The following is a 72,089-nucleotide window of genomic DNA, read 5'->3' as shown; positions in this document are numbered from 1 at the left end:
ATACCTGGTTTCACTAAGAGGCATACCACTGAGAACCTCTTAGAAAAACTCAGGGAAATCATTGCTAAATGGCATACCCCACTTGGACTCTCCTCGGGATTTGTGATTTCGGACAATGCCAGCAATATTGTGAGAGCATTACATCTGGGCAAATTCATTAATTAATTTGGTGGTGCAACATTTTTTAAAAACTGACATGGTCGTGCAGGATATGCTCTCGGTGGCCCGCAAAATATTCGGACATTTTAGACATTCAGTGACCGATTGTCACAGATTGCATGACCAGCAGATACTGTTAAATTTGCCCTTCCATCAGCTGAAGCAAGAGGTAGTAACTCAGTGGAATTCTACCCTCTATATGCTTCAGCGGATGGAGGAACAGCAAAAGGCCATCCAGGCCTATACAACGGACTATGACATAGGCTGTGGAGGGGGAATGCACCTTACTCAAGCGCAGTGAAGAATAATTTCCGTGTTGTGCAAGGTTCTCAAACCCTTTGAACTTGCCACACGTGAAGTTAGTTCAGACACTGCCAGCTTGAGTCAGGTCATTCCCCTCATCAGACTTTTGCAAAAACAGCTAGAGAAACTGAAGGAGGAGGTGAAATGGAGCCATTGCGCAAAGTATGTCGGACTGGTGGATCAAGCCCTTCATTCACTTCACCAGGATCCAAGAGTTGTCAATCTATTGAAATCTGAAAAATATATTTTGGTGACAATTCTGGATCCTAGGTTTAAGTCCTACCTTGTGAGTTTTTTTCTAACAGACAAAAATCTAAAACTGTGCAAAGAGATGTTGGTAAAAAAATTGTCAGCTGCAGCCGCACGTGAAATGCCATCATCTCCTCCTTCAGTTTCTGCAGCTGCCAGGAAAAGACTCAATTTTCCTTACAGAATGCCTGCTGGTCATGCAGATCAGTCACCATAAAATTACATCTGGTCGGGCCTGAGAGAACTGCCTACTAGTAACATGCTTCTACCGTGACTATGTGTGATTTGGTCTCCATTCACAGAATGGTGGAGGACTATTTCAGAGATAACATCCTAATAGACATGTCAGACAGTCCCTTTCAGTACTGGCAGGAAAAAAGAGGCAATTTGGAGGCCCATACACAAACTGGCTTTGCATTACTTAAGATGCCCGCCCTCAAGTGTGTACTCCGAAAGAGTTTTCAGTGCAGCTGGCAACCTTGTCAGTGATTGGCATAGGAGGTTACTTCCTCAAAATGTGGAAAAGATGATGTTTATTAAAATGAATTATAAATTCCACGAGGAAGACCTCTACCAACAATTACATCAAAAAATTACAGAGGTGCCTATGGTGGAATCCAGCGGGGACGAATTAATATTGTGTGAAGAAGAGGATGTACACACTGATGGTGATGACGAGGACGAGGATGGCGACAACTTGTAATGTAAAGCCAGTTTGTGTATGGGATCATTTTCATTTCCATGTCCAATGCACATTGGCAGCTTGTTTTATGGGGGTCCAAACAAACCAATCATTTCATCCACAATTGGCAGTCCTTGTCACTGAAATGATTGGTGTGTTAAACTGTCCTGTTGCGTATACAACATCATTTCCAAAGACTATTCCATCTTGCACCTTTTTTCATTCCATTATGTGCTGATTGGTGCATTGCTGCCTAAAATTTTAAATGAATATTATGGTTGGTTTAGGAACCAATGATTTATTTTTAAATTAATTTATTATCAATTTAACAGCCATGGGCTGTACCAATGAATTGCTTTTTATTAATTATTCAGCCAGGGGCTGCACCCAATGAATTGTTTTTTAATTAATTTATTATCAATTTTACAGCCAGGGGCTGTACCAATGAATTGCTTTTTATTAATTATTCAGCCAGGGGCTGCACCCAATGAATTGTTTTTAAATTATTATTATCCTTTATTTATATGGTGCCACAAGTGTTCCGCAGCACCTTACATAGTACATAGAACTAACAAGTGAACAAGAAACTTACAGTACATTACAGTACAGGACAAGGACACAATTTATATACATTGCTGCAATAGCAGTTAGACACTCACAATAAGCAGCCGGGAGTTGGCAGTCACTAATGGGGAAGAAAGAGTCGAAGAAAATGTAAAGAGAAGCACATGAGGGAAGAGGTCCCTGCTCGTGAGAGCTTACATTCTGAAGGGGAGGGCAGACAGACAGGCGTGAAGATGACAGAAGACAGAAGGGGAAGATAGTGAGGAAAGAGCATGAGGTGGGTTAGGGTGAGAGCTGGAAGGCCTTGATGAAGCAGTGGGTCTTGAGAGCCCGTTTGAAGATTTTTTATCAAATTTTACAGCCGGGGCTGCACCAACTATCAATTCTTCAATCCTCAAGGGTATCCCAACCATCATCTTTGCACAGTCCTCAACTCTATTAATAATTATATCAATCAGTTTTGAGCCAGCAAGCTGGATGCAACCTTTTGGCCCTAAAACTAGATGAAAAAAATCAATATTGTGAGCTGTGAGGTGGTCTAAATTGACTGGAAATAAATGTTACTGAGGATATTAATACTGTAGGAACAAAAACAGGCACATTTTATATGATTTTAGCTGTTTTTTTTATTTTTTAAGAAAAAATCCAGATCCAAAACCAAAACACGAAAACAAAACACGGAGGTGTGGTTTTGGCAAAATCAATCCAGATCCAAAACCAGGGGAGATCCAGATCTAAAACCAAAACAAGGGGGTCGGCGCTCATCTCTACTGACCACACACATACAGTATAGAGTGTTATACTGCAGTCAGTGTGCACTGACCCCACACCTATACAGCGTGTTATATTGCAGTATGCACTGACCACACACCTATACAGCATGTTACATTGCAGTATGCACTGACCACACACCTATACAGCGTGTTATATTGCAGTATGCACTGACCACACACCTATACAGCATGTTACATTGCAGTATGCACTGACCACACACCTATACAGCGTGTTATATTGCAGTATGCACTGACCACACACCTATACAGCGTGTTATACTGCAGTATGCACTGACCACACACCTATACAGCATGTTATATTGCAGTGTGCACTGACCACATACCTATACAGCATGTTATATTGCAGTATACACCGATCTCACACCTATACAGCGTGTTATATTGCAGTATGCACTGACCACACACCTATACAGCATGTTATATTGCAGTGTGCACAGACCACACACCTATACAGCGTGTTATATTGCAGTATGCACTGACCACACACCTATACAGCAGCTTATATTGCAGTATGCACTGACCCCACACCTATACAACGTGTTATATTGCAGTATGCACTGACCCCACACCTATATAGAGTGTTATATTGCAGTATGCACTGACCACACACCTATACAGCGTGTTATATTGCAGTATGCACCGACCACACACCTATACAGTGTTATATTGCAGTATGCACTGACCACACACCTATACAGCGTGATATACTGCAGTGTGCACTGACCTCACACCTATACAGCGTGTTATACTGCAGTATACACTGACCACACACCTATACAGCGTGTTATATTGCAGTATACACTGACCTCACACCTATACAGCGTGTTATATTGCAGTATGCACTGACCACACACCTATACAGCGTGTTATACTGCAGTATGCACTGACCACACACCTATACAGCGTGTTATACTGCAGTATGCAATGACCACACACCTATACAGCGTGTTATACTGCAGTGTGCACTGACCACATACCTATACAGCGTGTTATATTGCAGTATGCACTGACCACACACCTATACAGCGTGTTATATTGCAGTATACACTGACCACACACCTATACAGCGTGTTATACTGCAGTATGCAATGACCACACACCTATACAGCGTGTTATACTGCAGTATGCACTGACCACACACCTATACAGCATGTTACATTGCAGTATGCACTGACCACACACCTATACAGCATGTTATATTGCAGTATGCACTGACCACATACCTATACAGCATGTTATATTGCAGTATACACCGATCTCACACCTATACAGCGTGTTATATTGCAGTATGCACTGACCACACACCTATACAGCATGTTATATTGCAGTGTGCACAGACCACACACCTATACAGCGTGTTATATTGCAGTATGCACTGACCACACACCTATACAGCAGGTTATATTGCAGTATGCACTGACCCCACACCTATACAACGTGTTATATTGCAGTATGCACTGACCCCACACCTATATAGAGTGTTATATTGCAGTATGCACTGACCACACACCTATACAGCGTGTTATATTGCAGTATGCACCGACCACACACCTATACAGTGTTATATTGCAGTATGCACTGACCACACACCTATACAGCGTGATATACTGCAGTGTGCACTGACCTCACACCTATACAGCGTGTTATACTGCAGTATACACTGACCACACACCTATACAGCGTGTTATATTGCAGTATACACTGACCTCACACCTATACAGCGTGTTATATTGCAGTATGCACTGACCACACACCTATACAGCGTGTTATACTGCAGTATGCACTGACCACACACCTATACAGCGTGTTATACTGCAGTATGCAATGACCACACACCTATACAGCGTGTTATACTGCAGTGTGCACTGACCACATACCTATACAGCGTGTTATATTGCAGTGTGCACTGACCACACACCTATACAGCGTGTTATATTGCAGTATACACTGACCACACACCTATACAGCGTGTTATACTGCAGTGTGCACTGACCTCACACCTATACAACGTGTTATACTGCAGTGTGCACTGACCACACACCTATACAGCGTGTTATACTGCAGTATGAAGTGACCACACACCTATACATCGTGTTATACTGCAGTATGCACTGACCACACACCTATACAGCGTGTTATATTGCAGCATGCACTGACCACACACCTATACAGCGTGTTATACTGCAGTATGCACTGACCACACACCTATACAGCGTGTTATACTGCAGTATGCACTGACCACACACCTATACAGCGTGTTATATTGCAGTATGCACTGACCACACACCTATACAGCGTGTTATACTGCAGTATGCACTGACCACACACCTATACAGCGTGTTATACTGCAGTGTGCACTGACCACACACCTATACAGCGTGTTATATTGCATTGTGCACTGACCTCACACCTATACAGCGTGTTATATTGCAGTGTGCACTGACCTCACACCTATACAGCGTGTTATACTGCAGTATGCACTGACCTCACACCTATACATCGTGTTATACTGCAGTATGCACTGACCTCACACCTATACAGCGTGCTATATTGCAGTATGCACTGACCACACACCTATACAGCGTGTTATATTGCAGTATGCACTGACCTCACACCTATACAGCGTGTTATATTGCAGTGTGCACTGACCACACATCTATACATCGTGTTATATTGCAGTATGCACCGACCACACACCTATACAGCGTGTTATATTGCAGTATGCACCGACCACACACCTATACAGTGTTATATTGCAGTATGCACTGACCACACACCTATACAGCGTGTTATATTGCAGTATGCACTGACCACACACCTATACAGTGTGTTATACTGCAGTATGCACTGACCACACACCTATACAGCGTGTTATATTGCAGTATACACTGACCACACACCTATATAGCGTGTTATATTGCAGTATGCACCGACCACACACCTATACAGCGTGTTATACTGCAGTGTGCACTGACCACACACCTATACAGCGTGTTATACTGCAGTATGCACTGACCACACACCTATACAGCGTGTTATATTGCAGTATGCACTGACCACACACCTATACAGCGTGTTATATTGCAGTATGCACTGACCACACACCTATACATCGTGTTATACCTATACAGCGTGTTATATTGCAGTGTGCACTGACCTCACACCTATACAGCGTGTTATACTGCAGTATGCACTGACCTCACACCTATACAATGTGTTATACTGCAGTATGCACTGACCACACACCTATACAGCATGTTATATTGCAGTATACACTGACCACACACCTATACAGCGTGTTATATTGCAGTATGCACTGACCACACACCTATACAGCGTGTTATACTGCAGTGTGCACTGACCTCACACCTATACAACGTGTTATACTGCAGTGTGCACTGACCACACACCTATACAGCGTGTTATACTGCAGTATGAAGTGACCACACACCTATACATCGTGTTATATTGCAGCATGCACTGACCACACACCTATACAGCGTGTTATACTGCAGTATGCACTGACCACACACCTATACAGCGTGTTATACTGCAGTATGCACTGACCACACACCTATACAGCGTGTTATATTGCAGTATGCACTGACCACACACCTATACAGCGTGTTATACTGCAGTATGCACTGACCACACACCTATACAGCGTGTTATACTGCAGTGTGCACTGACCACACACCTATACAGCGTGTTATATTGCATTGTGCACTGACCTCACACCTATACAGCGTGTTATATTGCAGTGTGCACTGACCTCACACCTATACAGCGTGTTATACTGCAGTATGCACTGACCTCACACCTATACATCGTGTTATACTGCAGTATGCACTGACCTCACACCTATACAGCGTGTTATATTGCAGTATGCACTGACCACACACCTATACAGCATGTTATATTGCAGTATGCACTGACCTCACACCTATACAGCGTGTTATATTGCAGTGTGCACTGACCACACATCTATACATCGTGTTATATTGCAGTATGCACCGACCACACACCTATACAGCGTGTTATATTGCAGTATGCACCGACCACACACCTATACAGTGTTATATTGCAGTATGCACTGACCACACACCTATACAGCGTGTTATATTGCAGTATGCACTGACCACACACCTATACAGTGTGTTATACTGCAGTATGCACTGACCACACACCTATACAGCGTGTTATATTGCAGTATACACTGACCACACACCTATATAGCGTGTTATATTGCAGTATGCACCGACCACACACCTATACAGCGTGTTATACTGCAGTGTGCACTGACCACACACCTATACAGCGTGTTATACTGCAGTATGCACTGACCACACACCTATACAGCGTGTTATATTGCAGTATGCACTGACCACACACCTATACAGCGTGTTATATTGCAGTATGCACTGACCACACACCTATACATCGTGTTATACCTATACAGCGTGTTATATTGCAGTGTGCACTGACCTCACACCTATACAGCGTGTTATACTGCAGTATGCACTGACCTCACACCTATACAATGTGTTATACTGCAGTATGCACTGACCACACACCTATACAGCATGTTATATTGCAGTATACACTGACCACACACCTATACAGCGTGTTATACTGCAGTATGCACTGACCACACACCTATACAGTGTGTTATACTGCAGTATGCACTGACCACACACCTATACAGCGTGTTATATTGCAGTGTGCACTGACCACACACCTATACAGCGTGTTATATTGCAGTATGCACTGACCACACACCTATACAGCGTGTTATATTGCAGTATGCACTGACCACACACCTATACAGCATGTTATATTGCAGTATGCACTGACCACACACCTATATAGCGTGTTATATTGCAGTATGCACTGACCACACACCTATACAGCGTGTTATATTGCAGTGTGCACTGACCACACACCTATACAGCGTGTTATACTGCAGTATGCACTGACCTCACACCTATACAGCGTGTTATACTGCAGTATGCACCGACCACACACCTATACAGCATGTTATACTGCAGTGTACACTGACCACACACCTATACAGCGTGTTATACTGCAGTATGCACCGACCACACACCTATACAGCATGTTATACTGCAGTGTACACTGACCTCACACCTATACAGCGTGTTATACTGCAGTATACACTGACCACACACCTATACAGCGTGTTATATTGCAGTATACACTGACCTCACACCTATACAGCGTGTTATATTGCAGTATGCACTGACCTCACACCTATACAGCGTGTTATATTGCAGTATACACTGACCTCACACCTATACAGCGTGTTATATTGCAGTATGCACTGACCTCACACCTATACAGCGTGTTATATTGCAGTATGCACTGACCACACACCTATACATCGTGTTATATTGCAGTATGCACCGACCACACACCTATACAGCGTGTTATACTGCAGTATGCACTGACCACACACCTATACAGCGTGTTATACTGCAGTGTGCACTGACCACACACCTATACAGCGTGTTATATTGCAGTATGCACTGACCACACACCTATACAGCGTGTTATACAGCAGTATGCACTGACCACACACCTATACAGCGTGTTATACTGCAGTATGCACTGACCTCACACCTATACAGCGTGTTATATTGCAGTATACACTGACCTCACACCTATACAGCGTGTTATATTGCAGTATGCACTGACCTCACACCTATACAGCGTGTTATACTGCAGTGTGCACTGACCACACACCTATACAGCGTGTTATACTGCAGTATGCACTGACCACACACCTATACAGCGTGTTATATTGCAGTATGCACTGACCACACACCTATACAGCGTGTTATATTGCAGTATGCACTGACCACACACCTATACATCGTGTTATACCTATACAGCGTGTTATATTGCAGTGTGCACTGACCTCACACCTATACAGCGTGTTATACTGCAGTATGCACTGACCTCACACCTATACAATGTGTTATACTGCAGTATGCACTGACCTCACACCTATACAGCGTGTTATATTGCAGTATGCACTGACCTCACACCTATACAGCGTGTTATATTGCATTGTGCACTGACCACACATCTATACATCGTGTTATATTGCAGTATGCACCGACCACACACCTATACAGCGTGTTATACTGCAGTATGCACCGACCACACACCTATACAGCGTGTTATACTGCAGTATGCACTGACCACACACCTATACAGCGTGTTATACTGCAGTGTGCACTGACCACACACCTATACAGTGTGTTATACTGCAGTATGCACTGACCTCACACCTATACAGCGTGTTATATTGCAGTATGCACTGACCACACACCTATACAGCGTGTTATACTGCAGTATGCACTGACCACACACCTATACAGCGTGTTATACTGCAGTGTGCACTGACCACACACCTATACAGCGTGTTATATTGCAGTATGCACTGACCACACACCTATACAGCGTGTTATATTGCAGTATGCACTGACCACACACCTATACAGCGTGTTATACAGCAGTATGCACTGACCACACACCTATACAGCGTGTTATACTGCAGTATGCACTGACCTCACACCTATACAGCGTGTTATACTGCAGTATACACTGACCACACACCTATACAGCGTTATATTGCAGTGTGCACTGACCACATACCTATACAGCGTGTTATACTGCAGTGTGCACTGACCTCACACCTATACAGCGTGTTATACTGCAGTGTGCACTGACCTCACACCTATACAGCGTGTTATATTGCAGTATACACTGACCACACACCTATACAGCGTGTTATACTGCACTATGCACCGACCACACACCTATACAGTGTGTTATACTGCAGTATGCACTGACCACACACCTATACAGCATGTTATACTGCAGTATGCACTGACCTCACACCTATACATCGTGTTATACTGCAGTATGCACTGACCACACACCTATACAGCGTGTTATATTGCAGTATGCACTGACCTCACACCTATACAGCGTGTTATATTGCAGTATGCACTGACCACACACCTATACAGCGTGTTATACTGCAGTATGCACTGACCTCACACCTATACAGCGTGTTATACTGCAGTATGCACCGACCACACACCTATACAGCGTTATATTGCAGTGTGCACTGACCACACACCTATACAGCGTGTTATACTGCAGTATGCACTGACCTCACACCTATACAGCGTGTTATATTGCAGTGTGCACTGACCTCACACCTATACAGCGTGTTATACTGCAGTATGCACTGACCACACACCTATACAGCGTGTTATATTGCAGTATGCACTGACCTCACACCTATACAGCGTGTTATACTGCAGTATGGACTGACCACACACCTATACAGCATGTTATATTACAGTATGCACTGACCTCACACCTATACAGTGTGTTATACTGCAGTATGCACTGACCACACACCTATACAGCGTGTTATATTGCAGTATGCACTGACCACACACCTATACAGCGTGTTATATTGCAGTATGCACTGACCACACACCTATACAGCGTGTTATATTGCAGTATGCACTGACCACACACCTATACAGCGTGTTATATTGCAGTATACACTGACCACACACCTATATAGCGTGGTCCGCGAACGCGGGGGGCGGGGCTTAGCGCGGGGGCGGGGCTTAGCGTCGGTGGGGGGGTAGTAGCGACGGTGGGTCGGCGCATGCACGGGCTCTTAGTCGCGGTATTTTTTCTGAAAATACCGCGACTAGAGTGCGGATGGGATCCGCAGGGACAGAGCTTTATCGCAAGCTCTGTCCCTGCAAGGGATTTATAGTAAATCCCTGTGATATTGCCTGAATTCGCAATGCGAATTCACTCGGTAATATCACACTACAATCCGCATTCAATATGAGGATTGTAGTAAATAGAGCCCTATGTTTTACATAACCCTGATAAAGTCTGTATTTACAAAGGGCTCTATTTATTATCATTATTTTTACTAAAATAAGGTGAAAAAGGGTGTTTTCACACCCTTTTCACATTATTTTTGTTTCACCTAAAGTTACTACAGGGCATTTGGAGTAGAATTCGTAAAATTCTACTCCAACCCCTAAGTATCACTTATTTTTAGTAATCAGATTGCAGTTCCCATAATTGTAATGGGAAGTGCGATCTGTGTGCAAGTTACTAAATATAAATTGTGAAAAAAATATCTGGGGAGGCCCTGTGATAATAACGCCACCTGGAGGGGCGTTATCCAGGGTCTCCCCTGGTTGCCGGACTCCTGCTCCACTCTAATGGACAGAGCAGAGCCTGGAGCATACCTGCCGACATTCTGGCTGCTCCTTCCGGGAGGGAGCAGCCAGATCGGCAGGATGGGGTGGGCGTGGCCGAGACCAGGGGGAGTGGCCGGTCGGGTGACGTCAATTGTGGGCATGGCGGGGGCAGAGTCACGCGATCGCGTCAGTTTGGCCCCGCCCCGCTACACAATGCAGATAAAATAGGCTTTGTGCAGCAGGGGACGGGGCCAAAATGACGCGAATCCTGTCACCGCCCCCCCCCCGCTGCGGGGGTTACAGGGGTTATAGCGGGGGGGATAGGAGGGGTGAGCGGCAGCCGGGAGAATTGCCTGCCTTCCCGGGAGGTCGGGGGCGGCACCCGATTTTCGGGAGGCTCCCGACCAAATCGGGAGGATAGGCAAGTATGGCCTGGAGCCGGCCCCAATGATCAGCTGTGTGGTCTAAACAGACCACACAGCTGCTACACTGCAAAAAAAATAAAAATAAAATAGTAAAAAAAAAAAATTAACTTACCTGAGTCCAGGGACCGGATTTCGGGGCTCCGGTGATGTCCTCCCTCCAGTCAGCTGGTCTCCCATACTGCACTGGGGCCCGGTCATCGGGTGACCGGGTCCCAGTGTAGTATAGGATGTCAGCTGACCAGAGCCATGGAGGACATCACCGGAGCCCGGATCATGCAGGTAAGTGCAATTAAGGGAGGGGGGGGTCGCGGGGGGGTCCGCGATCACGGGGGCAGGGCTAAGGCTGGGGCGGGGTTTAGCATGGGGGGGTAGCAGCGGCGGCCGGTCGGCGCATACGCAGGCACTTGTCACGGTATTTTTTCCAAAAATTCCGGGATAAGGCTGCGGAGGAGATTCGCAGGGACAGAGCTTTATCGCAAGCTCTGACCCTGCAAGGGATTTGTAGTAAATCCCTGTGATATTGCCTGAATTCGCAATGCGAACGCAGTCGGTAATATCACACTACAATCTGCATTACAAATGCGGATTGTAGTAAATAGAGCCCTTAGATACAGTATTTCCTGACTTGCTGAGTAATCTTGGATTTCCTACTCATCAAAGTTGTGGGATATTAGTAATACAAAGAATCCAGAAGCGCTGGTGACATACTCAGCAGTTTATATAAGGGGGAGATCTATCAAAGTTTCTAAATCGTGTAGAAGTGAACAAGTGTAGAATTTACCCACAGCAACCAATCAGCTTATCACTAGCATTTATCAAGTACATCCAATAAAAGGTAGGTAGATGCTGATTGGTTGCTATAGGAAAGTTCTCCACTCTTTAGAAGCTTGGATACATCTCCTCCAAGTTGTTTTGCCCAATATATGAATGTAGGTTTCCTAACTTATACTAATAAATACATGTTTATCTAAATCCCACTATCCTATTATTTACTCTTTTACTCTCCCTGAGAGGCCTAAACCTGAGCGCTGTGACCCCTGGACAGAGGACGTCGGCGGGGTCTCTGGGATAATGCATCATGTGTTGTTTGGTATGTATCACCTTATTGCCCTGCCCTTAGCGCACGTCTATTTACCTATACGTCCCTCATTGGGAATCATCCATTCTCTTTATTGTCACTGATACATATAAATGTACAGTGCATCTGGAAAGTATTCACAGCGCTTCACTTTTTCCACATTTTGTTATGTTACAGTCTTATTCCAAAATGGAATAAATTCATTTTTATCCTCAAATTCTGTACACAATACCCCATAATGACAACGTGTAAAAAGTTTTTTTGAGATTATTGCAAATTTAATTTAAAAAAAAAACCGCTAAGAAATCACACGTATATAAGTATTCACAGCCTTTGCTCAATACTTTGTTGATGCACCTTTGGCAGCAATTACAGCCTCATGTCTTTTTGAATATGTTGCCACAAGCTTGGCACACCTATCTTTGGGCAGTTTCACCCATTCCTCTTTGCAGCACCTCTCAAGCTCCATCAGGTTGGATGGGAAGCGTCGGTGCACAGCCATTTTCAGATCTCTCCACAGATGTTCAATTGGATTCAAGTCTGGGCTCTGGCTGAGCCACTCAAGGACATTCACAGAGTTGTCCTGAAGCCACTCCTTTCATATCTTGGCTGTGTGCTTAGGGCAAGCTTGCCTACACTCCCGATTTGGCCGGGAGCCTCCCAATTTTCGGGTGCCGCCCCAGCCCCCTGGAAAGGCAGGCAAGCCTCCCGAAGTCCCCCAGCCCTCCCGACCTCCCCCCAGAAAAATCTTTAAACCCCCTGCAGCAGGGGGGCTGGTGACATGATTCTTGCTGAATCGCGTCATCGTGGCCCCGCCCCCTGCTTCACAATGCCGAAAATAACGGCATTGTGAAGAGGGGGTGGGGCCACAATGACACGATCATGCGGTTCCGCCCCCAATGTGAGGTCAGTGACCGGCCACGCCCCTCGCTGTTAGCCGACAATCAGCTCCCTCCCGGAAGGAGGGAGCTGATTGTCGGCAAGTATGGCTTATGGTCGTTGTCCTGCTGAAAGATGAACTGTCACCCCAGTCTGAGGTCAAGAGCGCTCTGGGGCAGGTTTTCATCCAGGATGTCTCTGTACATTCATTAAGTTTGCAAAAATCTCAAAAAAACTTTTTACACGTTGTCATTACGGGGTATTGTGTGTAGAATTTTGAGGACAAAAATGAATTTATTCCATTTTGGAATAAGGCTGTAACATAACAAAATGTGGAAAAAGTGAAGTGTTGTGAATACTTTCCGGATGCACTGTACGTGCATACCTCACACATGTCTGTCTTATGGACTCTTTACCTGTTCTTCTATAACTTATTACACCTTATATCCTTTACATTATCATCAGCGCCTGGTTGTCAGTAGTTGTGTTTTAATAGTGCCTAACCCACCCTTCCCACAGCCTAGCCCGATGGTTAGGATGCCGACAGTCAGAAACCCAACAGAGTCATCACGATGGTCAAAATGGATTTTGGTAAGTATTTTAACCATTAACGTAACCCTCTCCCTAACAACCCTCTCACAGCCTAACCCTCCTGTCCTGCAGCCTAACCATCACATCCTACAGCCTAACCCACCCCTTCCACAGCCAAACCCTGACCCTCCCTTCCTGAGCCTAACCATTCTGTCCTGAGCCTAATCCTAACCCACCCCTCCCACAACCTAACTCTAACTCACTCACAGCCTATCCCTAATCCATCCCACCCACAGCCTATCCCTAACCCATCCCACCCACAGTTTAACCATAACCCTCCCCCTAGTGCCTAACCCACCCTTTCCGCAGCCTATCCCTAACCCATCCCACCCACAGTTTAACCATAGCCCTCCCCCTAGTGCCTAACCCACCCCACCCACAGCCTATCCCTAACCCATCCCACCCACAGTTTAACCATAACCCTCCCCGTAGTGCCTAACCCACCCTTCCCGCAGCCTAACCCTAACCCACCCTTCCCACAGCCTAAACCTAACCTTTCCTTCCCACAATCTAACCCTAACCCACCCTGTGCCTAACCCTAAACCTAACTCTAATAAGGAATTATACATATGATATGAAATAATAGTAAAGAAGTAATAATCTAAATGTAAATTTTTTTATATTTTTTGGAAAGAATGAGAAAAGAAAAAATATGAGATATGGTAAGAACTTACCCTTGTTATCTCTATTTCTACGAAGTCCATAGGGTTCCACAGGATACCTTGGGGTATAGGTGTGACGTCAGTCGCAGGGCACCAAAGAGTTAAGCTTTCAGCCTCCCAGGATGCACTAGGTCCCCCTCCTATACCCCGCCCCCGGGCCAAGGCACCTCAGTTAGTTACCAAGCCATAGGCCGGAGGAGGAGAAGGAAGAGAGAGAACAAAGATCTGGACACATACAAGAATCACATTCTCACCAGAGGGAGACGGAAAACCGGTGACCAGAGCAAAGCCCATCTGCAACACAGGTGCGACAGGGCGGGAGTCCTGTGGAACCCTATGGACTTCGTAGAAATAGAGATAACAAGGGTAAGTTCTTACCATATCTCATATTTTCTACTTCAGGGTCCATAGGGTATCCACAGGATACCTTGGGGATGTCCCAAAGCAGTATCCTTTAAGGGTGGGGACGCTCCTGTGCAGAAAGGAGAATCCGCCGCCCGAAGGAAGCATCCTGAGAGGCAAAGGTGTCAAACCTGTAATACCTCACGAAGGTATGGACAGAGGACCACGTAGCAGCATTGCAGATCTGAACTGCCGAGGCACCACGTCGAGCTGCCCACGAAGGACCCACAGACCTAGTGGAATGAGCCTTCAGAGAAGGAGGGACCGGTAGGCCTTCATGAAGATAAGCTTCAGAAATAGCCATACGGATCCAGGCTGCCAAAGTTTGCTTTGAAGCAGGCCAACCCTTTTTACGGAAGCCATAGAGGACAAACAAAGCGTCCGACTTCCTAAACGAAGAAGTGCGGTCAACATAAGTCCTTAAGGCCCGCACAACATCCAAAGAGGCCTCACCCACGGAAAGACCCGGTGAGTTAAAGGCCGGAACAACTATTTCCTCGTTAACATGAAACTGGGAAACAACTTTGGGAAGAAACTCGGGCCGAGTGCGGAGCACTGCCCTGTTCCCATAAAAAACCAAGAAAGGGGGTCTACAAGAAAGAGCCCCTAACTCAGAAACACGTCTGGCCGAAGCAATGGCCAGAAGGAAAACAGTCTTAGCTGTTAGCCATTTAAGATCCACTGAGCCCAGTGGTTCAAACGGCGGTCCTTGGAGAGCCCTCAGGACCACAGCCAAATCCCAAGGCGCCACAGGTGGAACAAAGGGCGGCTGAATGCGGAGAACACCCTGCATAAAGGTGCGCACATCCGGGATTGTAGCAATCCTACGGTGAAACCAGACAGATAGGGCCGAAACCTGTACCTTCAAAGAAGCAAGGCGAAGCCCATGATCTAGTCCCGCTTGCAGGAAGGCGAGAATCCGAGACAGACGAAACTCCCGCGGTGCATAACCTCTCGGTCGACACCACTGGAAGAACGTATGCCACACGCGATGGTATATCCTTGCGGAAGACGGTTTCCGAGCTCGTAACATGGTATGCACCACAGAGCTGGAAAACCCCCGGGACCTCAGCATGGCCGTCTCAACAGCCACGCCGTCAAAGACAGCCGAGTCAGGTCCGGGTGAAGGCAAGGACCCTGAGACAGAAGGTCCGGTCGTAGCGGCAACCGCAGAGGACTGTCCACGGACAGACCCTGAAGGTCTGAGAACCAGTGCCGTCTGGGCCACGCGGGAGCTATCAACAGGAGCGTCCCTCCTTCCTGTTTGAATTTCCGGATTACCCGTGGAAGAAGGGAGACCGGAGGGAACAGGTATGCGAACCGGAACGTCCACCGGACGGACAGAGCATCCACCAGAGACGCCCCTTCGTCTCTTGTGCGAGACCTGTACACCGGCAACTTGTTGTTGTGCCGGGACGCCATGAGGTCGATTTCTGGAAGACCCCACCTGTCCACCAGTAGTTGAAAAACGTCCGGGTGCAGGGACCATTCCCCCGGATGAACGTCCTGGCGACTTAGAAAGTCCGCCTCCCAATTTAGCACTCCCGGGATGAAGACCGCTGATATGGCCGGAAGATTGCGCTCCGCCCAAACCAGGATCCGAGAGACCTCTACGAGAGCCGCCCGACTGCGAGTTCCTCCTTGCCTGTTTATGTAGGCCACGGTGGTAGCGTTGTCCGACTGGACCTGCACCGGGCGACCCTGGAGAAACCGCTGTGCCTGCTGGAGAGCATTGAAGACCGCACGGAGTTCCAAGATATTTATTGGAAGCTCCGCTTCTGTCGGCGTCCACCTGCCCTGGAACAAGTGTGGACCCGAAACTGCTCCCCAGCCCCGAAGACTGGCGTCCGTTGTCAACAGGACCCAATTTGGAACCCAGAACGGACGTCCCTTGTTGAGGTGGGTCGTCTGTAACCACCACGCAAGGGACAGGCGAACCTCCTGGGTGAGCACAATCGTCTGGGACTTCAAAGACTGAGTCAGCCCGTTCCACTTGGACAGGAACAGGTGCTGCAGAGGTCTGGAGTGAAACTGGGCGTATTCCACCATGTCGAACACCGACACCATGGAGCCCAGTAACCTCATCGCCGAGTGTAAGGACACCCGGCGGCTGTGCAGGCAACTGCGCACCCTTGACTGTAAAGCAGAGATCTTGTCCTCCGTCACGAAGATCCTTTGCTGTCCCGAGTCCAATAAGGCTCCAAGATGCAGAATCCTCCGAGACGGGATTAGAGTGGACTTCTGCCAGTTGATTAGCCAGCCGTGCCGTTGCAGCAGTGCAATGGTCAGGTCCAAGTGGCGTAACAGGAGCTCTGGAGATCCTGCCACCAATAACAGGTCGTCCAAATACGGCAACATGCGGACTCCCTGCAGCCGCAGAGAAGCCGCCATGACCGCCATCACCTTGGTGAAAACACGTGGTGCTGTTGCCAGGCCAAAAGGTAACGCCCGAAACTGGAAGTGGTCGCTGCGGATTGCAAACCTGAGGAACTGTTGATGGCGCCAAAGAATAGGGACATGCAGGTAAGCGTCCTGTATGTCCAATGACACCAAGTAGTCCCCAGGTTCCAGCGCCAGAATGATGGACCGTAGGGTCTCCATCCGAAACTTCGGGACCCGCAAAGACTTGTTGAGTGCTTTGAGGTTGAGAATCGGACGATATGACCCATTGGGTTTCTGTACCAAAAATAGATTTGAATAGAAACCCTGGCCCCTCTGGGAGAATGGAACAGCCACTATAACTCCAGCCTGGAGCATAGTGTGCAATACCTTCCGCAGCTCCGTAGCCTTGTTCCGGTCTGATGGGAGACCCGTGGTGAAGAAGCGAGCCGGGGGTCTGTGCCGGAAGGAGAGGGCGTATCCGTGGGAAACCACCTCCAGAACCCAAGTGTCTGTCGTAGTGGTCGACCAACACTGGGCGAACTGTAGTAGGCGGCCTCCCACCCTGGGATCCCCCAAAGGGAGGCCCGGACCGTCAGGCCGCAGGCTTGTCATCTGGCTTGGGGGCCGGACGTCTGGTACTCCATGCCTGCTTCCGGGGCATGACCGATTTCTTAGGGCCAGCCTGTCGAGGAAACGACTGTGGTTTGGGCCTGCCCTGGGCCCTAGATGACCGAAAGGACGATGGTCCCGAACCAGAAGGAGCAGCGGCCGACGGGAGACAAGCAGATTTGGCTGCCGCCAGCGTGGCCACAATCTTGTCCAGATCCGGACCGAAGAGAACTTCTCCGGTAAACGGCAACGCTTCCAGACCTTTCTTGGAATCTGCGTCCGCCTTCCAGGATCGCAGCCACAAGGTGCGACGAGCAGCTACCGCTGCTGAAGAAATTCTAGACACCAGAGTACTAATGTCTAGAGCCGCCTCGTTGATGTAGGTGGCCGAATCACGGAGATTGCCAATCAACTCCGCCTGTTCGGCCGGACAGTCGGATTCAAAAGAAGCCTCTAATGAATCCGCCCAGCGCTCCATCGCTCTGGCAACCCAGCAAATGGCCATAGCCGGCCGTGCTGCCCCCCCTGCAAGGGAATAAGCGGACTTCAGGCAGATTTCTACCTTGCGGTCCGTAGCATCCTTAAGGGAGGACATGGATGGCATCGGCAATGTGGCACTACGGACAAGACGGGTCACGTGAGAATCCACCTGTGGAGGGGATTCCCACTTAGCAAAATAATTATCCGCGAACGGATAAGCCACCGCCAGGCGTCTCTGCGGCTGGTATCTTTTGCCAGGTTGTTTCCACGCCTCCTCTAAATGGTCCACCAACTGACCCGAAAGAGGCATCGCCCTTCACATCTTTGAAAAAGGCATACTTAGATTTAGCCGCTGGGGGAACTTCGTCCTCAATCACCAAGGCTGTGCGGACCGCCCGAATAAGTCCAGGAATATATACTTTGGACTTAGCATCAGCGTCCTTAGTATGGAGAGGTTCCTGATCGTAAGGATCCAGAATCTCCCCATCATCAGATGTCCCTTCGTCATCCTCATAAGGAGCGGACAGAGACGCCACCGGCCTTTTATGAGGCCGCATCACAGACTCCCCTTGCAACACATCCGACAAGTGCTGTACAGAACTCGTCAGGGAGTTAACCCACGCTGGCTCCTGAGAACTCGGGAGCGGGGAAATAGGGAGACTGTGGGGTACCACCAATTGTCGTGGGAACCCCTGCATGGGTGACGACACCACAGACTGCTGGGACAAACCCCTCTGAGTAAACGCGGGCTGCGGAGCTAACTGGCCCACTAAAGCTGTTAACGCCTGAGCGAAACAAGCCCAGGGCGGCTCCTGTACCGGTGCTGTAACCGTAATAGGCCGCGCCATGGACAAACACTGCCGGCAAAGGCCCTCCGCGCTACCCTCCCCCTCCGCTAACGGTACTTTACACGTGGTACACTGTAGCCGGAGGGGAAAATCACTTTCAGACATGATGGCACCACGTATGTGACCTCTCTCACCAATTAAGTATTAAATAGGCGAGAGACCACCCTGCAGCACCGCACCGCAAGGGCTTTAGCAGAAGAACAGGGACAGTAATAAAGCTGACAGTTTAGAGAAGAAAAGTTACAGGCAGCAGCGCTAGCACAGTCACATACAATGCAGAGAAATAACAATTCCTGCACTAACAGCGCTGATTACTCAACTACACAGACACAGGGCCTGGTAGGACACAGCGCTGCATACACAGACCTGAGCCACAGCGGAGGAGAGGTATGCGGGGGGACCCAGACCACGATGCTTCCGTCCAGCGCTTCCAGCAGCGTTCACCATGCGTTCTGGAGAAGATGGCCGCCGAGGAGCAGAGAGGAGGCTGGCCTGGGGGAGGAGCGCTGCCACAGGACCAGTCGGCAGCATGCAGAGAGGGCTGTGTGCAGCGGGGGAGGCGCCGGCTGTGAGACAGGGAAGGCGCGCTCCCCTGGCATGCATTTAACCCCTGGGACGCCGCAGCGCTACCGCTCTGCTGCGGTCCGCTGTCCCAGGGGGTAGTGGAAGCGCAGGTTGGTCGCCTGGCTCCACGCTGCAGCCAGTCCCCAGGGAGCCCCCTGCCTGGGGACTTAGGACCATGTGATCAGCGGGGACCCACCGCGGGACCCCGCTGCTTACCTCTGTCCCCCTTGAATCCGGCCATGGTCCGGAGCATCTGGGGTCACCGCTAGCTGTGACCCCAGACGCCCACCAGCATCCCCGGATCAGTACCGGCGTTCTGGTACCGGCGGGGTGTAGGGAAGACAGCATTGACGTCAGGACTGACTGTCCATGCTGTTCATCCAGATGTGCAGCCACAGCTGCATGAAGAAAAAGCTTCAGGGGCTCTTCTAGCCCCCACTCCAACAGGTGCACCCGACTCCGGCCGGGCACCAAACTAAACTGAGGTGCCTTGGCCCGGGGGCGGGGTATAGGAGGGGGACCTAGTGCATCCTGGGAGGCTGAAAGCTTAACTCTTTGGTGCCCTGCGACTGACGTCACACCTATACCCCAAGGTATCCTGTGGATACCCTATGGACCCTGAAGTAGAAATGAAAAGTTATGTACTGTATATCAAACAAAGAATAAAATAAATGAAAGTAACAAAGAAAAGAAAAAGAACTACATCCCTAACACTGGGGGGGTCACACACTCATACACACTTACATATACCACACACACTGACATACTCACCCTGCTGCAGAAGAGCCGGCTCCTGACGCTGGATACAGTAGACAGCGCTGCAGAAGGTAAGAAATTATGGACTAATTAAGCTAATTGGAAACTTCCAGATGCTTAATTAGCCCTAAGGGGGGGGTACCGCAGGGGTGCCAGAGCAAGCCCCAATGATTTAGGAAAAATCACACTTGCTCTGGAGGTACGAGGAAAAAACCTCCCGGCGGAGTAATGTATTAGAGAGTGATGTCATGTAGTACATTCCATGGTCTGGGCATTCTAATTAGTACATTGTGATGTCATTGCCCTGTCATACAGACTATTGCTCCCAGGCTGTAACAGGCCAGTGTCACCACAAGCAGACTGCAGACCAGACCTATCTTGCTATCTTCTTGGTAAGTGACATTTCCTAGGCTTTATATTGGGCAGAATGGGCAGTAACACGATGCAGAAACTAATAGCAGTATAATAATTATCATTATAAACCTGTATTCAGTAATAACTAGCAGCAACAACGCTAATGTCAGGTCTGAGGCTGACCCTCTGTATGTATGGGTATGATTATTATTATCTATATGGGGCTATAAGGGTTCTGCAGCACCTTATGTAGATACAGAACATACATCACCATTACATAGGGCTGATCACATTTGGGAATAGAGTGAGAGAGAGCAGGTAACTGTGCACCAGGGTAACACCAGGCTGCACTGCAGGGGGGGGCAGATGTAATATGTGCAGAGAGAGTGACATTTGGGAGGGAGGTGACCAATCTGACATGTACATTGTAGAGTAACAATAAAGCTGTCCAGCATTTGTGGGCTACATGCAACAGCAGCCGGTATTTACCCCACATGCACAAACATCACATGTACATACACCCCGAGCATTACCGCATGGTCTCATCCTGGTGCCCTGATACTGGCTCTATTCCCAAATCTGCCCCATAGTACAAGGTGAGCAAGTGACACACTGACATACAATGTCACCCATTACCATCTATATAATACCTGAGGATGGCGTGTCCATGTTACTGTTCTACATCTCTCAGCCAGATGTATTATGTGTATAAAATATATATTTCACTCATTTATTTTTATCTTAACAGCTCCAAACATGCCAGGGAAAAAGAAAATGCCCCTAAGGCACTTTATTAATCTATGCACAGTAATGATGTTATTCAGTAAGTAAAGTAGATAAAGCCAGGGGCAAACGCAGGATATTTATGGGGGGGGGGGGGGTCTCCATACAGCAATGACCAGTCTGGCAGTGGGAGAGTATCTGCATTGGGAGATCAGTCAGTTCTACAGGATGGGGATAAAGCCCTGGTACTAAGGTGTTGTGGCCTCCAGATAACTTTATACTGATGCCAACACTGTGACATGGCAGTTAGGAGCTGATTGGTTGGGACTTTATCTCTGTCAACTTTATCTCCATCCAAGGCTTAGTAAATAGACCCCTATATATACTGTCTCCCCCATAGTATGTAATATACAGGGTAGTATATAGAAATATTCTACAAGCCATACAGGATGCCGGCGTTCAGTATCCCGGCGCTGATAATCCTGGTGCTGGCATCCCAACAGGGGTACAGTACCGAAAGCTCCCGGTAAATACCCTAACCCTTTCCCTACCGCTAAACCTAACCATCCCTCCCTCGCAGCCATCACCTAACCCTCCCTCCCTCGCAGCCTTCACCTAACCCTCCTCCCTCGCAGCCTTCACCTAACCCTCCCTCCCCCCAGCCTTTACCTAACCCTCCCTCCCTCGCAGCCTTCACCTAACCCTCCTCCCTCGCAGCCTTCACCTAACCCTCCCTCCCCGCAGCCTTCACCTAACCCTCCCTCCCCCGCAGCCATCACCTAACCCTCCCTCCCTCGCAGCCTTCACCTAACCCTCCTCCCTCGCAGCCTTCACCTAACCCTCCCTCCCCGCAGCCTTCACCTAACCCTCCCTCCCCCGCAGCCATCACCTAACCATCCCTCCCCCGCAGCCATCACCAAACCCTCCCTCCCCCGTAGCCTTCACCTAACCCTCCCTCCCCCAGCCTTCACCTAACCCTCCCACCCCCGCAGCCTTTACCTAACCCTCCCTCCCCCCCAAGCCTAAACCTAACCCTCCCTCCCCCGCAGCCATCACCTAACCCTCCCTCCCCCGCAGCCATCACCTGACCCTCCCTCCCCCGCAGCCATTACCTATCCCTCCCTCCCCCGCAGCCTTTACCTAACCCTCCCTCCCCCCAGCCTTTACCTAACCCTCCCTCCCCACAGCCTTCACCTAACCCTCCCTCCCCCCAGCCTTTACCTAACACTCCCTCCCCTGCAGCCTTCACCTAACCCTCCCTCCCCCCAGCCTTCACCTAACACTCCCTCCCCCCAGCCTTCACCTAACACTCCCTCCCCTGCAGCCTTCACCTAACCCTCCCTCCCCCCAGCCTTCACCTAACCCTCCCTCCCCCCAGCCTTCACCTAACCCTCCCTCCCCTGCAGCCTTCACCTAACCCTCCCTCCCCGCAGCCTTCACCTAACCCTCCCTCCCCGCAGCCTTCACCTAACCCTCCCTCCGCCGCAGCCTTCACCTAACCCTCCCTCCCCCGCAGCCTTTCCCTCCCCCACAGCCTTCACCTAACCCTCCCTCCCCACAGCCTTCACCTAACCCTCCCTCCCCCGCAGCCATCACCTAACCCTCCCTCCCCCGCAGCCTTTACCTAACCCTCCCTCCCCTGTAGCCTTCACCTAACCCTCCCTCCTCCGTAGCCTTCACCTAACCATCCCTCCCCCGCAGCCTTTACCTAACCCTCCCTCCCCCCAGCCTTCACCTAACTCTCCCTCCCCCCAGCCTTCACCTAACACTCCCTCCCCTGCAGCCTTCACCTAACCCTCCCTCCCCCGCAGCCTTCACCTAACCCTCCCTCCCCCGCAGCCTTCACCTAACCCTCCCTCCGCCGCAGCCTTCACCTAACCCTCCCTCCCCCGCAGCCTTTCCCTCCCCCACAGCCTTCACCTAACCCTCCCTCCCCGGCAGCCTTCACTTAACCCTCCCTCCCCACAGCCTTCACCTAACGCTCCCTCCCCTGCAACCTTCACCTAACCATCCTTCCCCCGCAGCCTTCACCTAACCCTCCCTTCCCCGCAACCTTCACCTAACCCTCCTTCCCCCGCAGCCTTTACCTAACCCTCCCTTCCCCGCAGCCTTCACCTAACCCTCCCTCCCCTGCAGCCTTTACCTAACCCTCCCTCCCCCGCAGCCATCACCTAACCCTCCCTCCCCCGCAGCCTTCACCTAACCCTCCCTCCCCCGTAGCCTTCACCTAACCCTCCCTCCCCCGCAGCCTTTACCTAACCCTCCCTCCCCCCAGCCTTCACCTAACCCTCCCTCCCCCCAGCCGTCACCTAACACTCCCTCCCGTGCAGCCTTCACCTAACCCTCCCTCCCACGCAGCCTTCACCAAACCCTCCCTCCCCGCAGCCTTCACCTAACGCTCCCTCCACCGCAGCCTTCACCTAACCCTCCTTCCCCCGCAGCCTACACCTAACCCTCCCTTCCCCGCAGCCTTCACCTAACCCTCCTTCCCCGGCAGCCTTTACCTAACCCTCCCTTCCCCGCAGCCTTCACCTAACCCTCCCTCCCCCGCAGCCTTTACCTAACCCTCCCTCCCCCGCAGCCATCACCTAACCCTCCCTCCCTCCCCCGCAGCCTTTACCTAACCCTCCCTCCCCCGTAGCCTTCACCTATCCCTCACTCCCCCGCAGCCTTCACCTAACCCTCCCTCCCCCGTAGCCTTCACCTAACCCTCCCCCTCCGCAGCCTTCACCTAACCCTCCCTCCCCGCAGCCTTCACCTAACACTCCCTCCCCCCGCAGCCTAAACCTAACCCCCCCCCCCACAGCCTTCACCTAACCCTCCCTCCCCCGCAGCCTAAACCTAACCCTCCCCCCAGCAGCCTTCACCTAACCTTCCCCCATAGTACCTATCCCTCCCCCCATAGTACTTAACCCTCCCCCCATAGTACCTAACCCTCCCTTCCCCACAGCCTTCACCTAACCCTCCTTCCCCCGCAGCCTTTACCTAACCCTCCCTTCCCCGCAGCCTTCACCTAACCCTCCCTCCCCCGCAGCCTTTACCTAACCCTCCCTCCCCCGCAGCCATCACCTAACCCTCCCTCCCCCGCAGCCTTTACCTAACCCTCCCTCCCCCGTAGCCTTCACCTTTCCCTCCCTCCCCCGCAGCCTTCACCTAACCCTCCCTCCCCCGTAGCCTTCACCTAACCCTCCCTCCCCGCAGCCTTCACCTAACACTCCCTCCCCCTGCAGCCTAAACCTAACCCTCCCCCCCACAGCCTTCACCTAACCCTCCCTCCCCCGCAGCCTAAACCTAACCCTCCCCCCAGCAGCCTTCACCTAACCTTCCCCCATAGTACCTATCCCTCCCCCCATAGTACTTAACCCTCCCCCCATAGTACCTAACCCTCACCTCTCACAGCCTATCCATTAAACTCTCCCTAGTGCAAATGTGGGCAATAAGCGACCATTCAGCTACTGTTGAACTACACATCCCAGAATGCCCCGCAAGTTTTAGCATGGTCATTTAGCAAAACTGTAGCAGGGCATGCTGGGATGTGTAGTTCTACAACAACTGGGGGGGTCAGTTATAGCCCACCCTTGCCCTAGTGTCTAACCCTAACGCCCATACTTACCGTCGGGGGGTCGGCGGTCAGGATATCAACGTCAGTGTATCTGACTGGTGCCAGGATTGCGGCATCAGCATTTAGAGCCCCTAACATCCCCCTGTGCACTGGGATGCCAACTACATCCCGCCACAATGCCCATGAACGGGCAGCTGCGGAACTCAGGACACCAGTGTGACTATTATTTTGCTTTTTATTTACAGAGCTAGACAGAAACATCGGTCAATTAAATGAATTTATTAACAGGATGAAGGTGAGTGACCATAACATCTGTACATCAGGCCGGAGAATGTGAGGGAGTCTGTGCCGTCAGGCTCTGGCATACAATACATGATAATGTGTGGTGCTGGGGTCTGCGTTATATAATTGTTACATCACCTCGTCATGTATGTGCGGTGCCACTCAGAGGCGTGCGCAGAGGCAGAAAATCGCGTCACTTGCGTAAACATCGGCATAACATACATATCAGCGTCATGCTCTTATACCCGGGCCCTGCGATGCATACGCCTGCACAGAACGCAACAATCTGCCGATGACGTGCGTACAAAAAACTGCGTTCCTTGCTGTATCAGCCCCTCAGTGCGCTGACAGGGAGGAAGGGGCCCAAACGGAGGCTATACACGGGCCCCCTCCTCTCTTACACCGCCCCAGCCAGTGTATGTAATAATATAATAGTCACTGACACCTCACACCCCTGCTAGCCCTAGGCTGCTGATGGCCCTATGTACAGCATACCTATACGGCCATCTTTATATCTTCTGAGTGACATGTAATAACGCTATAATAGCTGTTAGTAACTAGCTTGTATTGCATCTTATAATGTACGGTATTTTCTTCCCTGTACCACAGAGATTCCGCTGGCGCAGAGAAAAGACACCTAAGAAGTAAGTGACTGTCACAGCTGCTGGGAAGTGGCGGTGCCTGTAATGCCCATGGGCACAGATACACAGCTAGGAGCAGTGACTACAATATACCTGTTACCATGCATCAGTGTAATGTACCAGACACTATGGGGCCTATTCATCACCGTGATTGGGGATATTATACATGAGGACACGCTGGTTTCCTCGTGTTTTCCACACACTTACGTTACAGACCCATTCAGTAACGTTGCAGCGCAGGAGATATGACGGGTATTTCCTGGGTGCACTCTGACATGATGTGCCACGTGTCCCCATACAGTAATAGTATGGGGGGTGACTATTCCTCAGGCCTGACGCCCTCGTCAGCTGACGTTACCTGCTGAGCCCAGCTCCTTCCTATAGGGATGAGTTACTGATTGTGGAGAGGGATCCATTAGGTGCCCCAGCCTCTAACCTGGTCCGTGCCACCTGGCATTAACCAACTCACACCTCACATGGGGCATTACACAGCTCACACCTCACATGGGGCATTACACAGCTCACACCTCACATGGGGCATTACACAGCTCACTCCTCACATGGGGCATTACACAGCTCACACCTCACATGTGGCATTACACCTCACATGGGGCATTACACAGCTCACACCTCACATGGGGCATTACACAGCTCACACCTCATATAGGGCATTACACCTCACATGGGGCATTACACAGCTCACACCTCACATGGGGCATTATATAGCTCATACCTCACATGGGGCATTACACCTCACATGGGGCATTACACAGCTCACACCTCACATGGGGCATTACACAGCTCACACCTCACATGGGGCATTACACAGCTCACACCTCACATGGGGCAATACACCTCACATGGGGCATTACACAGCTCACACCTCACATGGGGCATTACACAGCTCACACCTCACATGGGGCATTAAACAGCTCACACCTCACATGGGGCATTACACAGCTCACACCTCACATACACACACTCTCACCACACAACACCCTGATAAGGATAGAGGGGTTACAGTATTATCTGAACACAATTGTCTCCACTTTGCTTAGGGGCATATTTATTAAAGTATAATTGTGGGATATACCCTGGAAACACCCATTGTCAGGGGGTACCCAAACATTAAGTATCCCTGAAACCTCAGGTCACATTATGCCGTACAGAGACCCCTGGTCACATTATGCCGTACAGAGACCCCTGGTCACATTATACTGTACAGAGACCCCTGGTCACATTATACTGTACAGAGACCCCTGGTCACATTATACTGTACAGAGACCCCTGGTCACATTATACTGTACAGAGACCCCTGGTCACATTATACCGTACAGAGACCCCTGGTCACACAGACCATAGTGTAGAGTGTAGCAATTGTCATGTTTACATTTCTGAGTGATAGTGTCGGACAAACGTGGTCAAATCCAGGTGTTTTCCCATTGTCGTTCCCTCATACCATATATATTTATGTCCTTCTACATGTGTACATGACTCCCTTTACCTTTGTCACTTACACGATTTCTTTTCTCTTTACAGGAACAAAATCCGCACTGTCAGCATTATATATCGCTGGCAACATCGGCCAGACTTTTAAAATTAAGTGAAATGGGTGTGACCCTGAGAGCTGTTGTGGGTCAGTAACATCTGAGATAACTGCTGCCTGGTGTCTATGTGTAGTCAATGGGGGGTATTGTAGTACTGAGGTGCCTGTAGGGGTCAGCTGTGACCACGCAGTAATCCTATTGGCTGTAGGAGAAGCTAGAAGCACTTGTGGCAGACTGGAGATGATTTAGTATGTATTTACCTTAGGTGTAACTGTGGGGGATAACCCGTTCCCCTGGCGTCGGTATTAGGCGGCTCCTTTAGGAACCGTCTAAATCCCACACTAAGAGATCAGGTAATTCCCCATAGTTACACCTAAGGTAAATTCCATCTAAATACTCTCTCCAATCTGCCACAAATGCTTCTGGGCTCTCCTACAGCCATAAGGATAACCACACGTTCCCCACTGACCCCAACATGCCATAACATCGCACACACCTCAGTAATTCAGTACCTCTCATTGACTCACATAGATTGTAACATCTTCCAAGGCAGCAGTTATCATACCCCAAGACCCACAACAGCGTAGACTTGTCACACTAAGTCACACATAGTCTTAGTCAGCATTATAAAGCAATAGAAAAAGTCTGCTCATTATATGAGTGAGTGTAGTAAGTTTATTGTTGAAACACATTTCGCACAGAGAGTACGTAGGGAGTTCATCAGGGATGTGCTGCTATGGTGGTGTGTGTAGCCGGTGATCGGGATGCGCTGCTATGGTGGTGTGTGTAGCCGGTGATCGGGATGTGCTGCTATGGTGCTGTGTGTAGCCGGTGATCGGGATGCGATGCTATGGTGGTGTGTGTAGCCGGTGATCGGGATGCACTGCTATGGTGGTGTGTGTAACCGGGGATCGGGATGCGCTGCTATGGTGGTGTGTGTAACCGGGGATCGGGATGCGCTGCTATGGTGGTGTGTGTAGCCGGTGATCGGGATACGCTGCTATGGTGGTTTGTGTAGCCAGTGATCGGGATGCGCTGCTATGGTGGTGTGTGTAGCCAGTGATCGGGATGCGCTGCTATGGTGGTGTGTGTAGCCGGTGATCGGGATGCGTTGCTATGGGGGTGTGTGTAATCGGGGATCGGGATGTGCTGCTATGGTGGTGTGTGTAGCCGGTGATCGGATGCGCTGCTATGGAGGTGTGTGTATCCGGTAATCGGGATGCACTGCTATGGTGGTGTGTGTAGCCAGTGATCGGATGCGCTGCTATGGTGGTGTGTGTAGCCGGTGATCGGGATGCGCTGCTATGGTGGTGTGTGTAGCCGGGGATCGGGATGCGCTGCTATGGTGCTGTATGTAGCCGGTGATCGGGATGTGTTGCTATGGTGCTGTATGTAGCCGGTGATCGGGATGCGCTGCTATGGTGGTGTGTGTAGCCAGTGATCGGGATGCGCTGCTATGGTGGTGTGTGTAGCCGGTGATCGGGATGCGCTGCTATGGTGGTGTGTGTAGCCGGTGATCGGATGCGCTGCTATGGTGCTGTGTGTAGCCGGGGATCGGGATGCGCTGCTATGGTGGTGTGTGTAGCTGGGGATCGGGATGCGCTGCTATGGTGGTGTGTGTATCCGGGGATCGGGATGCGCTGCTATGGTGGTGTGTGTAGCCGGTGATCAGGATACGCTGCTATGGTGGTGTGTGTAGCCGGTGATCAGGATACGCTGCTATGGTGGTGTGTGTAGCCAGTGATCGGGATGCGCTGCTATGGTGGTGTATGTAGCCGGTGATCGGGATGCTAGCCTAACCCTGCCAGTGATGGGGGTCTTGTGTAACGATGGCGAGAACGATGCTGGGAAAGAATAACATAACCCATTTAGCGAGTGTTAAAGTGATTATGCGACATTGATAAATGGGGCCCTCAGTGGCACACAGATATAAGTGTCACATATGGAAATAATCAGCAGACTCTTCTGGTGCATCTTAGTTGCATTGAAACTTAGACGTAGTTTTGGCAACAACAAAAAAAATACCCTAAAAAGACGCCCAGCGCTTTTTAGCGCGACTGTAGCAAAGACGAGTGAGGACACATCTGTTCAATAACGCTGGTTTTGGGGGGGGTTTAGGGAGAGATCCAAAGGATTCCTCTCTAGTAATTACTATTTGCACATGCTCGGTCAAAAAGGCTGCACATGCGCAAAGGGCAAGCTGGATCCCACCCCAGAAGTAAAGTGATAGCATTAGCAGTCTAGATACCCAGGCATAGGACTGTGTAAGATGACTGGCATCTGTGTGTGCCCCACCACACTTACCCCTCACCAAATGCATCACACACTTTTCTGATGTACCAGTATGTATTGTCTCTTGAAAATGGTATGAGTTCTGCATCACGGTGGTCAGGAAGCCGATGCTTACTATACCGGTGCCAGAACACTGATGCCGGTCGGAATACAGGTGCCAGCATCCCGACCGCCGAGGGTTGGGATTAGGCACTAAGGGGGAAGGTTAGGGTTCGACACTAACTGGGTAGAGTTAGGTTTAGGGTGCGGGGAGGGGGAGGTTAGGCTCAGGCACTAGGGGGGAGGTTAGGGTTAGGCAGCAAAGAGGGAGGGTTAGGTTAGGGAGAGGGGGAGTGTTAGCATACCGACCAACAAGTGTTGGTATGTTAACTGTGTTGGATTCTGAGCACCAAGATCCCGACTATCGGTATTTCATACCGATTCCTTTAAAACCACCATCCCACACCCACTTCGCACACCAGCACCCTCTTACACTATACCTGTCCCACCATACTTACCCCTCACAAAATACACCACCAACCCACTGATCTTTCTCTCACATTTATTAATGCAGTATGTAATATCTCTTACCCACTACTTACCACTAACACCATCCCTCACCCACTTTACACACCAGCACCCCTGACACTATACCTGCCACACTACACTTACACCTAACTAAATACACCACCAACCTACTGATCTACCTCTCATATCTATTAGTGCAGTATGTAATACCTCTTACCCACTACTCTGCACTGACACCACCCCTCACCCACTGAAAGCCTTCAAATATTACCACCCCGATACTAGACCTCCCCCACACTAAAATCCCTTTAACCCATCACTGCTCCCTGGCTGCGTACCTCACCCATCACTGCTCCCTGGCTGCGTACCTCACCCATCACTGCTCCCTGGCTGCGTACCTCACCCATCACTGCTCCCTGGCTGCGTACCTCACCCATCACTGCTCCCTGGCTGCGTTCCTCACCCATCACTGCTCCCTGGCTGCGTACCTCACCTATCACTGCTCCCTGGCTGTGTACCTCACCCATCACTGCTCCCTGGCTGTGTACCTCACCCATCACTGCTCCCTGGCTTGTACCTCACCCATCACTGCCCCCTGGCCGCGTACCTCACCCATCACTGCTCCCTGGCTGTGTACGTCACCCATCACTGCTCCCTGGCTCTGTACCTCACCCATCACTGCTCCCAGGCTCTGTACCTCACCCATCACTGCTCCCTGGCTGCGTACCTCACCCATCACTGCTCCCTGGCTGTGTACCTCACCCATCACTGCTCCCTGGCTGCCTATCTCACCCATCACTGCTCCCTGGCTGCCTACCTCACCCATCACTGCTCCCTGGCTGCGTACCTCTCATCACTGCTCCCTGGCTGTGTACCTCACCCATCACTGCTCCCTGGCTGTGTACCTCACCCATCACTGCTCCCTGGTTGAGTACCTCACCCATCACTGCTCCCTGGCTGCGTACCTCATCCATCACTGCTCCCTGGCTGCGTACCTCACCCATCACTGCTCCCTGGCTGTGTACCTCACCCATCACTGCTCCCTGGCTGCATACCTCACCCATCACTGCTCCCTGGCTGTGTACCTCACCCATCACTGCTCCCTGGCTGCGTACCTCACCCATCACTGCTCCCTGGCCATGTACCTCACCCATTAAATCCCCTTTAAAATCTAACAAAAAAATAGCAACACCAAATGAAACTATAACATTTTTATACCTTAAATAAACTTAACCTGCAAATATTCTTTCCTCCCAAGAGCTCAATTTAAGAACAAGTCACAGCCCCTGTAGCAGTTGCTAAAGGGATTATAACATCCATTTAGATTTTCTGACTTTACTGGTAAAGTCACCTATAGATGACATAACTAGTACAGTCCCCAATGCCAACTTCAGCGACATCTTCCACATACCTCCCAACTTCACGAGCATGAAAATGGGGCGTAGCTTCACGGGATGGGGTGCAGGACTCATGGAAGTGGGGCGGAGCCTTGTGGCAACCCCTGTTTACATCACTTTAGGGGGCATGCCCAGCACCCTCTGAGATGCTGGGTAGCCCCCAGGCTCTCCCTACACTGGTGAACAGATACCATGCGCACGGCATCTGTTCACCTTCTTAACAGAGCAGCGGTATGTGCTCTCTCCAACTTCCCACCCACCACGGGACACTGCGGCCCACGGGTGGGACAGCAGGACAGTCCCAGAAAAACGGGACTGTCCCGCTGAATGCAGGACAGTTGGGAGGTATGCTTCCAGGATCTGCTGAGTCCCCACTATGTTGAAGAGACTGATTGGTAGGCGAGAGAGAGAGGGGCGGGAGAGTGACAGGGACAAACAGAGGGGGAAGTACAGAGACATGAGGAAGAGAGATGGAGTGACGGGATGGGGTCTGCATAGAAGTAATGGTAGGATGCCAGGGTAGCTGATCATATAAGATATAAAGAGCTGCTATAGGCAAGGGCTACTCCATACTCAAAAGCAGATATAACACTATACAATAAGAACAGCATTTCAGTGGCTGCATTTCCAGACATCAGTAACATCCAGTGATCTCAGACTTCTAACTTTAATTCTTAACTTACAGTATATTATTTACTATTAATAATAGGTGTAAAGAAAAGACGTCCTTAGGGCCGGATACAGCGGTGCAGGCGGCTGCATCTTTTTCCACAACTGCGTCTTTATGCAAATGCCGTGGCTGATTCTCAGCCTACTGAGACGCCCACTGGCAGCGCCACTATTCCGTGCGTGGTAGGGTCTGAGCCAGAGATGGACGCTAGAGCTGCAGCAGATACGTCTTTGTCTATAGATGGTGTTAGTGGTACGGTCACCATTGCCGGCTTCCAGGCTTTGCCGAATCCCCGCCAGGAGGAAGCACAATACGTATGCGCAGGCAGCTGTCGCCCATGAACATTTCCCATTACCCCGTCGGTGGCAGCGATAGGCTGCCAGCAACACAGCAGAGATGTCAGACTAGGTAAGGGACACAGCAGCACCTTGTCAGAGGGGTAATTAATGTGATGGCGGCATATTCCTCAGTATCACTGTGATACCGTACACTTTGTGCCGCAGGCAAAATATATCGCCAATAAATGGTCCCCACACTAGCCTCTCTTGGATACAAGGGGGGGTTGCTAACCCCTACTACCTCACAAAGCGTCACTGTACCCCAAAAACAATTTCAATATAACAATTAATAGCATTAATATTATCCCCCATAAAATAAATAGACCCCACCACATACCTCCCAACAAATGCAGACCTGAAAGTCAGATTACTTGCACGCATTTGGCATTGCACACAGAGAGGGCCTCGGGGGAGGGGCATGGCCTAATGGCACCTCCCCTGTTTCTGGCACTCTCTCTGGGTGCATACACAGCGCACCCCGACAGCTGAGCTGCCCCCAGGCTCTCCTCCCTGCACTGTTAGGATGCCATGCGCACAGGGCTGTTGCTACCATTAGGCAGCTGCCGAAGGGCGCCAGCTACTAGCGGGCGCCGCTGAATCCACCAAAATAAAAGAATAAAGGGATGCCTCTTTCAGTCCCCGCAAGCCTCAGGATCTTCCCCAGCCCCCGGCACTGCAATCTCACCTGTCAGTGCGGTGAGTCAGCTCCCTCTCAGCAGCAGCGGTGGCAGCCATTTCTCGCTCCTGCATTCCCCTCCCCTTCCCTCCTGTCACTCACATAGGAAGCTCCGCCCCCCGCCCTAAGTAGCAGGTAAGGTATATTTTCCCTTCAGATTTGGTACCTGAAAGTGATGTAAGTGAGGGCGGAAGTGCAGTTTTCTGCCCATACTGTCCACCAAAAGTAGAAAGTTGCCCGCTTGCCACACTTTGACTTGGTGGCTCGCTTCGCTCGCTACAAGATTATATTCCCCCTCTATGCCCACGTGGATGGTAGGGAATGACGTTGGACAGTAACTGATAATGTCAGGGTACATCTAAAGGGAAGGAGGGGATCTAGCTGTAATCCTAAGCAACACGAGGAACTGGTGCTGCAGCTGGATGGTGCCAGGTAAGGTAGTGTTATGTCTTTTTGTTGAGAAATAATTAATGGGTGGGTGAGTGTGTATGAGTGCTGACAGGTAAGTGTGTGTGTGTATATATGAGTGCTGCCAGGGTTAGTGACTGTGTGTGGGTCTAGATAGATAGATAGATAGATATGAGATAGATAGATGGATAGATAGATAGATAGATAGATAGATAGATAGATAGATAGATAGATAGATAGATAGATAGATTGCGAGACACATACACTGTATTTAAGCTCCACCCTCCACTTACCTGGTTTCTAAAAGGGTAGAGAGAAAAGACAGGAAGCACGGGCTCTCCTGTACTCTGGATCACTCCTCACCTCTGCCCTCTCTGTCTCTATCCTCCCTGGGTGCCATCAAACTTCTTATTTAGCGCCTCTTCACCGACAGACTCTCCGGTAAGCCCCGCCCCCTTTTTTTTTACACTTTTCAGCCTCCAGGGTTCCTGGGAAAGGAGACCTGGCTCCCCATTGGTCAACAGCGGCCATTTCTTTGTAGCTTACTAAGGGGGCAGCCATTTTTGATTAGCCTCTGTAACTAGTCAGCTCTATCTAGAAGCGTAGCTGGCCAGCCGCCCGTTGGAGCTGAAGAACCATCTGCGACTGCCTTACAGTACTCCCACAGCCAGACGGACGTGGAATACCGGCCCGGGGGGCAGATGGCACCCTACCCCCCGGCCCAGTCTGCCACTGATTGTCACCTAGTTGAGTGCATTTTTTGCACATGATAATAACAAAGGTACTTATTTGGGATGATATTTTACCTTCTTTTATACTTTCTACCAGAACACTTAGGATTGTAATTTTTATGAGTATAATATTAAATGTTAATTTGTATTAATTGTTTATTGATATTATTGTCAGAGTGTCCCAGAAAGAGTTTTTTTTTGTCTTTCTGCCTCAGATATCTATGTAGTTCATGTCTACAAAACGTCTGGGAGCAGCACTAATCGTGTATGGTCCAGCATTTATTTGGATATGACATGTCTGTATATATACTATATATTGGTCTAGTAACATACACTGCAATTATTTTTCAACTCACTAGTGTGGACACAGGGCCTGATTTAGACCCGCTTGGTGCTCTAGTGCGTATGCGCACGACGGAGGAAGCTCCGTCGTGCGCATGCGCGAGACCCGCATAGCGACGGCCAAGCCATCGTTATGGGTCTCGCACCAAAGGGGGCGTGCTGTCGATGGTGAGTGACAGCACGCCCCCTTTGGTGGGCGTGCCGGGGGCGTTGCTGCCCAGACGGAGGCTTTCCCATGGGAACGCCTACCATCTGGGGCCGGCCCCACTGACATCACTAGTGACGTCAGTGGGAGTGCTTTTGGCACTGATAGAGCCAAAAGCACTCCTGGGCTTGCGGCAGCGAGACCCTACCGCAGGGTCTCGTCGCAAGCCCGATGGTCTTGACCATCGCGACCATCTTTTTGGCCGCTCGCATATGCTGTGGGTGGTCACCCACAGCTATGCGAGCGGCCAGGAGGCCGCTCCAATTTTAGGTAGGAGGGCCCTGATTCAGAGCGAGCGCTCTGGTCAGAGCGTTCAGCTCTGAATCAGGCCCACAACTCCTTTTAAATAATATATTGGAGCACAGATGTGTAGAATACATATGTATTGGGGCACTGATATGTGGTATAATGTATCTGCAGCACAGTGTATGGCATATAAAGAATTTGTGGCACATGTACTGGGGGCATCGTAGGCATAATTCACGGCTCAGTGACATATAAAGAATTGTGGCATAGCTGTGTGGCATATTATGAATTGGGGCAGTATTATGAGGTGCATTATGATTTTAGCTCTCTGCTGTGTGGCATATTCTATATAGTATATTATGAATTTGGGACACTGCTGTTCATATTATAAACTGGGGACACTGATGCGTGGCATATTATGAATTGGAGGGAGCAGGGGCAGTTGGTGAAATGTTGCCTAGGGTGCCCAGAAACCATGCACCGGCCCTGCATGCGTATTGCACAGTGCACGGCACCTATTTAGTAGTTACTCGCTGCTCTACTATGCAGAGCAGTGGTGATTGAATGTTTCCTCCCACCAATGGGATACTGCGCCACGGGGTGGGACAGTGTCAGAAAATAGTGACTATCCCGCTTTAATCAGAATGGTTGGGTTGCCACTACCCCAGATTGCTTTAAATCACCCTCCCTGTTATCCCAGCAGACTGACTGCGGAGCTCCAGAGGAGAAGGAGAGAGAGACTCACAGACAAGGTGGCAGGGGAGGAGAGGAAGGGGCAGGGACTAGGAGAGGGAAAATATAGTGATAGGGTAGAGGAGAGGGAGGGGCGGGGACTAGTGTAGGAAAAGTACAGGGATAGGGTAGAAAAGAGAAAGGGGTGGAGATTCACTGAGGTGAATAAAGGGGTGGAGTATGGAGGCGGGAGTAAGCAGAGTAGACATCTACTCTGCAGCAGTGGCCAGCTCCTAGGGTCAGGACAAAGGTCACATTACCTGCTGGACAACCAATGGGGAGAGATTAAAGCAGAATAATTTTTTTTCTTTAAAAAAATCCGACACAGGATACAGGGAATGGTCAGCCCCGCCCACCTGTAATAGAGGGAGGTCTCTCAGGCAGCAGGGTCCACCGGGGATATCCCCTAATTCCCACTGGGCCAGTCCAACCTTACTTCCACCACTCTCTCTATTGGCTCCACTGATGCATGCACCGACCAGCAGTCCTCCATGCGCAGTACGGCGCTCTGGATCCAAACCAGAGAGCAGAGAGATAACAGTTTTAGCAAATTAGGAACACGGGTTTGTTTGGATGACATTGGAAGATGGCGAAGGATAGACATCATACCATTCATCAGGGGTCTGCGAGGACAGATTGAATGAGGTCAGATTGTAAAGAGACACTGAGCAAGCCAAGGCGGTGACAACAACATGTCAGGATTGGAAGTCATAGGGGTCTATTCATTAAACCTTGGAGATAGATAAAGAGGAGAAGGATAAGTACCAACTAATTAGCTTCTGTTATTTTTCAAACACAGGGCCTAATTCAGCTGAATGCAGACTCCTATTATCGGGAATCTGCGCGTGCAAGTGTGCAGAATGGCTCCTACTAAGACGCACGCAAGCCCATGAATGCCTCTGCCTGATCGACAGGCAGAGGCTTTTAAGGGTCGGTGCGAGGGCTGGGTCGGCATTTCCGGAAACAGGGCGTGTATGCCCCGTTTTCCAGGGGTAACCAGCCCAGGGAGTGTGTGGACATACACAGTCTGCTGGGTTGGCAAGCCGGCCAGCCTGAGAAAACTGAGACTTACTCAGCTGGCCTGAAATTCTCCATTGTGACCAACGACCACCGATGGTTGCGATGGTGATCCCAGCCTGCAGCAGGGGCTGTCATACACCTCTTGCTGCATTTGCATTATTGCAAGGATTGCAATTGCCTGCGTGCAGCTTTACAATCGCAATCCATGCTGAATCAGGCCCACAGCCTATAATATGACAATTAGGAGCTAATTGGTTGGTACTTACCTTTCTCCATTTTATCTCTCTCCAAGGCTTAGGGCCTGATTCAGACCCACTCGCGAGCGGCTGTCCGCTTGCAAGTGGGTCGATGTTATGGACTGAGCATGCGCACGACGGAGGGAGCTCCGTCGTGCGCATGCGCCAGACGCGACGAGCGAAGGAAAGTCCTTCGCTCGTTGTGTCCGATCAAAGGGGGCGTGCTGTCAATGTTGATTGACAGCACGCCCCCTTTGGTGGGCGTGCCGGGGGCGTGCCTCCCTGACGGGGGCGTTCCCACGGGAACGCCTCCCGTCAAAAGCCGGCCCACTGACATCACTAGTGATGTCAGTGGGAGTGATTTTGGCTCTGATAGAGCCAAAATCACTCCGGAGCTAGCGGTTGAAAACCTCAACCGCAGGCTCCGGCTCGCAATTTCGATGGTCGCGATGGTCACGACCATCTCGGCCATCACAATGCACGCTCGTATAGCCTGTGGGTGGTCACTCACAGCTATACGAGCGTCCAGGAGGACGCTCCATTTTCATGGAGCCCGGCCCTCATTCAGAGCGTGCGCTCTGCTCAGAGCGTACGGCTCTGAATGAGGGCCTTAGTCTAGTCACTCTATAGAAAAGGACTCGCCTCCGAAAAATTAAACTTACAATAGGGCTGTATCCGGGGGTGTTTTAAGAGAAGAGAGGGCCCCTTTTCCCATTTTCCTAGTGATCTTTACACCAGTCCCATGCTGCAGGGCAGCTCTCTGGAGACTACAGACAGGGAAATATAAGACTATATGGGTGCAGGATGTACGGTGTGGGCACCTCCTGGACCCAGGGGCCTTTGTGCCATGCACACCCTGCACCCATTATAGATACGCCCCTGGCTGTATCTACTAAACGGTCCTTCTATAAACCGACCCTTTTCACAGTTATTTTTTAGTAAACACAAATTATATAAAGGCACTGCGATTTTTCATATCAATGGTTTTATTGGACTTTCCACAAACTGGAGGGGTACAGACAGCAAAAAGGTGGTTGGTGAGATTACACATAAAAGGCTACATAGCGGAAAATGACACAATAACATAGTCAGGTGAGATTACACATAAATGGCAGGGGAGGGACAGGCTACATAGCGTGAAATGACACAATAACATAGTCAGGTGATATTACACATAAATGCCAGGGGAGGGACAGGCTACATAGCAGGAAATGAGACAATAACATAGTCAGGTGAGATTACACATATATGGCAGGGGAGAGGCAGGCTACATAGCGGGAAATGACACAATAACATAGTCAGGTGAGATTACACATATATGGCAGGGGAGAGGCAGGCTACATAGCGGGAAATGACACAGTAACATAGTCAGGTGAGATTACACATAAATGGCAGGGGAGGGACAGGCTACATGGCAGGAAATGAGACAATAACATAGTCAGGTGAGATTACACATAAATGGCAGGGGAAAGACAGGCTACATAGCGGGAAATGACACAATAACATAGTCAGGTGAGATTACACATAAATGCCAGGGGAGGGACAGGCTACATAGCGGGAAATGACACAATAACATAGTCAGGTGAGATTACACATATATGGCAGGGGAGGGACAGGCTACATAGCGGGAAATGACACAGTAACATAGTCAGGTGAGATTACACATAAATGACAGGGGAGAGACAGGCTACATAGCGAGAAATGACACAGTAACATAGTCAGGTGAGATTACACATAAATGGCAGGGGAGGGACAGGCTACATGGCGGGAAATTACACAGTAACATAGTCAGGTGAGGTTTCACATTTATGACAGGGGAAGGACAGACTATATAGCGGAAAATGACACAATAACATAGTCAGGTGAGATTACACATATATGGCAGGGGAGGGACAGGCTACATAGCGGGAAATGACACAATAACATAGTCAGGTGAGATTACACATAAATGGCAGGGGAGGGACAGGCTACATGGCAGGAAATGAGACAATAACATAGTCAGGTGAGATTACACATAAATGGCAGGGGAAAGACAGGCTACATAGCGGGAAATGACACAATAACATAGTCAGGTGAGATTACACATAAATGCCAGGGGAGGGACAGGCTACATAGCGGGAAATGACACAATAACATAGTCAGGTGAGATTACACATATATGGCAGGGGAGGGACAGGCTACATAGCGGGAAATGACACAGTAACATAGTCAGGTGAGATTACACATAAATGGCAGGGGAGAGACAGGCTACATAGCGGGAAATGACACAGTAACATAGTCAGGTGAGATTACACATAAATGGCAGGGGAGGGACAGGCTACATGGCGGGAAATTACACAGTAACATAGTCAGGTGAGGTTTCACATTTATGACAGGGGAAGGACAGACTATATAGCGGTAAATGACACAATAACATAGTCAGGTGAGATTACACATAAATGGCAGGGGAAGGACAGGCTACATAGCGGGAAATGACACAATAACAGAGTCAGGTGAGATTACACATAAATGGAGGTGAGGGACAGGCTACATAGCGGGAAATGACACAATAACATAGTCAGGTGAGATTACACATATATGGCAGGGGAGGGACAGGCTACATAGCGGGAAATGACACAATAACATAGTCAGGTGGGATTACACATAAATGGCAGGGGAGGGACAGGCTACATGGCGGGAAATGACACAATAACATAGTCAGGTGAGATTACACATATATGGCAGGGGAGGGACAGTTACATAGTGGGAAATTACACAATAACATAGTCAGGTGATATTACACATATATGGCAGGGGAGGGACAGGCTACATGGCGGGAAATGACACAATAACATAGTCAGGTGAGATTACACATAAATGGCAGGGGAGGGACAGTTACATAGCGGGAAATGACACAATAACATAGTCAGGTGATATTACACATATATGGCAGGGGAGGGACAGGCTACATAGCGGGAAATTACACAGTAACATAGTCAGGTGAGATTACACATAAATATCAAGGGAGGGACAGTTACATAGCGGGAAATGACACAATAACATTGGGCCTGATTCAGACCCACTCGCGAGCGGCTGTACGCTCGCAAGTGGGTCGATGGTCTGCACTGAGCATGCGCACGATGGAGGGAGCTCCGTCGTGCGCATGCGCCAGACACGACGAGCGAAGGACTTTCCTTCGCTCGTTGTGTCCGATCAAAGGGGGCGTGCTGTCAATGTTGATTGACAGCACGCCCCCTTTGGTGGGCGTGCCGGGGGCGTGCCTCCCTGACGGGGGCGTTCCCACGGGAACGCCTCCCGTCAGAAGCCGGCCCACTGACATCACTAGTGATGTCAGTGGGAGTGATTTTGGCTCTGATGGAGCCAAAATCACTCCGGAGCTTGCGGTTGAAAACCTCAACCGCAGGCTCCGGCTCGCAATTTCGATGGTCGCGATGGTCACGACCATCGCGGCCATCAAAATGCACGCTCGTATAGCCTGTGGGTGGTGACCCACAGCTATACGAGCGTCCAGGAGGACGCTCCATGAAAAAGGAGCCCGGCCCTCATGCAGAGCGTGCGCTCTGCTCAGAGCGTACGGCTCTGAATGAGGGCCATAGTCAGGTGATATTACACATATATGGCAGGGGAGGGACAGGCTACATAGCGGGAAATTACACAGTAACATAGTCAGGTGAGATTACACATAAATGGCAGGGGAGGGACAGGCTACATAGCGGGAAATGACACAATAACATAGTCAGGTGAGATTACACATAAATGGCAGGGGAAAGACAGGCTACATAGCGGGAAATGACACAATAACATAGTCAGGTGAGATTACACATAAATGGCAGGGGAGGGACAGGCTACATAGCGGGAAATGACACAATAACATAGTCAGGTGAGATTACACATATATGGCAGGGGAGAGGCAGGCTACATAGCGGGAAATGACACAGTAACATAGTCAGGTGAGATTACACATAAATGGCAGGGGAGGGACAGGCTACATGGCAGGAAATGAGACAATAACATAGTCAGGTGAGATTACACATAAATGGCAGGGGAAAGACAGGCTACATAGCGGGAAATGACACAATAACATAGTCAGGTGAGATTACACATAAATGCCAGGGGAGGGACAGGCTACATAGCGGGAAATGACACAGTAACATAGTCAGGTGAGATTACACATAAATGGCAGGGGAGGGACAGGCTACATGGCGGGAAATTACACAGTAACATAGTCAGGTGAGGTTTCACATTTATGACAGGGGAAGGACAGACTATATAGCGGTAAATGACACAATAACATAGTCAGGTGAGATTACACATATATGGCAGGGGAGGGACAGGCTACATAGCGGGAAATGACACAATAACATAGTCAGGTGAGATTACACATAAATGGCAGGGGAGGGACAGGCTACATGGCAGGAAATGAGACAATAACATAGTCAGGTGAGATTACACATAAATGGCAGGGGAAAGACAGGCTACATAGCGGGAAATGACACAATAACATAGTCAGGTGAGATTACACATAAATGCCAGGGGAGGGACAGGCTACATAGCGGGAAATGACACAATAACATAGTCAGGTGAGATTACACATATATGGCAGGGGAGGGACAGGCTACATAGCGGGAAATGACACAGTAACATAGTCAGGTGAGATTACACATAAATGGCAGGGGAGAGACAGGCTACATAGCGGGAAATGACACAGTAACATAGTCAGGTGAGATTACACATAAATGGCAGGGGAGGGACAGGCTACATGGCGGGAAATTACACAGTAACATAGTCAGGTGAGGTTTCACATTTATGACAGGGGAAGGACAGACTATATAGCGGTAAATGACACAATAACATAGTCAGGTGAGATTACACATAAATGGCAGGGGAAGGACAGGCTACATAGCGGGAAATGACACAATAACAGAGTCAGGTGAGATTACACATAAATGGAGGTGAGGGACAGGCTACATAGCGGGAAATGACACAATAACATAGTCAGGTGAGATTACACATATATGGCAGGGGAGGGACAGGCTACATAGCGGGAAATGACACAATAACATAGTCAGGTGAGATTACACATAAATGGCAGGGGAGGGACAGGCTACATGGCGGGAAATGACACAATAACATAGTCAGGTGAGATTACACATATATGGCAGGGGAGGGACAGTTACATAGTGGGAAATTACACAATAACATAGTCAGGTGATATTACACATATATGGCAGGGGAGGGACAGGCTACATGGCGGGAAATGACACAATAACATAGTCAGGTGAGATTACACATAAATGGCAGGGGAGGGACAGTTACATAGCGGGAAATGACACAATAACATAGTCAGGTGATATTACACATATATGGCAGGGGAGGGACAGGCTACATAGCGGGAAATTACACAGTAACATAGTCAGGTGAGATTACACATAAATATCAAGGGAGGGACAGTTACATAGCGGGAAATGACACAATAACATTGGGCCTGATTCAGACCCACTCGCGAGCGGCTGTACGCTCGCAAGTGGGTCGATGGTCTGCACTGAGCATGCGCACGACGGAGGGAGCTCCGTCGTGCGCATGCGCCAGACACGACGAGCGAAGGACTTTCCTTCGCTCGTTGTGTCCGATCAAAGGGGGCGTGCTGTCAATGTTGATTGACAGCACGCCCCCTTTGGTGGGCGTGCCGGGGGCGTGCCTCCCTGACGGGGGCGTTCCCACGGGAACGCCTCCCGTCAGAAGCCGGCCCACTGACATCACTAGTGATGTCAGTGGGAGTGATTTTGGCTCTGATGGAGCCAAAATCACTCCGGAGCTTGCGGTTGAAAACCTCAACCGCAGGCTCCGGCTCGCAATTTCGATGGTCGCGATGGTCACGACCATCGCGGCCATCAAAATGCACGCTCGTATAGCCTGTGGGTGGTGACCCACAGCTATACGAGCGTCCAGGAGGACGCTCCATGAAAAAGGAGCCCGGCCCTCATGCAGAGCGTGCGCTCTGCTCAGAGCGTACGGCTCTGAATGAGGGCCATAGTCAGGTGATATTACACATATATGGCAGGGGAGGGACAGGCTACATAGCGGGAAATTACACAGTAACATAGTCAGGTGAGATTACACATAAATGGCAGGGGAGGGACAGGCTACATAGCGGGAAATGACACAATAACATAGTCAGGTGAGATTACACATAAATGGCAGGGGAGGGACAGGCTACATAGCGGGAAATGACACAATAACATAGTCAGGTGAGATTACACATAAATGGCAGGGGAGGGACAGGCTACATAGCGGGAAATTACACAATAACATAGTCAGGTGAGATGACACATAAATGGCAGGGGAGGGACAGGCTACATGGCGGGAAATGACACAGTAACATAGTCAGGTGAGATTACACATAAATATCAGGGGAGGGACAGTTACATAGCTGGAAATGACACAATAACATAGGTGATATTACACATATATGGCAGGGGAGGGACAGGCTACATAGCGGGAAATGACACAGTAACATAGTCAGGTGAGATTACACATAAATGGCAGGGGAGGGACAGGCTACATAGCGGGAAATGACACAATAACATAGTCAGGTGAGATGACACATAAATGGCAGGGGAGGGACAGGCTACATAGCGGGAAATGACACAATAACATAGTCAGGTGAGATTACACATAAATGGCAGGGGAGGGACAGGCTACATAGCGGGAAATGACACAATAACATAGTCAGGGGAGATTACACATAAATGGCAGGGGAGGGACAGGCTACATAGCGGGAAATGACACAATAACATAGTCAGGTGAGATGACACATAAATGGCAGGGGAGGGACAGGCTACATAGCGGGAAATGACACAATAACATAATCATGTGAGATTACACATAAATGGCAGGGGAGGGACAGGCTACATAGCGGGAAATGACACAATAACAGAGTCAGGTGAGATTACACATATATGGCAGGGGAGGGACAGGCTACATAGCGGGAAATTACACAGTAACATAGTCAGGTGAGATGACACATAAATGGCAGGGGAGGGACAGGCTACATAGCGGGAAATGACACAATAACATAGTCAGGTGAGATGACACATAAATGGCAGGGGAGGGACAGGCTACATAGCGGGAAATGACACAATAACATAATCATGTGAGATTACACATAAATGGCAGGGGAGGGACAGGCTACATAGCGGGAAATGACACAATAACAGAGTCAGGTGAGATTACACATAAATGGCAGGGGAGGGACAGGCTACATAGCGGGAAATGACACAATAACATAGTCAGGTGAGATGACACATAAATGGCAGGGGAGGGACAGGCTACATAGCGGGAAATGACACAGTAACATAGTCAGGTGAGGTTACACATAAATGGCAGGGGAGGGACAGGCTACATAGCGGGAAATGACACAATAACATAATCATGTGAGATTACACATAAATGGCAGGGGAGGGACAGGCTACATAGCGGGAAATGACACAATAACAGAGTCAGGTGAGATTACACATAAATGGCAGGGGAGGGACAGGCTACATAGCGGGAAATGACACAATAACATAGTCAGGTGAGATGACACATAAATGGCAGGGGAGGGACAGGCTACATAGCGGGAAATGACACAGTAACATAGTCAGGTGAGGTTACACATAAATGGCAGGGGAGGGACAGGCTACATAGCGGGAAATTACACAGTAACATAGTCAGGTGAGATTACACATAAATGGCAGGGGAGGGACAGGCTACATAGCGGGAAATGACACAATAACATAGTCAGGTGATATTACACATAAATGGCAGGGGAGGGACAGGCTACATAGCGGGAAATTACACAGTAACATAGTCAGGTGAGATTACACATAAATGGCAGGGGAGGGACAGGCTACATAGCGGGAAATGACACAATAACATAGTCAGGTGAGATTACACATAAATGGCAGGGGAGGGACAGGCTACATAGCGGGAAATGACACAATAACATAGTCAGGTGAGATTACACATAAATGGCAGGGGAGGGACAGGCTACATAGCGGGAAATGACACAATAACATAGTCAGGTGAGATTACACATAAATGGCAGGGGAGGGACAGGCTACATAGCGGGAAATTACACAATAACATAGTCAGGTGAGATGACACATAAATGGCAGGGGAGGGACAGGCTACATGGCGGGAAATGACACAGTAACATAGTCAGGTGAGATTACACATAAATATCAGGGGAGGGACAGTTACATAGCTGGAAATGACACAATAACATAGTCAGGTGATATTACACATATATGGCAGGGGAGGGACAGGCTACATAGCGGGAAATGACACAGTAACATAGTCAGGTGAGATTACACATAAATGGCAGGGGAGGGACAGGCTACATAGCGGGAAATGACACAATAACATAGTCAGGTGAGATGACACATAAATGGCAGGGGAGGGACAGGCTACATAGCGGGAAATGACACAATAACATAGTCAGGTGAGATTACACATAAATGGCAGGGGAGGGACAGGCTACATAGCGGGAAATGATACAATAACATAGTCAGGGGAGATTACACATAAATGGCAGGGGAGGGACAGGCTACATAGCGGGAAATGACACAATAACATAGTCAGGTGAGATGACACATAAATGGCAGGGGAGGGACAGGCTACATAGCGGGAAATGACACAATAACATAATCATGTGAGATTACACATAAATGGCAGGGGAGGGACAGGCTACATAGCGGGAAATGACACAATAACAGAGTCAGGTGAGATTACACATAAATGGCAGGGGAGGGACAGGCTACATAGCGGGAAATGACACAATAACATAGTCAGGTGAGATGACACATAAATGGCAGGGGAGGGACAGGCTACATAGCGGGAAATGACACAGTAACATAGTCAGGTGAGGTTACACATAAATGGCAGGGGAGAGGCAGGCTACATAGCGGGAAATGACACAGTAACAGAGTCAGGTGAGATTACACATATATGGCAGGGGAGGGACAGGCTACATAGCGGGAAATTACACAGTAACATAGTCAGGTGAGATTACACATAAATGGCAGGGGAGGGACAGGCTACATAGCGGGAAATGACACAATAACATAGTCAGGTGATATTACACATAAATGGCAGGGGAGGGACAGGCTACATAGCGGGAAATTACACAGTAACATAGTCAGGTGAGATTACACATATATGGCAGGGGAGGGACAGGCTACATAGCGGGAAATTACACAGTAACATAGTCAGGTGAGATTACACATAAATGGCAGGGGAGGGACAGGCTACATAGCGGGAAATGACACAATAACATAGTCAGGTGATATTACACATAAATGGCAGGGGAGGGACAGGCTACATAGCGGGAAATTACACAGTAACATAGTCAGGTGAGATTACACATAAATGGCAGGGGAGGGACAGGCTACATAGCGGGAAATGACACAATAACATAGTCAGGTGATATTACACATAAATGGCAGGGGAGGGACAGGCTACATAGCGGGAAATTACACAGTAACATAGTCAGGTGAGATTACACATAAATGGCAGGGGAGGGACAGGCTACATAGCGGGAAATGACACAATAACATAGTCAGGTGATATTACACATAAATGGCAGGGGAGGGACAGGCTACATAGCGGGAAATTACACAGTAACATAGTCAGGTGAGATTACACATATATGGCAGGGGAGGGACAGGCTACATAGCGGGAAATTACACAGTAACATAGTCAGGTGAGATTACACATAAATGGCAGGGGAGGGACAGGCTACATAGCGGGAAATGACACAATAACATAGTCAGGTGATATTACACATAAATGGCAGGGGAGGGACAGGCTACATAGCGGGAAATTACACAGTAACATAGTCAGGTGAGATTACACATAAATGGCAGGGGAGGGACAGGCTACATGGCGGGAAATGACACAATAACATAGTCAGGTGATATTACACATAAATGGCAGGGGAGGGACAGGCTACATAGCGGGAAATTACACAGTAACATAGTCAGGTGAGATTACACATAAATGGCAGGGGAGGGACAGGCTACATAGCGGGAAATGACACAATAACATAGTCAGGTGAGATTACACATAAATGGCAGGGGAGGGACAGGCTACATAGTGGGAAAAGACCACGGAGGTCATTCTAGTATGACAGGAGTGACATAAACCTCTGGTCTGTCACTGGGCACGCTTGGCAATGCAAAATGGGTTTAGCAGTCCTCAGTTAGAAGGGTGTGGTTAGAGTCTGTGATTTAGCCAATTAGCACAGGTTATGTGGGGGTGGAGTTTGAGCTGGAGATTTATGGGTAAATTAGACTCCATTCTCCCTCTTTTCTTCTGTAGATTGGTGAAGTACTGTCAGATTATTGCTCTGTGTATTTGCCAGTATTACGGTTGCCAGACTTAATATAATTGTTTTATTTGTGCTTTATATTGTTATAATACCCCCCCTTTTTTGCCTTGCTAGCTTCTATCTTTCACTCCTTACACTTCTCTTCTCTACCACTTTTCATGCCTTCCCCTTTTTCCTTCCCTTTACCTTCTTTTCTCTATCCCACCCTCATGGATTGCCCCCGGCGTTCTGTGGGCATACCTGCCCGATACCTGATTGATGCGGTGGCCGCGGGAGCGGGATCACAGATCTCCATGCGCGTCATTCGCGCCTGCGGACCGCAGGCCGCGAACTAACGGCTGCCGTCAGAAGGGGGGGGCTCGCGGCCGGGCGGCTATTAGGCTTTCCAGCTCACCCATCCCAGCCGCACGGCCAGCGCCACGCGCATCACCGCATGTAGCTGGTTTGTCGTCTGGCCAGGGTGCCGACGGGCCGTCCGCATCCCTGGCCAAGAGGCACAGCAGTAGGATGGGAGCGGCCCCTTCCCCTCCTATGCATAGCGCAGTATCCACGGCGCACGCCGGACCTAGCGGCAGGAGCAAAAAACAGGGACCTGCTTCTCAGCGGGGAGCGGCCAAGGTGCCTGCATCCCCACCTGCGCGCGCATCTAGGCGGAGGGGGATCGCGCCCGCCTCCCCCCCACCTCGATCAACCGTTCCCATGGGGTCTCGTGTGTCAAAGCGTACAGCGTGCCCGGCGGGCCACAGCGGCGCGCAGTCCATTAGGGCTGGGGTTATTGGGGACCGGAATGCTCAAAGCAGTGCCGGTTGCGGTTTTGCTAGGCGGGATGGAAGGGGATAAAATGTGCGCCATCTGCGGGACGAGGGGGTTATTACGTCCCCCTCTGACAGCAGTGAGTCCTTTTCCATCGATTGCGGGGTGTCTGAAAGGGATAGTACCCCGCCCTGTGCTGGTTCCACGGACAGGGTGGGGGAAGGTGTGCCTGCGCAGGGTTTTAGTCGCGGGTCTTATGCGGAGGTGGTGCGCAGGTTCACAGCGCCCCGGGCAGTATCCGCAGCTGGATCCGCGGTGCATGCAGTGCTGCGCACAGAGACTGTATCCACTCTGTGCGCATCACTGCTCTCTGCGCTAGCGCCCTTATTGTCTCAGAACAGCACTCAGACGGCTTCGGGAGGGGGCGACGGAACCGTTGCAGCGCTGGCGGATAAGTTTGTCGGCGCTTCGGGTCCCCGGGCGCCCCCAGGAAAGCATCAAGGTTTGGATAGTACAGGCATGGACAAACCCCTGGGCCAGGGGCGATCAATTTCTGTACAAGACAACATTGTTTGTGTTCCAGCAGGAGAAAGCTTATTGGATTCGATGATGCAGCATCAAGACAGAAGCGAAAGGCCCCTAGCCACGGTCGCAGAAGGTGCGGCTGGTCAGTTGGATGGTGAGTCTTCCATCGATCCCGACTGGATCGGTAGCTCCAGTAGTAGTCAGGAAGCACCAGCGCAGCGAAGCAAGAAGCAAAGGCGCCATAGGTCAGAGCAGGGAACAAGTAGTCTTTCCTCCACCTCCTCTGATTCCTCAGAGGAGTCACGACAAGCTGGCAGGAAGAGGTCCAGGCGATATAGGCGCAAGCACCGTTCGTCCAGCTGCAGCATGTCAGTGAATTTGGATTGTTCAGAGGGAGTCTTATGCTCTAATACAGCGGTGCTGCGTGGGGTTTGGCCCAGGATCCGGGACCGGATCAGGCGCGGCCGTTATGTCAACGTATTCGCGCTGACCACCCGGGGAAAAAGAGCTTGGGTATCCGCGAAGAAAAAAGGCGGGTCGGCCCTCGACGTTGTCATGTCCTATCATGTTTGGTTAAAAAACATGTATATCTTTGCCTCTTGCTACTTGGAGACACGTCCCGACGAGCACATGCGCGTGATTAGGTACATGTACTTAATTCATGATATGTTCACCAACTCCAGAGGCGGCGCATGGCGGGTGTATGACGAAGAATTTCGTCGTAAGCAGCATGGTAGGGAAGTTATAGACTTCGGGACAAAAGACGTCGAGATTTTTGTGGATGTCACACAACCACAGCGCACGCAAATGGAGGCGGCACCCTTACAGAGGAGTTTCGGGGGCCAGTCAGCTGCACCAGGGGGAGGATCGGCGCGTGGGGCGGGTCCCAAGTCGGAGCATGGCAAGTGCTTTGCCTTCAACAATGGGCAATGCGCATTGGGCGGGCGCTGTCGTTTTCGACACACCTGCATCTGTTGCGGTGGCCCCCACCCAATTAAGGATTGCTCAAAAGGTTCCGGAGGCCTGTCAGGGGGAAAAGGAGGTAGTGCCAGCCGTGGCCCCAGTGCCCCCTCTACCAAGTAAGTCCACCATTCTAAGCAGGGCCCCCACGCCTGTCAGGGTAAGGGCCATGGCACCATGGCTAGAGGCGTACCCGCTTCAGGACGTAGTCACGTTCTTGCGCGAAGGTTTTACGGTAGGGTTTAGGCTTCCGATAGTAGCTACGGTGCGAGGATGTTCTGGTCGCAACCTTCAATCAGCTCATGACATGCCGTTGATTTTACAAGGGAAGGTAAATAAAAAAATAGAGTTGGGTAGGATCCTTGGCCCTTTCCCGGAAGTTCCAATTCCGGGTCTGGTTTCATCACCGGTTGGAGTGGTCCCCAAAAAAACCCAGGGAAACTTTTGTTTTATTCAGCACCTCTCGTACCCGAGTGGTCTGTCAGTTAACGATGCTATCCTCAATGAACTTTGTCACGTGGTCTATCAATCTTTTGATGACGCGCTTGACTTGGTTCGTTCTTTCGGGGAAGGGGCGCTGATGTGTAAAGTTGACATCGAATCCGCATTTAGGCTGCTTCCCCTGCACCCGGAGGTTTATCACCTAATGGGGTTCAAGATCAACGACGGTTTTTATTTTGATAAATGTCTGCCCATGGGCTGCTCGATTTCGTGTGCCTATTTCGAGAAATTTAGTTCCTTCCTACACTGGTGCCTGTTTAGGGAGACGTGTGAACCGGGTATTGCACACTACCTAGATGACTTCTTTTTAGTGGGACCACGAGATTCCGTCAGGTGCGCGCAGTTGCTTGAAAACACGTTTAAGCTATTTTCCGATTTTGGGGTTCCCATCGCGGTAAACAAAACAGGGGGACCCACCTCAAGATTTTCCTATTTAGGTATTGAAATCGATACGGTTGCGGGTTTTTGTTGTTTGCCGGTAGAAAAGGTGCAGCGATTGCAGGATGAAATAGTGTTGGCCCTGTCGGTTGGTAAGCTGACATTAAAGCAGACCCAGTCGCTGTTGGGTCTTTTCAACTTTGCGTGCAGGTTCATTCCAGTCGGAAGGATTTTCTGCAGGAAGCTTGAAAGACTGACGCAAAAGGCTCGAAGCCCGCATCATTTCCTGCGATTACCTAGCGAAATTCGGTGAGATCTAGTTATTTGGGATTCCTTTTTAACTAATTTTAATGGCATTCGCATTTGGCAAGCCCCCCCGGTATCAAACGTCACATTGCAGCTGTACACAGACGCGGCTGGGGCTTTGGGGTTTCGTGCGATGCTAGGAAAATCTTGGTGCGCTGCTCCTTGGCCCTGCAGCTGGATAGCAGATGGTTTGACCAAGAACATGCTATTATTAGAGCTTTTCCCTATCATGGTCGCGATGGAGCTATGGGGGTGGCGATTGCTAGATAGGGCGATTATATTTTGGTGCGACAATATGGGGGTAGTGGAAGCGCTAAATAGACAGAAAGCGGAGGGTCTGCCCGCCATTAGACTAATTGCGCAAATTATATCGCGTTGCCTTCAATTTAATATCGATTTTCGCGCCAGGCATGTTCCAGGGACTAATAATGATGTTGCTGACGCTCTTTCACGTTTTCAGTGGGCAAGGTTTAGGAGACTTGCCCCTTGGGCAAACATGGTCGGTGATTCAAGTCCCGATTATGTCTGGCAGGTGGTTCGTACAGCATGGAGGCCCTAGCATCCCGGTCCCTGGCCCCTGGGACCTTCAGGGTTTACCTCTCGTCGTGGGAAAGGTGGAGCCGATTGAGGGAGAGGCCGCGAGGTAAGATCAAAATTTTTACCTTACTCGTACATCTGTTTTTGGGGGCTGTGAGACACGGCCAGCGTGCGTTTTTTCCTTGCCAGAGGGGATGGCGGAGGTGGCGGCGTGAGCTACGACAAAAGACGGGCCACTTTGCCACTTTTCCAGACGTCTGGTAAACAGAACGCAGTGGGCAGGGTGCAACGCGGCAAAACCCCCACATCTTTGGTTGGCAACAAAGGGGGGGGGGGTCACTGGGGGTGGTCCTCTAGTGGGTCGCCGGCAAGTTTCGGCGGCTTCATGGGAGGGCTGTACCTAGTGCCTTTCCCCATTTAATTTAATTTTTTGTTCGGTCAGGGGTAATGAAGGGTTGCACCTGCTTGCTGGGTCGACGCCTCAGAATTACGGCCCGTCCAATCATTCATTGGCCCGAAAGGATCTATGATATGATGGGGGCATGGCCGGCCGGCAGGCGCTGCGTTGGTTCGGAGCTGGCTGTTGTTGCCTTATGTTACGCCCGGTGTCGAGCTTTCGCTCATCCCAACTTGGGGACTAGCTACTCGCCCTAGGTGGGGGTCTAGGAATTTTTGTTTTATCACTGGTTTTTAACCTAGGCTCATGCCGGCCGGTGGAAGTTTTGTGTTTTTGCCTCAGGCCAAGTTGGAATCCCCCCATTTTTTCTGCCCAATCACCCTTCATGCTAGGTAATAGGCTTTTCATTAAATAGGCCTAGTGTTATTTCTGACATATCCCCTAGCTCTCAAAATCTTACATAATTTGCTTTTAACCATACCTGCAAAACTTTTATATTAATCTATCTATTTTACTTTTTTCCTGCCAGGATGTCAGCTTGATGACACTTTCATTTGGGTTGTAGGTCATTCCTACATTTTTTGGTTGGCAAGGTCTGTGGTGCTTTTGTCTAATCGAGAGTTACCAGAGATGCCGCATATCCGGTGGATTGGGCACCGGGGTATGCGTTGGGCGCAATTGCAGGAGGTCCTCAGGGACTCAGTGGCCAGGTTTGGGTACCCCCGTTTCCTGGTCATCCATTCAGGGGGGGAATGACCTAACTGACAGGACATGCCTTGACTTGAGGATGACTATCAGGAGAGAGTTGATTGCGCTTGTGGAGGCTTGGCCTTTTTGCAGGATCGTATGGTCTGAAATTGTGGCCAGACTTGTCTGGAGAGGGGCTGGGAGCCCTAGGGCCATAGAGATGTCGAGAAGGAGGATTAATTCAGTGGTTGGTAGAGCCCTTGCTGCCAGCAGAGGGGCAGTAGCCAGGCATGATAATATCTTGGTGTCACAAAGGCAGCTATTTAGACCAGACGGGGTCCATTTATCTAGAGGAGGTTTAGAGATTTTTTCCATAAACTTGTTTCTCTGTCTGAGGAATTTAGATGTTTAGTTCAGTAGCTGGAGGGTAGTTAAGGTGGCGGTGGCGGACTTTGTCCTGTTGGGCCGGTCTTGTATGGCCTTATAGTTTTTGTGGCCTTATAGTTTTGATAGCTTTATTTCATTCCTGGGGGGTTGCCCGTGCGGCTGGGGCGGACTTTAGGGCGTCGTCAGTACCACCGGTCCAGGTGGTACGGTCCCCCTCACTGGCCCGGGGGCCCCCCAAGTTGCAATCCCCGCAGGGTCAGGCAGAAGGCCAACACCCTGCGAGTTGTAGGGAACAAGGGAGCAGTTGGTCCCAAGGTTTGATTGGCCGGGCTGTTCAGGCCCGCTAATTTGTTATTTTTCTTACATTATGTTTGTTATGTCGCTTTGCATAATAGGCCATCCAAGCCCCCGCCACCATTTTTATCCCTCACATTATTAGGTTTAAGAATTTAATAAATAAATAGGTTTGCTTAAATAGTTTACCGTAGTATTAATAAAAAGCTGACCCATTTCATCCAACGCAATGTCTCTGTCTTTATTTTAGTTAAGGCGTTGTGTGATTGTGTTGCATGAGCGTGTGAGGTGATCTGACCTAGAGCGTTTAAGACCACGGAGGTCATCCTTGTATGACAGGAGTGACATAAACCTCTGGTCTGTCACTGGGCACGCTCTGCAATGCAAAATGGGTTTAGCAGTCCTCAGTTAGAAGGGAGTGGTTAGAGTCTGTGATTTAGCCAATTAGCACAGGTTATGGGGGGGTGGAGTTTGAGCTGGAGATTTCTGGGTAAGTTAGACTCCATTCTCCCTCTTTTCTTCTGGAGATTGCCCACCAACCCTCCCTTAGTTGATAAGGTTTCTAGTTGATGTCGGCTTAGGTATGGCGGCCGGTCTTGTATGGACTTATAGTTTTGTGGAGGTCTTGATAGCTTTAGTTCATTCCTGGGGGGTTGCCCGTGCGGCTGGGGCGGACTTTAGGGCGTCGTCAGTACCACCAGTCCAGGTGGTACGGTCCCCCTCACTGGCACGGGGGCCCCCCAAGTTGCAATCCCCGCAGGGTCAGGCAGAAGGCCAACACCCTGCGAGTTGTAGGAAACGAGGGGGCAGTTGGTCCCGAGGTTTGATTGGGTGGGCTTTTCAGGCCCGCTAATTTGTTATTTTTCTTACATTATGTTTGTTATGTCGCTTTGCATAATAGGCAATCCAAGCCCCCACCACCATTTTTCTCCCTCACATAGGTTCGCTTAAATAGTTTACCGTAGTATTAATAAAAAGCTGACCCATTTCACCCAACGCAATGTCTCTGTCTTTATTTTAGTTAAGGCGTTGTGTGATTGTGTTGCATGAGCGTGTGAGGTGATCTGACCTAGAGCATTTATGACACAATAACATAGTCAGGTGAGATTACACATAAATGGCAGGGGAGGGACAGGCTACATAGCGGGAAATGACACAATAACATAATCAGGTGAGATTTCACATATATAGCAGGGGAGGGACAGGCTACATAGCGGGAAATGACACAATAACATAGTCAGGGGAGATTACACATAAATGGCAGGGGAGGGACAGGCTACATAGCGGGAAATGACACAATAACATAGTCAGGTGAGATGACACATAAATGACAGGGGAGGGACAGGCTACATAGCGGGAAATTACACAATAACATAGTCAGGTGAGATTACACATATATGGCAGGGGAGGGACAGGCTACATAGCGGGAAATGACACAATAACAATCAGGTGAGATTTCACATATATAGCAGGGGAGGGACAGGCTACATAGCGGGAAATGACACAATAACATAGTCAGGGGAGATTACACATAAATGGCAGGGGAGGGACAGGATACATAGCGGGAAATGACACAATAACATAGTCAGGTGAGATTACACATAAATGGCAGGGGAGAGACAGGCTACATAGCGGGAAATGACACAATAACATAGTTAGGTGATATTACACATAAATGGCAGGGGAGGGACAGGCTACATAGCGGGAAATGACACAATAACATAGTCAGGTGAGATTACACATAAATGGCAGGGGAGGGACAGGCTACATAGCGGGAAATGACACAATAACATAGTCATGTGAGATTACACATAAATGGCAGGGGAGGGACAGGCTACATAGCGGGAAATGACACAATAACATAGTCAGGTGAGATTACACATAAATGGCAGGGGAGGGACAGGCTACATAGCGGGAAATGACACAGTAACATAGTCAGGTGAGGTTACACATAAATGGCAGGGGAGGGACAGGCTACATAGCGGGAAATGATACAGTAACATAGTCAGGTGAGATTACACATAAATGGCAGGGGAGAGACAGGCTACATAGCGGGAAATGATACAGTAACATAGTCAGGTGAGATTACACATAAATGGCAGGGGAGAGACAGGCTACATAGCGGGAAATGACACAATAACATAGACAGGTGAGATTACACATATATGGCAGGGGAGGGACAGGCTACATAGCGGGAAATGACACAATAACATAGCCAGGTGAGATTACACATAAATGGCAGGGGAAAGACAGGCTACATAGCGGGAAATGACACACTAATATAGTCAGGTGAGATTACACATAAATGGCAGGGGGGAGACAGGCTACATAGCGGGAAATGACACAATAACATAGTCAGGTGAGATTACACATAAATGGCAGGGGAGGGACAGGCTACATAGCGGGAAATGACACAATAACATAGTCAGGTGAGGTTACACATAAATGGCAGGGGAGGGACAGGCTACATAGCGGGAAATGACACAGTAACATAGTCAGGTGAGATTACACATAAATGGCAGGGGAGGGACAGGCTACATAGCGGGAAATGACACAGTAACATAGTCAGGTGAGATTACACATAAATGGCAGGGGAGGGACAGGCTACATAGCGGGAAATGACACAATAACATAGTCAGGTGAGATTACACATAAATGGCAGGGGAGAGACAGGCTACATAGCGGGAAATGACACAATAACATAGTCAGGTGAGATTACACATAAATGGCAGGGGAGGGACAGGCTACATAGCGGGAAATGACACAATAACATAGTCAGGTGAGATTACACATAAATGGCAGGGGAGGGACAGGCTACATAGCGGGAAATGACACAATAACATAGGTGATATTACACATAAATGGCAGGGGAGGGACAGGCTACATAGCGGGAAATGACACAATAACATAGTCAGGTGAGATTACACATAAATGGCAGGGGAGGGACAGGCTACATAGCGGGAAATGACACAATAACATTGGTGAATATAAACATTGCTTGTACTTTAGCTGTGAAACCTAACCTACAATATTGTGTAGTTTATGTAAAGATTTCCGAGTTCTAAGTTTAGATTGAGGAAGCCAATTCCATTAGGTCTGTTGGTTGGGCTAATGTCCTAGTAGCCACCTGGGAACATAGATGCCCTATTCCTTCTCTGACCTATAGCTGCCTATTGTGCCTATTAGCTTAGGAGAGGAGGCTGCCAAGCGTTCCCATGTCTAAGCTGTACTGAATCTTGGAAATTGCCTTAGTGAGATCGGAGGGCAGAAGACTTTCCAGTGCTGGGCATTGTGACTGTGGAATACAGGTGACAGCCGATGACATGGAGTTTATCATGCAGCAGTGAGGTTCGGGCGGTGACAGACGGCTACGTCCTCCACATATAGAGAATGTGCTGTGAAAATGTGCATGTTAGACACCCTCAGCCAGAGAGTGTATCTGGCGTATAAATGCCAATTGCGTCTATTTTGCATCACTCTTCCAGCACCTTCCCCTTCATAATAGATACATGAAAGCAAAAGTGTCAGAAGTTCTATTCCAGACATGAAACCTGACGAGATCAGATGGAGGTGGAGAACATGATACAATATACAGCCAGGGAGTCTTAATCTAATGTACGATGCGGGGGAAATGACAATGATTGGGGAGAGAATGTATGAAATGAGGCCTCACTCATGTATCGCAGTCCAATCAATGTATATATAATTGTACATAAGGCCGCTGGTGCATAGCTCATGTGGAGCCTCTAAAACACAAGACCATGAAAGGCCCCGGATCCCCCTCCACCAGCCGATCCTAATCCCCCCGGAGAGGCATCATCGTCACTGTCCTTATCGAAGTCTTGCCACCAGAGAGGAGAAGTCAGCAGCGGAGAGAGATAGGCCGCCCTGTTCCTGGCTTCCTTCTCTTGCTCCTAGAAAAGAATGGACAATTCTATGTATAGGAACACAGGTATTTGCAGCCTAACACATTAGTTAGAGTCACCCAGGTTGCACACATTTATGATGTCCTGAATGAAGGGCAATTGTTCATGAAAAGTCAGACAATCTTGGATGTGATGATAGTTAGTGCTTTGTTCTGATGTTCCTCTTCTGTCATGTGTTGCTTTATGAGAAGACCATGCAGTCACTGGCTAAACCTCCTCATGTACAGCGCTAACAACAGGGACGTCTGTAGGCAGTCATAATACAGTGATCATGGTGAGGATAAATGTTACAGTACCTAACTGCTTCCTATGATACTAGGGACACTTAACGATATGTTACAGGTATATTACATACACCTCCAACATTTAGACATGCGCCACCTAGAGACATCCACCTTTGATCAAAGTTTAGCCCTCTTTCGTGGAAGCTCAGGGCCTGATTCAGAGCCGGACGCTCTGACCAGAGCGCTCGCTCTGAATCATGGCCCTCCTACCTAACATTGGAGCGGCCTCTTGGACGCTCGCATAGCTTTGGGTTACCACCCACAGCTTATGCGAGCGTCCATGATGATGGTCGACAGCACGCCCCCTTTGATGCGAGACCCATAACGACGGCTACCCCGTCGTTATTTGGGTCTCGCACATGCGCACGACGGAGCTCCCTCCGTCGTGCGCATGCGCACTAGGGCACCATCGACCCGCTTGCGAGCGCTCGCGAGCGGGTCAGAATCAGGCCCTCTCTCTTTTGTAGAGATGACCGGAAGCTGATAATTAGCAACCATCAATGTTTCCGATTCGATGGAAGTACTTTTTCTGTCGAATAGCAGGAAATCGATGGTTGGCAGCCATCAGATGCAGCTTTCGGATGCTCATACAATGGGTGGCTTTTTTTTCCAGCTGCGGAAAGTGGTGTCCGCAGCTCAGCTTTCTCTCCTGATTCGGCCATGAGCCTCCCAAAAATCGGGCAACGCTCCGGCCCCCGGAAAAGCATGCAAGCTTAGCGGCTGGCCGCTGACCTCTTTGGGCCCCCCTGTAATTGCCACACATACCACCGCAGCGATTCATGTCATCATGACCGTACCCTCTGCTTCAAAATGACAGTAATCTCTGCATTGTGTAGTAGGGGCGGGGCAACACCCCCAATTCCGTTCACGACCCCAATGCAAATTCCCGGCTGCGCCCCCTTATGCCGGCCATGCCCCCCCCAGCTATGCCGACCTGGCCGCTTCCTCCCGCAGGGGGCAGCCAAAATATCGGAAAGCATGGCTAAATCACACCTCCAAACTGTCCTGCAGCGGGAGAAGAGATGTTGTACATATGCGCACATTCACATTAAAAGGGGAGCCTGGGGGCAGGCCAGCATCTCGGAGAGTGCTGGGCACGCCCCACAGTGATGCGAATGGGAATGCCCCTTTTTGGGTGTAAGTATAACCATTGTGATAGTTATACTATCAAATGGTTGTGATGCAATGGCTAGTTGTCATTGCATCGCTAGATTTGATGTCGAAAACACCCGCAACCATTCGATGCCGGGCTTCCGATGTTATTCTTTTGAGGTCATCAGAGCATTCCTGTCGGGGCAGTTGGGTAGGTAAGTTGTGCATATATGTAAACGTGCAAAAAGTAAATAGCATAATTTTTTAAGTTGACTGGACGAGAAGGCAACACTAAAAGATGCGACACTGCTGTGCATGAATTGTTAGTGTAATTCCCCATCTGCATGAGATCACCTTGTTGGTAAAAGTGCTTATAGTGGGGGCAGGTGCATTTTGTGACCACGAGAATCAGCCCCCTGAGAGGCCTCCGTGAGTGAGGGACTGTGGGAAAAACACTGAGGGCCTGATTCAGAGCCAGATGCTCTGACCAGAGCGCTCGCTCTGAATCAGGGCCCTCCTACCTAAAAATGGAGCGGCCTCTTGGACGCTCGCATAGCTGTGGGTTACCACCCACAGCTTATGCGAGCGTCCATGATGATGGTTGCGATGGTCAAGACCATCGCGACCATCGGGCTTGCGACGAGACCCTGCGGTAGGGTCTCGGTGACCACAAGCCCTGTAGTGATTTTGGCTCTATCAGAGCCAAAATCACTCCCACTGACATCACTAGTGATGTCAGTGGGGCCGGACCCAGATGGTAGGCGTTCCCATGGGAACGCCTCCGTCTGGCAGACACGCCCCCGGCACGCCCACCAAAGGGGGCGTGCTGTCAGTCACCATCGACAGCACGCCCCCTTTGGTGCGAGACCCATAGCGACAGCTTGGCTGTCGCTATGCGGGTCTCGCGCATGTGCACGACGGAGCTCCCTCCGTCGTGCGCATGCGCATTAGGGCACCATCGACCCGCTTGCGAGCGTCCTGCACTCGCGAGCGGGTCTGAATTAGGCCCTGAGATAGGATGCTAGGAAAAGGGGAGGTGATTACAGCTTGAAGACAAGTTTTGCATCAAGAAGTAGGCGGGGTAATTGCATTTCCAAGCCCCACCCACAGCAAACACAGAGGTGCTGATCCAGTGGCGGCATCACAGCAAGTAAATGAGCGAGTATGAAGCTTGGGGCATAGTTTCCAGGGTGCGACCGATGGTGACGTCTAAACATGCACCAAACGGTATTACAGCGCTTACGGAGGCTAAAAGTGCACGTCTCATTCCCTGCACATCCAGATGCAGGGATGTACACAAGGTGAGGACTTAGTAGTGGCATTTGCATAACATCGCAGCTGCCGGTGCTTCCGCGTCCATCTCTAAATCAGGCCCACTATGAACTTAATTTGAGACCACATGGACCCCGCATGTCTTAAGTGCCTCGGGCCCACCGAAGTATTAATCCAGGCTGAGAGTGAACATGTCTTTGAAACTCACCTGCAAATACTTGATGTTGTCCTTAGAAATGGCCTCCATGAGTTCCTTGGTAAGAGAAACATCTCCGTGTGACTTGCCTGCCCCTGATTCTAGAACCGAGTCAGCCTGAGCATGTTCTCTGTGTCTGTAGAATAACACGTAGGCTGTATCGGTGGGAAAGAAGGATGTTACATTGCTGACTGATTCAAATGATGAGAAGGAGACCCTAGTGTCATTGAAGAGGTACCACTGGATCTCCATGTCTAGATGCTTGTCGGTGGCAAATCGCTTAACCCCAACACTGGGTGGTCTGTGACTATCTCTATTCATGCAGTCTCTGGAATAGCAGTAATAATGTCCGCTTTCAGATGACAACCCAGAGTGCACAATCACTGTACACAGGTCATAGACTGTGGCTTGGTGGACCCTGGCGGAGGCATCTGACGGAAGTGAATGTACTTGGATAGGTATTTTGAGAATCAAAGGGATGGACACATTGTCCAAGATCTTTCTCCTTTTCATGGCCTTCAAGTCAAAAGAGAACCTCAGCAAAGTTAGAATGAGAAACTCCGGGCCCATGGAAAGCTCCACAACCTTCTCAGCATCTTGTAGCGAGGAACAGGTTTCACACCTGTATTTATTTTCTGCCGTAAGCATCTCTGGGCATAAGAAATGATTTATCAAATCTGAAAGACTAAGAGGATTTTTTTTTACACTTGTCAACTCAGAAGACGTGACGGCTGGTGGATCCCGAGCTCTAACCACCGGACAATTATTTTCATCTTTGTCTTCCGAAGCAGTTTGTTCCAGTAGATCGTCTTTACCATGGAATCCTAATGTCTCAATTGGCGTTGCTTTACCCCTGTGCACTTCGGTCTTCTGTTGACATCTGGCACGGTCTGGAGAGTTTGCAGCCAGCCGTTCCTGAACTTTATGTGAGGTGTCATCATTGTGTGGCCCTATATCTTCTACTGGTATGGCGGCAGGATATGGAGTTTTTGGAATTGTTGCTGTGGTGCCGCCACTTGGGGGAAAAGCGAGTGACAAGTCTGTGAAACGTTCCTCCCTGGCCGAAACACTGTGACATTTTAGACATCGAATTTTGGTTACAATTCTTCCGCCAAACATCCGCTCAACTAATGTTTTGTTGCCCAAAAGTGGTTTCTTCACTTGGAAACTGAAACTAGTTTGGGCTAATGTTTGGGAAATCCTCTTTCCAGTTTTCTCCTCTTCATGAAGCCTTTCAAGTAGAAAAAAAAAAAAAAAGTACATACGTGTAACAAACATGAGCAAAACTTTTCAAAAACAGACAAAGAATAATTCTGACATGAAAATAAATAGTTAAAAGGAGTGAAGGAATAAAGACATAAGGGGGTAAATTTACTAAAGTGAGAGTTTTAGAAGTGGAGCTGTTGCCCATAGCAACCAATCATATTTTAGCTATTATCTTCTAGAAGGTGCTAGTTAAATGTTAAGTAGAATCTGATATGTTGCTATGGGCAACATCTCCACTTCTAAAAACTCTCACTTTAGTAAATTTACCCCATGGTCTCATTCTGAGTCGGACATAGAGAGGCTAAATGCGCGGCCAGCGGCGGTGGACAGATTTAAGATCATTAGCTAATGCAAATACAGATTTGTTCATGTGGTTGCAGCCGCCGTTATCATAGTTAGTATCGTTATGCAAGGTGTAAAGATCTTTCAGAATCAGGCTTCGGTACACATCTCTCTAACTAGCACGGAAGTCTAGATACACGCCCTTGACACACTTCCACAAGATTAATATTTTCTGTGTGTGTTCGCAAGGTATATGCACAGCAGCCACGCACAAACGCCCATTTCACCTGCGGATAGATGCGGCCATGCAAGGAGCGAGCCGGCTGCTCTCATTATGCGGCCTATTCATGATGCTAATTATCGGGGTCCCCGATAATTAACATTCTAGCTCGCCGCGGATTCCCGGAGCAATTCATCATTGCTCCAGCACGGTGACAGCTGATGCGAAATTAGCTGTCCCTGCGAGCGGCTTCACTGCTCCTTTTTGGAGCAGTGATTCTCTTAACTGCTACTTTCGAAGCAGTGATAGGAGTGCGCATGCGTGACCTACAGGTCACTCATGCACAAGAGCCCCGACATCCGGCGGAAGAAGCCGGACAGGGACAGAGGGAACTCTCTTCGTGAACCGGGGAAGGAGCGGGTGTCGGGAGCATTCGCCATCTGAAGATGGCGACTGCTCCCGCACTCAAGCTTTGAAAATATAAAATTTTTGAAGCTTGATTAATTCTGTCCCCATCAGGGGTTGGAACTAGCGTGCACCGGTCCCCACTGTGGTGGGCCCTAGTGGCTTGCACTGGGGCCCGCTGTGGTGCAGGGGCCTATAGCCGGCGCTGCACCCGCTGCTAGTTTCCCCCGTGCCCCACAAGTGTAGGGCAGACCAAAGTGAGAGCGGTCTGCACTACACACTAACAAACACACAGCCGCCAGCGGTGGCTGTGTGTTTGTTATAGCAGCCAATGAGAGTCAGACAGACTCTCATTGGCTGCTGCATCCACGGTGGGAGCCAGCTGGAGCTCACTCACGAGCTCCGCCTTCCGGACCCCCCCGCAGCGGGTGATGGGAGAGATATCATGGCGTCTCTCCCATAGTGCAGAGCGAGCCAGGAGGAGCGGACAGCGGCAGAAGCGGGGATTCAAGCAAGTTGTGTTTTTTGGGGTTTTTGTGCGTGTGTGTGTGTGAGGGGGCATGGGAACTGGCACAGCATAGGGGGGCTGCTACTGGGGGCACTGTATAGGGGGCGCCGCTACTGGGGGCACTGTATGGGGGGGTAGTCGCTACTGGGGGCACTGTATAGGGGGCGCCACTACTGGGGGCACTGTATGGGGGGGTGGTCACTACTGGGGGCACTGTATAGGGGGGCTACTACTAGGAGAAATGCATAGGGAGGATTACTACTGGGGGCACTGCATAGGGGGAACTACTACTGGGGGCAATGCATAGGGGGGACTACTACTGGTAGCAAGCGTAGAGGGGACCACTTCTGGGTTCACTGTATAAGGGGCACTACTGGGGGTACTGCATAGGGGGAACACTACTGGGGGCACTGTATATGGGGCACTACTGGGGGTACTGCCCAAAGTATATTCTTGCACCTGGGCCCATCACTCTCTAGTTCCGCGACTGGTCCCCATAATAGTGTATAGGGACATCGGGCCATTCCGAGAGAGGAAGGTAAGTAGGAGATATCTGTGATACTAGTGTATGGGGACAGCGATCCATTCCGGGAGAGGAAGGTAAGCAGGAGATATCTGTGATACTAGTGTATGGGGACAGCAATCCATTCCAGGAGAGGAATAAGCAGGAGATATCTGTGATACTAGTGTATGGGGACAGCGATCCATTCTGGGAGAGAAAGGTAAGTAGGAGATATCTGTGATACAAGTGTATAGGGACATCGGGCCATTCCGAGAGAGGAAGGTAAGTAGGAGATATCTGTGATACTAGTGTATAGGGACATCGGGCCATTCCGAGAGAGGAAGGTAAGTAGGAGATATCTGTGATACTAGTGTATGGGGACAGCGATCCATTCTGGGAGAGGAAGGTAAGTAGGAGATATCTGTGATACTAGTGTATGGGGACAGCGGGCCATTCCGGGAGAGAAAGGTAAGCAGGAGATATCTGTGATACTAGTGTATGGGGACAGCGATCCATTCTGGGAGAGGAAGGTAAGTAGGAGATATCTGTGATACTAGTGTATGGGGACAGCGATCCATTCTGGGAGAGGAAGGTAAGTAGGAGATATCTGTGATACTAGTGTATAGGGACATCGGGCCATTCCGAGAGAGAAAGGTAAGCAGGAGATATCTGTGATACTAGTGTATAGGGACATCGGGCCATTCCGAGAGAGGAAGGTAAGTAGGAGATATCTGTGATACTAGTGTATAGGGACATCGGGCCATTCCGAGAGAGGAAGGTAAGTAGGAGATATCTGTGATATCTCCTGGTTTACCTTCTTGATGAATGGCCCGATAACTTAATTTTTACAATTGCAAGTGAAAATGTGCATTTTCACCTGCTTTTGTAAAAATTAAGTGATGATGAATAGGCCCCTATGTATTTATACGAACACAAAACAGAAAAAGAAAGAAGAATTATTGTATTGGGTGCACTAGAGACACAGGTATATGAACAATTTTAAAATATCAATTTTATTGGTATATATTAAAATAATGTGGTAACTCAATATAATGGCAAAGTATTTTAAAAGAAAGATGTGAAATAGTAGGAAATAAAGTGTAATAAAATGAATATGTATAAAATTCTGTGGCTGCTGTTCAACAATGATGCATAACATGCAGGGCTTAAACCCTTTTATTTTATCAATCTGTGTATATGCAGTATAAACAGGTGAAATTCAATTGATATTCCAATAATGGTGTTTTATTCCGTTGATAAAAAGAATTTCAATTATGCCGGTGTATTATTTTATTAGATGCAACTTCCTGATATATGCAGTATATACCCTGTATTTCTATGAAAGTTATGGTGCATACAATAACGATTTAAAAAATCGTTCAATTGTTCATATCTGAAGGAAAATCTGACATATCTGACATGTTTGTCAGATGAACGATGCGCGTTCCCGCTTGTATATCTGACATCTGATGTGTTTGCAGTCAGATTTGGACGATTCCATTAATTTTAATGCATACCTGCCGACTTTCTGGCTGCTCCTTCCGGGAGGGAGCAGCCAGATCAGCAGGACGGGGTGGGCGTGGGCGAGACAAGGGGGTGTGGCCGGTCGGATGGCATCACTTGTGGGCGTGGCGGGAGCGGAGTGGGCGTGGTGGGGGCGGGGCCATCAGTTTGGCCCCGCCCCCACCACACAATGCCAATAAAATAGACATTGTGAAGCAGGGGGCGGGGCCAAAATGACGCAAATCGCGTCACGGCCCCCCCCCCACTGCGGGGGTTGCAGGGGTTATAGCGGGGGGGATAGGAGGGGTGAGCGGCAGCCGGGAGAATTGCCTGCCTTCCCGGGAGGTCGGGAGCGGCACCCGATTTTCGGGAGGCTCCCGACCAAATCGGGAGGGTAGGCAAGTATGTTTTAATGCAGTCAGAAATTGTTCGTAGTTCAAATCGTTCAATTGTTCATCTGACACATCTGATCATATACCTGTGTCTGTAGTGCACCCAATATAATAACTCTTCTTTCTTTTTCTGTGTTGTGTTTGTATAATCTATTAAGAGTTTTGGGGAGCACCTCTTTGTATTATAAAGACATTTCTAGGGGTTTATCCCCAAACATAAACATTTCAATGAGATGAGACTTCATATATAATAGATTAAGGATCATATAACTAGTGCGGGATTGAAATATAAGTTAGTGTTTTCACCCTATGTATTTATGGTGCAGCACGTGTGCAGCGTGCAACTGTTTTCTGTGGTGCACGCACAGTCTGCAGAAATTGCGCGGAGCTGGAGCAGCATTCGGCTTAGAATCAGCCCAATAATGAGGATAAAGATCAGCAAGGGGTTGCTTTTTGGTTCCAGCACTAGGGGAACCCCCCTCAGCTCTTGTGAAACCCCCAATCTCTATCTTTTGTCAGTCAGACCGTTAATAAGGTGAATGCTGGAAATGCTGCATCATTATACCGGTAATGGGCATGTTCTATTATAAGCCTCAAGAAGAACCTTATTGATTTTTACAAATTTGTCACCAGCGATGTGTAAAGGTGGCGGGTGATCCAGGAGCTTGGCCGGGCCATCAAATACGGCAAGTGGCTCTCCTTTAGGTGTAACCATATCGGTATATACATATTGTATGTGCTCAAATCTGAAGGTGCCACCTTTAGGGCGCCATGGCCAAACAGGACCGCAGAGCACCGTTAGACAGACAATGACGGCGCTCAACAATCCTGGTCAACGTATGCGCGATAATGACCAGATGCCGAGCAAGATGGGAAACATATAGGGGCCCAAATCTGCTGCAGTTTGTGGTAAAAATTACAGTGTGTCTGGGCACTATCAGGGCCCCGGGCATGATCCTCTGTAGGAGCCAGGGAAGGGAACTTTAAAAAAGGGAAGAGGGGAAATTGAATGATGTTAGGCATTGCAGTTTGTTAATATGAATAAGAAATAATCGCTATGGTACATGTACTGAAATTAGTACATCACAAGCCTCCTGGGGAACTCCTCTGCTTCCTGTAATAATGTGTGGGTCCCCTGGACCAGACCTGTAACTTGTTGGAGTTTACCGGTCCTGTTCGGTTAATTCACCTCATGTCTCCTAAAACCCATAAACAGGAAACTCCCAGCCCCCATCCGCCCATCCCCCCTCCTTTCTTCCCCTCTCCCCTTTGGTCTGTTCACCCTCTCTTTATCCTCTTCATACGGAAGATTGCACCACAGGTACCATATTTGGATTATATTGTTTTAGTTGCTGCCTCCTGTATCTGATTCTTTGTTAGCTTGTCTGTGGCCTGTTTGCTCTTATTGGGCCTGAATTGGACCACTGCAGCCTACCTAATAGTTTATGTCAGGTATAGGTGCGTCTGAATGCGTCCGAGTCACTCTGCGAACGCCATCATTATTCGTATCAGCACTTGTACCCACCCAATGCAAGAGATGCAGCTGAAACGGTCGTCCCAACTGCGTCCCGATGCCTCAAACAAGCACGACACCCCCATGACACCCCCATGGGACGCAGTTGTTCTGTGCATCCAAATAGTAGGCGCCCAGTTGCCGTCCAGAAACGTTCATTTCTTGTTAGGCTTTGTCCACTCAAGACGCGTCCGTTTCTGCGGATGCGTCCAATTCAGAATCAGTCCCGCTGAGTTGCTGTAACTTCGCAATTGTGATTCCTTTTGGTGATTTCACATTCAATAAACTAAACTATTTTGTTTATTTTTTTTCAAAAGAATGAATTAAATAAACAGAAACAAAAAGAAACTGTATGCCTGTATGTGGCAACTCACCGATCTAGTAGGTACTTCAGGTACTCTGAGCAGTCCTGCTGAACACCGGGAGTAAACCACGGAGGCCAAGAAGAAGCCAGAAAACTTTCGGGTGAGACAGCCGGGCGCTGGGGAAGAGGAACATGAAAATGATTATTTCATAAAATGGTGCAAGAGGCGAATGTGCTGTAACCCTGGGCAACCGTTAGATCTCGGCTTTCATTATTCCAAATCTGGCCTCTAAAAAACGGCTGAGTAACCAGCTCTGTGTCCACTTTACTCCCCACAGACGCTTATGGTGCCCACACACATACCGACTTGCTCCCAATCAGCCGATGCACACGATTTCCCCTGAACTCTCCCAAGGCAACTGTGGTCACGATTTGGAGTTAAAAATGTCCAATCTGACTTTAGATCTATCGTGCAGCCAGTGCATTATATCCCAGATTGACTAATCTGCCCTACAGCACAGCAGATCTGAAGATGCGATGTACGACGAGCGGGGATGAGCATCGGCATCGTGATCAAGAGTAGAAACTCATGATTTGGCCATTCTTTACAGGATCTGTCGTCACGATTCGTCGAAGTCGGCCAAATTGGATGAAAAGTCGGTATGTGTGTGGGCACCTTTACAGCCAAGTTTCGAAGATCCAACATTTCGATGGTTGGGCCATACAACTGGATCATATGAGGCACAGGTAGGATGGCTGCATACAGTGTTAGATACGGCCGTTGTTCCGATTCACATCCCCCATAAAATTTCAATCACATCTTTATTTGTGCTGGAGGTCAAATTAATGTGCTCCAAACTGATTAGTTAAAGTCTTTTGGTTTACTAGACTTTACGGCACATTTTTCTATACAACATTTGAAACGGGAGCCCTCCCACCAATACTGACCAATCAGAAGCCTCTGTCCATGGAATTGTGGAGGAAGTCTGTACCTGATTGGATGGCTCTAGAGTTCCATCTAATCAGGTGGAACAAATATAAGCTAACACTTCATAAACATGAAAACAGATACATTGCTAAAGATAAACCATAAAGCCTCGGACGGAAGCTCTAGGTACCCCAACTGCTCAGTATTATTAGTGGGAAGCCAGGTACAAGATGCTTCTTCATGAGGGAAAAGTCTCAGATATCAGGATGGTCACGTTGGCCCATGTCTACAGTAAAATAGCTGCAGCACTGATGCTCTGGTCACTTTGTATGTTGTGATTTGTTTCTAAATATTAATTACGTATTAATTAAATATGATAAGCTTTTACCATTGGCTTATTTGAGTCTGGGGTTATTGAAAGCCCTGCACGGGCTACAAACAAAAAGGATTTAGGCCCTGATTCAGGATTGTACACAAGTGCAATGCTGAACACAGATTCTCGATTATCGGGAATCTGCGCGTGCGCAGGACCCGCTATGCGAGTGTGCAAAATGGGTCCTGCATAATCGCACACAGTCCCTTTGAAGCATCTGCCTGATTGACAGGCAGCGGCATTTAAGAGGCGGGGTGCGGGTGGCCGGCGTTCCCGGATACAGGGCATGTCCGCCCCGTTTTCTGGAGTGGCAAAGACAGCTACTGCGTCAACATACGTAGATCTAGGCCTCACAAGCTGGCTGGCAGAGTAGGCCTCAGTCTGCAACCTCGTACTGGCATGGCACCCCCTGTGCCATACACCTCCCGCTGCATTTGAATATTTACAATGACGGCCCCTTAGTACTAAAATATTTTTGAAAAGTAATCAATGTTTAGGTTTTCTGCAGAGAAACAAAGAGTTAAAAGCCCCCAAAAATCAGGTCCTGCCTCTACATGCTGTATCACAAGAGACTGGTATATAATATGCTGTTAGCTAACAATATATGGAGCACTCACCTGGCTGTGCTCTAAAAAAGCAAATAGATACTGCAGCTTCATCATCAGAGGCTGAGAATCGCTGTCACGTAGACACAGGACCGAATGCCTAAAACTGAAAATATAGCACAAGCATTAGCTAACGCCGATAGATCTGCTCATTGATCTGCTTGTGCTGTAAGACAATAAATCAAGGACTGTTCATTTATTAATACAATATTCTGTCATAAGCGCAAGTTATCCGTGTATTCAGACCTGATTCTAGATACATCTTTTGTGGATGAATTTGAGAGGTAACATCTATTTAAAAAAATGGGATGAATGTCAGTAATGAAATGCAGAGTCTGCAGCTTTAGTGGCTGGGGAGGGGTGTATTATTAGGGCACTTAGGGCCTGATTCAGACCCGCTCCCGAGCGCATTGGCTCGCAAGCGGGTCGATGGCCGGGCAGTGTGCATGCGCACTGCGCGTGCGTGAGCCCCGGAGCGAGCGAGAACTTCACTCGCTCGGGGCTCGCAGCAAAACGCTGTTCGACAGCTCGCCCCATTTTGTAGGCAGGGAGGGGGGGGGGGGTGGCTGGCCAAACTGAGTCGTTCCCGAAAGGAATGCCTGCCGTTTGTGGACAGCCCTACTGACATCATTCGTGATGTCAGTAGTGAGCTTCCTGCTCTATTAGAAGCAGGAAGCTCACTGGGGCTTGTGAGAACGAGACCCTACCACAAGGGTCTCGTCGCAAGCCCTATGGTCACGATAATCGCGACCATCGCCTGGCCGCCCGATGAAGCTGTGGGTGGGCACCCACAGCTTAGCGAGCGGCCAGGAGGCCGGCTTTAAAAAAAAAGCGGACGCCCTGATTCTGAATCAGGCCCTTAGTATGCCGCTATAGCTCTTCCTGCTTCACCTCTTATGTAATACCATCTCGGCCACCAGAGTGGGCCAGCGATCTCTGCAAGTCCTTGCCTCCTGGCCAGCCCCAACGTGCATGCACAATCAGGGATGTTGAGAACCTCGCCGAGCCCGAGTAGGAGGGGAGGCATGGGCTAATAGTGGGAGGCATGGCCACGCCCCTTAGGATAAAAAAAAAATAAATCTGCCCGCTGGGGAGGGGGGGGGGTTGGGCGCTGTGAGCCCCTCAGCCCGGCGCAAAGCCAGGGGGGGGGGTGCGATCAGTGTGATTGCTCCCCCCCACAGGCAGAGGAGACTGCTGTGGCCTTTTTGCCCCTGTGCAAAATGTCCTGGCAAACATTGCTAGATTGCCTGCTAGAGCATTATGTGAGGAGAATCGATGATCCTACAGTAAACATCCTCCCCCATTGCACAGTGATCTAATTCTGGTAACTATTTAAAGGAAGGTTGCTGTTCTCAAATCATTTTACAAGGACACATCGAGATTTGTGCTCTGCGATCTGCTAGTACCAAGAGCCTCACATCTGAGTGCTGGAGGGTTAGGTTTTAAGCACTAACGGGGTGTGTTAGGGTGCAAGAAGTGAGGGTTAGAGGAAGAATGGGGGAGGGTTAGCATACTCACCCGATAGGTTGCCGCTGTCTGCATTTTGACAGATAGAATCCAGACTGCCGGTATTTCATACCCAACCTGATTGTAGTGGTTGCAGAGCAGTGTTCTTGAAGGAGATTGTAGTGGTTGCAGGTTGGTGTTCTGGAAGTAGATTGTACTGGTTGCTGGTTGGTGTTATGGAAGTAGAACAATGCTCTGCAACCACTAAAATCTACTTCCAGAACACCACCCAGCAACCACTACAATCAACTTCCAAAACACCACCCAGCAACTACTACAATCTACTTCCACAACACTGCACTGCAACCACTACAATCTATATTTCCAGAACACCACCCAGAAACCACTACAATCTACTTCCAGAACACCACCCAGCAACCACTACAATCTACTTCCAGAACACCACCCAGCAACCACTACAATCTACTTCCAGAACACTACACTGCAACCACTACAATATACTTCCAGGCGCCGCCCTAAAACCACTACAATCTACTTCCAGAACACCACCCAACAACCACTACAATCTACTTCCAGAACACCACCCAGCAACCACTACAATTTACTTCCAGAACACCACCCAGCAACCACTACAATCTACTTCCAGAACACCGCCCAGCAACCACTACAATCTACTTCCAGAACACCGCCCATCAACCACTACAATCTACTTCCAGAACACCACTCAGCAACAGCTACAAACTACTTCCAGAACACCACACTGCAACCACTACAATCTGCTTCCAGAACACCACCCAGCAACCACTACAATCCTCTTCCAGAACACTGCCCAGCAACCACTACAATCTACTTCCGGAACACCACCCAGCAAACAATACAATCAACTTCCAGAACACCACAAAGCAACTACTACAATCTGCTTCCAGACGCCGACCTACAATCACTACATTCTACTTCCAGGACACTAACGTACAACCACTACAATCTACTTACAGAACACTGCACTGCTAACACTACAATCTACTTCCAGAACATTGCACTGCAACCACTACAATCTACTTCCAGAACACTGCACTGCAACCACTACAATCTACTTTCAGAACACTGCACTGCTAACACTACATTATACTTCCAGAACACTGCACTGCAACCACTACAATCTACTTCCAGAACACCACCCAACAACCACTACAATCTACTTCCAGAACACCACCCAGCAACCACTACAATTTACTTCCAGAACACCACCCAGCAACCACTACAATCTACTTCCAGAACACCGCCCAGCAACCACTACAATCTACTTCCAGAACACCGCCCATCAACCACTACAATCTACTTCCAGAAC

At 49.3% G+C, this 72,089-nt stretch overlaps 2 protein-coding genes across 2 annotated transcripts; one reads left to right on the top strand and one right to left on the bottom strand.

The window, feature by feature from the left end:
• Positions 1–49,340: 49,340 nt before the first annotated feature.
• On the top strand, positions 49,341–50,339 carry LOC148473216 (uncharacterized). Its single transcript, XM_088459939.1, has one exon. It carries the CDS (start codon positions 49,341–49,343, stop codon positions 50,337–50,339), a length of 999 nt encoding a protein of 332 aa, XP_088316065.1.
• Positions 50,340–57,449: 7,110 nt separating this feature from the next.
• Positions 57,450–69,380, bottom strand: LOC148473215 (ubiquitin carboxyl-terminal hydrolase 35-like; the record flags this gene model as incomplete). The annotated part of the gene is made up of 4 exons (XM_088459937.1): positions 57,450–57,617; positions 60,486–61,704; positions 67,439–67,545; positions 69,287–69,380. Coding segments are annotated over 4 exons (1,588 nt in total), but the record flags the coding sequence as incomplete, so codon positions are not given.
• Between the last annotated feature and the right edge of the window lie 2,709 nt (positions 69,381–72,089).

Source organism: Taudactylus pleione, unplaced genomic scaffold (assembly GCF_031769625.1).
Source record: "Taudactylus pleione unplaced genomic scaffold, aTauple2 ptg000954l, whole genome shotgun sequence".
NCBI lineage: Eukaryota > Metazoa > Chordata > Amphibia > Anura > Myobatrachidae > Taudactylus > Taudactylus pleione.
Note: the sequence above shows the minus strand (reverse complement) of the source record. Positions and strands in the feature narration are given on the sequence as shown.

Excerpts from the sequence above, each read along its gene's own strand:
- LOC148473216 (XM_088459939.1), top strand. The coding sequence starts at position 49,341 with ATGCAGCATCAAGACAGAAGCGAAAGGCCCCTAGCCACGGTCGCAGAA.